General features: G+C 45.9%; 2 protein-coding genes across 3 annotated transcripts; one reads left to right on the plus strand and one right to left on the minus strand.

Moving 5' to 3' along the window:
- Window positions 1-634: 634 nt before the first annotated feature.
- Window positions 635-5,593, plus strand: ARSA (arylsulfatase A). Of its 2 annotated transcripts, none has more exons than XM_072596395.1 (9): window positions 635-947; window positions 1,502-1,762; window positions 2,034-2,274; window positions 2,512-2,730; window positions 2,876-3,045; window positions 3,149-3,273; window positions 4,093-4,220; window positions 4,305-4,407; window positions 4,675-5,593. In XM_072596395.1, the coding sequence occupies exons 2-9, from the start codon at window positions 1,545-1,547 to the stop codon at window positions 5,010-5,012; spliced, it is 1,542 nt and encodes a 513-aa protein (XP_072452496.1). In that variant the 5' UTR covers window positions 635-947; window positions 1,502-1,544; the 3' UTR covers window positions 5,013-5,593. The 2 variants fall into 2 exon arrangements, with proteins under 2 accessions (XP_072452496.1, XP_072452497.1); XM_072596396.1 differs by having other exon boundaries at window positions 695-947; window positions 1,037-1,762.
- Window positions 5,594-27,619: 22,026 nt separating this feature from the next.
- MAPK8IP2 (mitogen-activated protein kinase 8 interacting protein 2) lies at window positions 27,620-44,949 on the minus strand. The gene is made up of 12 exons (XM_072596397.1): window positions 44,777-44,949; window positions 41,128-41,233; window positions 39,318-39,563; window positions 38,990-39,080; window positions 36,850-38,610; window positions 36,395-36,470; window positions 35,869-36,041; window positions 35,479-35,588; window positions 34,677-34,784; window positions 34,202-34,272; window positions 28,997-29,095; window positions 27,620-28,785 (listed from the first exon to the last, which is right to left on the minus strand). The coding sequence occupies exons 1-12, from the start codon at window positions 44,839-44,841 to the stop codon at window positions 28,713-28,715; spliced, it is 2,979 nt and encodes a 992-aa protein (XP_072452498.1). The 5' UTR covers window positions 44,842-44,949; the 3' UTR covers window positions 27,620-28,712.
- Window positions 44,950-59,154: the final 14,205 nt, after the last annotated feature.

Genomic DNA, 59,154 nt, shown 5'->3' on the forward strand with positions numbered 1-59,154 from the left:
GAGAGAGGAGTCGCGGGAATCGGTATGCGCCGTGTTTGGCTTGGTCCAATCAGGTTGAACCAGGAGCGGCGGGGGTATGCGGCAAAGATACAGCTTTAGGCTTCACGTCAGGGAAAACGTCCTAAAAATGAGAGCTGTCTCTTGAGTGGAATGAATGGGCTGCCTCCGAAAGTAGCGTTCTCGGTGCAGTTTCCTGGAGGAGGCTGCTGGCTGACTGGAAAGGGAATCTCCGCAGGATGTCTAATGGCTCTCGGTACACCCCGCCCCTTGGGGCCTCAGCCCTGGCCTCTTTTGCAGCGGTCACTTCCTGGCATTTTCCGCTGGCAGCCCAGTGCGGGGTGGGGATGGGGATCAGGGTGAGGGGGTCCAAGACGGGACAAACCAAGTCAGGCCAGGAACAGGCAGAGGTGGGCACAAGCCCGGGTAACTGGGGGTGGGGCACGGTGGGGCAGAGTCCTGTGCGTCGGGACATCCCGGCGGGCGTGTCCGTCCACCGCTTCCGCGAAGGAGAAAAGACCACGCCTCGGCCCTGCCTGGCTCCGCCCTCTGCACCCGCCGCCCCGACCCAGGCTGAAGTTCCGGCGGTCCCGCCTACAGTGGGACCAGTCTCCCCAACCCCAACAAGCTGCTCCTCCTCTTCCCAAGATGCTGCGCTCCCGGCTCAGTCACGGGTATCTCGCGCTGGAGGCGGGGGTGGGAATGGGGGTGGGGACAGAATGAAGCGGCAGTATACTGGGGGAGGTGGAGGCAGCAGGGACACATCCCTGCCCCGCTGGGGCTGGAGTGGCCCCGGGAGCCCTCCCTCCCACTCTTTCGGTCCCCGCCCCATCCCCCACCTCCCAGCTCGCCTCCAGTCCCGGCCAGACTGGCAGCAGGACAGCGGACAGCGCCACACAGCCGCCGGGACTCGTACTGGTCACTGCAGGCGCGGGACGACTCCTTCCTTGGTCAGTGTGGGCCCAGCTGCAGGGAGGAGGGGGACAGCCCGGGTGGTTGGGGCGTCCGGAACCTAGAGGTCGCCCACTGCAACCCGCAGGGTCGCGAGAATTCCCCACCAACATTCCCAGCAAGTGATCGGCCCACTACGGCTTGGGGGAGCCCGCCATTCCCTGCCTGAGTCAGCCCATCCAGCTGTTGCTCTATCTCCTGAAAATCGTAGTCCAATTCTGCCTTAGGGGATCAGGCAAATCAGGTCTGAACTCTCTTGCCCAATCAGACTAGGTCAGGGGACCTGGGTTTTTGTCTCGCTCTGCTACAGCGGTTACCTGTATAACGCTGGCCAAATCACTTTAACCATTCTGGGCATTCGTTTTCCAGTTGTAAGATTGAGGGGTTGGATGAGACAATCTCCAAGATACCTTCCAGCTCCGAATCCTAAAATTCTAGTAATGATCAAATCCAGGGACCCTGAAACTTTGGAGTGGGAATCGGGTCAGGTCTGAGTTTTGAGGAAGATCTCTAATGGGTGCTGAGAAGGCTCATATGTAGGTTTTCCTGACAGATCTTTCAGACCAAGGCCTGCTGGTCAGAGTGCAGAAAGCATAATGGCCATTTTGTGGCCCTTGATACTGGCCTTAGCCACCAGCCTAGCCATTGCCCGCCCCCCCAACATCATTCTGATCTTTGCGGATGACTTGGGCTATGGGGACCTAGGCAGCTATGGCCACCCCAGCTCATCTACACCCAACCTCGACTGGATGGCAGCTGGTGGCCTCCGCTTCACTGACTTCTATGTGCCTGTCCCGCTATGTACCCCATCTAGGTGAGGCTGATGAACCCCAGGACTCTGCCCTTTGAACCTCACCTCCCCAACCCTCAACTGACACACAGTTCTGCCTCCACTAACTTCTGTGCCCCCATCCCAGCAAGCTCCCCTTCCGCCAGAACTCCCAATTCCATCATATATCCCTCTCACTGCCTGCCCACCCCCACCCACACATGCACATCTTTCTCTGACCCTTTTTCTCTCTGTGGAAATCCTCTCTCTCCAGAGAGCCCTCAATGATTCTCTAATCCCTATTCATCCCTTCTAGGGCAGCACTCTTAACTGGGCGGTATCCTGTACGTTCAGGGCTCTACCCAGGTGTCCTATACCCTGGCTCCCGGGGTGGGCTCCCCCTGGATGAGGTGACCATGGCTGAGATCCTGGCTGAGAGGGGCTACCTCACTGGGATGACTGGCAAGTGGCATCTGGGGGTGGGGCCCAATGGCTCCTTCTTGCCCCCGCATCAGGGATTCCACCGCTTCCTGGGAATCCCCTACTCCCATGATCAGGTGTGGGGTCAGAGGCTGGGACCAGTGGGCAGACTGATAAGTCAAGGGGATGAGAGGTCCTAGGGAGGGAGTAAATTGAGGCCAAGGGCGTTGGACAAAGAATCCAAGGTAGAACTGTGGGGATTGGGGACTAAGAAAGCAGTGGACCAGGACTAGAAGTAAATGGAGAGGAACTGGGGCCATGTAGCAGAGTCCTATCCACTGTCCTCCTCATCCCTTTGCCGTGTGCCACCACAGGGCCCTTGCCAGAACCTGACCTGCTTCCCACCAGCCACCCTCTGCTTTGGAGGCTGTGACCAGGGCGTCGTCCCCATCCCACTGATGGCTAACCTGTCGGTGAAGGAGCAGCCCCCCTGGCTGCCTGGGTTGGAGAAGCAATACATGGCCTTTGCCCAGAACCTCATGATGGATGCTGCTCGCCAAGGCCAGCCTTTTTTTCTGTACTATGCCTCCCATGTGAGTGACCTCATGTCATCCCAGCCCCTGCCCTGTGTGCCCATTCCTTACGCCTTTGCTGGGTTGGGGGAGGAATGAGGTTGCCGCAGAGAGAAAGCAGAGATGCAGCTGTTTCTTTCACGTGCTGTCCTGTTTCTGCTTACAGCATACCCATTACCCCCAGTTCAGTGGGAAAACCTTTGTGGGGCGCTCTGGCCGGGGACCATTTGGGGATGCCTTAATGGAGCTGGACTCGGCTGTGGGGGCACTGCTGAATACTGTGGAGAGCCTTGGACTAATCGAAGAAACTCTGGTCTTTTTCACAGCAGATAATGGGTACAAGGGATGGGAAGGTGGTCAAGAAGATGTTTGTCATTATTATGACACTGTCTCTTGCTCTCACACCATCTCTCCCCCATGTTTGTTCCTGTCTCTGTAGCCCTGAGACCCTGCGTATGTTCCGGGGCGGCTCCTCTGGCCTTCTCCGGTGTGGAAAGGGGACAACCTATGAGGGTGGTGTTCGAGAACCTGCTCTGGCCTTCTGGCCAGGCCACATTCTGCCAGGTCAGTCTCTGACCAGTAAACTCTCCAGGTTGACCCATGGGCCAAAACAGCTCAGGGAATCAGGATGGAATGACACCCAACACTGAGCTCCAGCCCCTTCTCTGTGAGACTTTCCTGACTCCTATACCCTGGATCTGTTCTGTTGAGGATTGAACCTTCCAGTTTTGCCCATCACCAATCCCCTTCATCTCACAGGGGACCCTGGATATCATCATCAATTCTAATCTGATCCTAAACCCCGCTACAGTCTCCAACCTTTGCTTGACCACCTCCAGTGAGAGGGAGCTCACTACCTCCTGAAGTGGACCTTTTCCACTGCCTCCTTAATCTTCTCCTCCCCCTCTCAACCTCTCATCTGTCAAGACCTGGTCTATGTCTTGCTTAGCTGGAGGGAGGGGAGGGAAAGAAAGAAGACTCTGCTTTGTGGCTTCTCCTAAAATGTACAGGCTGTTAAAAGCTTATGTCAGTCCTAAGGAAGGAGGTGTCATAAGAGTCACATCCCCATTTTGTAGATGAGAATCATGAGGTTCAGATGGGGGAGGGACTGGCCCCAGGTCACACAGCTAGTAAGGGATGAAGCCAGCATGTGAACCCAGATCTTCTGATTCCAAGGCTCATGCTTCCTCTTCTAAGGACATTGATTGTCCATGGCCTCCAGATGTCCACCTCCCCCAGTCCCATCCCAGGTCTCAATAAAGGGAAAGAGGCTAAGCAGAGAGGAGAGCAAAGGCATTTCATTTACCATCCTCACCTGGCAGGCCCTGTGAGAGGTGCCCCCTGCCAGAGGCTGTCCTGATCGGCTCCTCCACCCATTGGCAGGGGTCTCCCATGAACTAGCCAGCGTCCTGGACCTGCTGCCCACTGTGGCTGCTCTGGCAGGAGCCCAGCTGCCCAATGTCACCCTAGATGGGGTGGATCTGAGCCCCATTCTGCTGGGCACAGGCAAGGTAAGAGTGCTGGGACCCTGAGCGGTCTTCCTTGATGGTCTCCAAGCACCAGATTCTTTGACTTCTATGTCCCTGTGTCTCCAGAGCCCACGGAAGACACTCTACTTCTATCCTCCATTCCCTGATGAGGCCCAAGGTGTCTTTGCCATCCGGCATGGGAAGTACAAGGCGCATTTTTTCACCCAGGGTAATTCTAGCTATTCACAACAACTAGAGACACTTCCCCTGCTCCCAAACTCAAGACTCAGGGACACAGCCACTGATGGGGGATGGATTACCTGCCCTTCCCAGGGGCCCCACTCTCCCAAATCCCTGTCCTCTTCCAGGTTCAACTGACCAATTCCCTGGATCTCTCCTTGGAGTCCCCTTTTGGTTGTCCCCTGTACCTTATGATTCTGCCCCTACCACCACTCCAGGATGTTTTCCCCTATTCTCTACCCTCCTTATTGTCTAGGTTCCACACACAGTGACATGGTTGCTGATCCAGCCTGCCATGCCCTCACCCCACTGACTCCCCATGAGCCACCTCTGCTGTTTGACCTGGAATTGGACCCTGGTGAGAACTATGAACTCCTGAGCCATGGTCCCAAGGAGGAGATTAACAAAACCATTGAAACCCTGAAGGAGATGAGGCTACTCAAGGTCAAATTTGACACTCACATGACTTTTGCATTAAGTCAGATTGCCAAAGGCCTAGACCCAACTCTGGAACTTTGCTGCCACTCAGGCTGTTCCCCCTGGCCAGAATGCTGTAACTGTCCTGGCCCACAGTATGACACTCCTCACAAGTGAATGAATGGACCTCAGAGTGATTTTGTGGTGTTTCAGTCACCCCTGTGGCCCCATTGACTAATCCTTAAAACTAATATTCAAGGACTTTTCTGACTCATGACCAGGGTCACACATCCGACATGTGTCTTCACCACACAAATCCCAAGCTCAGGCCACTTCATTGGATACTGAGAATATACCGGCATTGACAGGTCACTGGCCAGTGGTTCAGACATCCCAGCCAGACTCTTCTCTATGCAGCAAATGAAGGTAACAACTTTCACATTATCCTGGGATTCTGAAGGGTCAGTTATTTCTTCTGAAATCTCTATGTAGAGAATTCCAACATTTACCCTTGTCTGAATGGTGATGCTTTGGATTATGGAATACAGGTCAGACAATTGGGTTCATTGTCATTCATGGACATTCATGGGAGACTAGATAAAAGCACAACCTCCAGATCTTCAACATTTCTTGTTAAAATAAACTCTTTACTAAGATATTAATACAAGTGTTAAATTAAGCACTAATTGTGAATTTTCCAATAAAATTTAAAGGGAAATACCACTTGGAACAAGATTTAAATAAATCTCAAAACACAATTTGATGCCTTTTCCTTTTCTTTTCACCTCTTTCAAAATTCCTGTTGAAAGTTACCATGCTGTAAGGAAAAGTTTAAACTTATTTTCTAAGCACTGCCTGTGCACAGCTTTTCTTTCTGCATACACTGACTGGCTCCTGCTTCCCTCAGTAGTTTTGGGGAAAGTACAATATTATACCTTAACTATTTGCCACATTGTTCTCTCTTAAAATCTTTACCATACCTCAACAAAGAGTTTCCTTTCTTCCCTGTGGATAGACTAGGACAACTCATGCTACCAGCTCTCCACTATTAAAAGATGACCTTTTTTTCTTAGTTCTAAGAGTGGTGTATTGAGAATAGACATAAATAACTCCATTTTGTTCTGTATATACTCTTTTTTGCTATGAGTTGCCCCAGCGCAAGCTGCAGGGCCAGTTTATAAGCAGAATTCTTCCATTATCTTGCTTTGTGATGGCAAAAAGAGGACTTGATGACCCCAAGAAATATGCTCCACTTTATCTTATCTGACTAGGGAATGATGGTACTCTAAGAACTAGAGGGAATGATATGCTAAGGCCAGTCTAGTAATATTTGACCTCCTTCTGTGACCAACCCTATCTCCTCATAAGTCAGCTGAGTGTCACAGGGAATAGAGTATTGGGCCTGGCATCACACCTGGCCTTAGACACTCACTACCTGTGTGACCATGAAAAAATTACTAAACATCTGTTTACCTGGGTTTCCTCGACTGTAAAATGAGGATAATAATAGCACCTACCTCTTGTGAGGATCAAATGAGATATTTATAAAACATTTGGCACTTTGCCTGGAACATAGTAGGCCTTTTAAAATGCTTGTTTTCTTTCTTCTTTCCATAAACCCACCCCCACACAACCGAGAAGAATGTTTTCGCTTCTCTCTCTCTCTCTCTCTCTCTCTCTCTCTCTCTCTCTCTCTCTCTCTCTCTCTCTCTCTCTCTCTCTCTCCCCCTCTCTCTCTCACATAGGCTCAACTAGGAAAATAGGATAATAGTCATCTGCTGAATTGTGACACACATATCCATCAGCTTCTGGTGGTGACTCACTCTGAGTGAATAAACCACAGTTCAGTTTCCTCATTGTTTGTTCTTGGCTGTACCTAGTTAATGGTCACCTGGACGGTTTTGTCACACCACATTCTCCACAGCTTTTTCCCTTATGGACATTTAAGAACATAGCCTAAGGGGTCACCCCATCCCTGGAGTCTTTGCTCGGATTGCCCTAGCTAAGGAAAATCCCTTTCCTACTTAGGAAGCCCTCTGCAAGTATGAGATGAATTAGCATTCTTTGCACATATTCTCATAAGGTCATTCACTAAGTAGGCTGATGATTCTCACTTCTACCAAGACTTTTGAGAGTAGGAAGTGGCCTTGTTTCCTCTGTGCTTTTTTAACATGTTGCAAAAAAACAAGCAAATTTGAACACTTGTATATGGTAATTTCTTGCAGGAACATAGTGGAAGGAAAAGACTCTCAGGTTATCAGGTGACTGAGCTAAGTGGGTCCTTTAGGAAACACATTCCAATTATATAATTGACAACTAGCACTACTAAAAAGAAGAATGAAGGAAGATGGGAGTCAGTAGAAGAATTTCAAAGGTCTTCCAGTGAGAAGAGAGAAGAGAGAGGTTGATAGGGTGCTAAGTGGCTCAGTAGATAGAGCACCTAACTTGGAATCAGGAAGACCTAAGTTCAAATCTGGTATCAGACATCTACTATCTGGGTGCTGCTGGGCAAGGTACTTAACCTCTGTTTTCTCAAGAGTAAAATGAGGATAATAATAGCACCTGACTCCTAGGGTTACTGTGAGGATAAAATGAGAAATCTAGCTATATAAATGCTAGCTATTAATATAAATGTTAGCTATGAAAGGAGAAAGGACTGCTTTATCCTAGCCCAGAGGTAGGGAACGTGCCCTAGCCATATTGAATGGAAGATGGTAACCATTCGATCCATTCTCCATCTTCAGCTTTTCCCTCTCCAACCCCCCCATATCTGTTTCTGCTTTAACCAGATGTAACATGAACGCTGAGCCTATTTATTTGCTGAATTAATTTAATAAAATTCTATGCTCTATTCTTAATTTCTAAAAGCAAGTAAATTGGACCCCATTCTCTTTTTCTTAAAAACAAGACATTGGATTTTCCTTTTACTTTTGTGTGACTCTTGGTTAATGCTCAGTATAAGACAATGTACATAATTAGAGAGAGAAGGATTAACTAATTTAATTAGTTAGTGATTTTGAGAGCCAATACCTAATGAGGGGTTGGAGGCTGTGCTCTGCAGGCTAATATTGAGGATCTTGAGTACCAAGGACTGGTCAAAGAGATCAGCTGGAGTGGTTGGTAACACCCTGATGAAGAGTGCTGAGGTGAGCCTCAGGTTAATAGTGGGTAGGTGTGTTCCTTTCCTAGGATGAACGTCTAGGATGTGATGGAGTGCCTCCTGATACTTCTCAAGTCTGATGACCATTACCTATTTGGGAGACAAATGACATCATGTGAAGCAATCCATAAGCAGTTGACAGGGATAGCCATGTTCTGGGCAAAAAACAACTCCACAAGAGCACAGAAGGCACTTCAAGTCAGTGCTGAAGGAAGGTTAGATGGAGAAGAAGCATGCAGTCAGTGAGCATCTGGTGAAGGAGATGGACTTCAACAACAGGACTTACCTTTCCTTTTTTATTAATCAATTAATTAATTTTTAGTTTTCAACATTCACTTCCATAAGATTTTGAGTCTTAAATTTTCTCCCTCTTCCTCCCCAAGATGGCATGCAATCTGATATTGGCTCCACATATACATTCATATTAAGTGTATTTTCACATTAATCATGTTGTAAAGAAGAATAAAACTAATGGGAGGAACCATGAGAAAGAGGAAACAAAACAAAACTACGAAAGAAAAGAGAGCAAATAGCATGCTTAGATATGCATTCAGACTCCAACCATTCTTTATGTGGATGTGAATAACATATTCCATCATGAGTCTTTTGGAGTTGTCTTAGAGTTAAGTCTATCAAAGTCAGTCATCAAACAATGTGGCTATTGTTGTGTGCAGTGCTCTCCTGGTCCTGCTCATTTCACTCAGCATCAGTTCATATAAATTTTTCTGAGTTTTTCTGAAGTCTACTTGCTCATCATTTCTTATAGCACAATAGTATTCCATTACATTCACATACCACAACTTATTTGACCATTTCCCAATTGATGGATGAACATCCCCTCAATTTCCAATTCTTTGCCACCACAAAAAAAAGAATTGCTAAAAATATTTTTGTACATAAGGGCCCTTTTCCCATTTTTATGATCTCTTTGGGATACAGACCTAGAAATGGAACTGCTGAGTCAAAGGGTATGCACAGTTTTATAGCCCTTTGAGAATACTTCCAAATGGCTCTCCAAAATGATTGGGTCAGTTCACAACTCCACCAACAATGGATTAGTGTACCAATATTCCCACATCTTATCTGACATTCATCATTTTCCCTTTTTGTCATGTTAGCCAATCTGATAAGTATCTCAGAGTTGTTTTGATTTGCATTTCTCTAATGAATAGTGATTTAGAGTTTTTTTTCATGTGACTATAGATAACTTTCATTTCTTCCTCTGAAAACTGCCTATTCATATCCTTTGACCATTTATCAATTGGGAAGTGATTTGTATTCTTATAAATTCAACTCAACTCTCTATATATTTTAGAAATATAAAGAGACTGGCTGTAAAATATTGTTTCCCAACTTTCTGCTTCCCTTCTAATCTGATTGCATTGGCTTCATGCAAAAAACTTTTCAACTTAATGTAATCAAAATCAGGATTTTCCTTTCTTTACCTAGTTTTAAAGATACAAGAATAATGGATTCTTAGTCACTGCAGAAAAGAAGTTATCAGAAACAAGGAAAAGACATTTTCCTGGAGATTTGCATGATCAAAAGGTCCTGGAAAGGAAAGGGACAAACAAACGACTCAATAACTACTAAGCCAGGTACCATGGACAGGAGCAAATGCTGCCCAGGAAAGAGAATAGCAGTGGAGGGGACAGTGAGTCACAGGAAAAAATATACAGGTTGAGGAACAATGATAATAATCATATTCCCAGGTATCTATGAAAGCACAGAATACAGGCAATAAGCAAAGTGAACTGAGAATCTGAACACAGGGGAAGCAAATGCACACTCATTATTATCAGGGACTTTATATAGCTGGAATATGGTGATAAAGTCATAGCACAGACCCTTGCAATTAAAAAGGATCTAAGATCATCTATGCCAACCTAACTATAGTGAGGAATTTCCTCCACAGTCTCCCCCTAGAAGTGACCATCCTGTTTCTATTTGATGTCTCTAGTGATGAAGAACTCACCATCAGATAGCTCTAAGAATTTTTCCTTCTATTAAACCTAAATCTCACAGAGTTGTTGTGAGTGTCAAAATGAGAGGACATATGTGAAGTGCTAAAATGCTATAAATATGTGTGTGTGATCTGCACATTTATGATACATATCATGTAAAGAATAAATATTGTTATTACTATTCACTACTACAGTGCAATACAGAACAATTCAAATCCCTCTTCTCTGTAATTTCCTTTCAGGAATCTGAAGACAATTATGTCAGTAGAGTGGACAGTAGAGATTGTTTCATTCATCGCCTCTGTCCAGCACTTGGCCCAATGCAGATGCTTCATAAATGTTGACTAATGGATTGGTTGTGTATGTCCTTACTAGGCCTCCCCAGGCTAAATGTCTCCCATTCCTTTAATTGATCTCACAAACTAGGTCTCCATCCATTGACCTCTCTGCCTCAAATGAGACAGCCAGAACTGAGTGTGATGCTCACAATAGATGTGACCAGGACACTGAAGGTATCACCATCCTTAGGCTAGATATTTGGATGTCCTCCTGTTACTTAAAAATATGTCACCTTCTAGAGTCCTCTTGTTGTCTTCCTTGCTCCTATTGGACTTATGGTACAATCACCCCCCAGTGGACTTTTTAAAGGTTGGACATTTTGTTTTGACATGTGGGTAATTTTGACATAGTCTAAGGAGTCTTTATTAAGCACCTACTGTGTTCTAGGCACTAAGCTAAATGCTTGAGATAAAAAGACATTCCCCCCTGCAAAAAGTGGAGAGAAAGAAACCAGTCCTGCTTTCACCAAGTTTACACGATACTGGGGAGAATAAGACACATGTATGAATAAATAAATATAGACTCATAAGCTGAGGGAGACCAGCACTAACTATGGGCATCAGGAAAGCCTCCTTAAGAGAAGAAGGAGCTGAGGAGGAAGAGCATCCAAGGCCTGAAGGACAGCATGGACCATGAAACAGGAAATGTGCTTATTCCCAAGTTCAGAGGGCTGGAAAAATATTGGTGGGGCTAGAATAGAAAGCACATACAGGGGAATGATGCACACCAATACTGGAAAGGCAGGCTGAAGACAGATGGTTTAGCAGGGAGGGAGGAAGGAGACATTAAATGAAGAGCTTGACTTTTATCCTCATGGCGTTAAGGAGTCACTGAAAATTCTTGAGCTGAGACAATGAAATAATCAGACCTCACCTTTTGGGGGGATTTGTTTGGCAGATGTAGGGAAGAGAGATTGGAGAGGAGAGAGACTCGAGTCTAGGTAAGAGGTGAAAACTGCTTATTTGGAGATAGATTTGATAAAACTTGGCAACTGGCTTGAAAACAGGAATGGAGAACAGGGAAGTCTAGAATGACTCCAAGTTGTCACACATAGGTGACCACAATATTATGGTGACATCAATAGAAATGGGAGAGTCAGACAGAGGGGAAGGTGTGGCTAGGGAAGGTACCTGTGGGACGATATCTAACAAGCCTGCCTTTCCAGGATTGTCCATGTGACACTGGAGATCAAGAGAAAGATTAAGGTTACATCTATAGACTTCGGCATCATATACATAGAGATCATATGGAAGCATATATCACTCTGGGAAAGTGAAGAGTAAGAGAAAAGGACACAAAGACCCAGCACAGAGACTGATGGTACAATCATGCCAAAGGAGGTAGAGATTGATAATGATCCAGTAAAAGAGACTGAGAAGTTGCCAGGCAAATAGGAGGAAAAAAGAAAAGAAAAACAAGAAACTGTCACAAAGGTCAAGGAAGAAGAAAGTGGGACATGTGGGAGGGAGAAGTCAGTTCTGTTAAAAGCTGCCAAGTGATCAAAGACGGGGAGGACTGGGAGGGGGAGGGGAGAGGCATAGAGAAACCATTGGATTTAGCAGTTCAGAGATAGTCAAGTAGGAGAGTGGCTTTTTTTGAGGCAAGTGGTTGAGCTGGAAACCAGATTGTGGAGGGTTGAAAGGTGAGAAGGTAGTGAGGGACTGGAGGCAGCAAATGTATCTCATGATTTTCTTGAAGATAAAACAGAGAGCAGGGTATACTTAAGGTGAATTTCAAGCTTTTATAAGTCTCCAGACTACAAGAGTAGAGATTACGAGTTAGATGTCGAAATTGAGGGATATCATTGATAGGGTGTCTCAAAGATCCCTCTTGGGCAAATGCCATGCAGCATCTTTGTCTACTACCTGAATGAAGACATAAATGGAGTGCTTATCCAACATGGAGATGACATAAAGCTGGAATGAATCGCTCTCAAACCCATAGAAAGATAGGCCAAATCTAAAATGATGAAATCTAATTGCAACAAGAACTTCCAGGGCATGTGAGCCACAAAATGGAGGACCAGACACTTTCTCTGATCCTCGTCACCTCTCAGACCTCTCCAAAACAGAAAGTATGGGCCAGAGTCAAAGTAATTTCAGCTGTCTCCATGGAGTAGGATACCCAGAACCCAAGAGATGATTTTTAAAAGCCCATAAACTGACACTCACCGACCCTGTGTTTCCTCATCACCTCTTCCCCACCTCCCACACTACTGGTATTAGCAGACCAAAGGACCCTATGGAGGCATACAACAAAACCCAGTCCTTCACTCTATCCCGTGTCCCTGGAGACCCTGGCTCCAGGCTATAGATGTCTTCTCAGAATGCAACAGACAGTCAGTGAAGCCAGACAGTGCTATAGTACCTGCCCTGCAAAGCTCTGAATTGCCAGTGCTGAGGTGGACAACCCTATAGAGTCAGCTGGTGAACTGCCAATTCTGGGCTATAGAACTAAGAAACAGAGGGCACCAGAACAGGACACCATATTGCCTTCATGGCTCTCCACTAAGCTTAACAAAAAGAGTGCAACATCCAACTGAGCCCAATTCTATGTACCCCCAAATCACCTATGGCAGAGACATAGTCTAGAGAACCATAAACTACCCAGCATGGGAGGAAGCTCAGATGCTTTGAGATCTAGTCTTGGGGCTAAAACCACCAACATCAGAGAGGAGGGAGTCACACAGGAAAAAAAACAACCTGAAATTACCAAAGATCTCAGGAAGAAGAAAGTTCAAAGCCCTTGAATATATACATATAAATTAACAGGGAAAATATTTACAATAGAAAGAAATATAGCTTCCAGATTTATGAATAAATACTGCAAAACAAAGGGAAATGAACCAGCATTTGATGAGACAGAGGACTCTATGGAATAGGAGGAGAACATAGAACCACAACCCTCTCTCTTTGAATGGTTAAAAAAAAAATGAGAATTGTGAGAGCAGAATATGGCCTGCACAGCAAAATAAAATGGGAAAAATAGAAAAAGTGTAATCTGTGTTGGCAAGTCTCATCTCATTTTACAAATGAGGAAACTCAAGTAAACAGTATCAAGTGAGTTGCCCAAGGTCATACAGCTAGTAAGTGTCTGAGGCCAGATTTTAATGAATCTCCCTAATTTCAGAACTCTCTCCATTACACCATCTTGCTGCCCAAAAGGAAGAACAGTAGACTGGAAATGCAAATATGCAGAAATGAATGACAATCTAGAAGAAGGGAAAGAAGAAAATTACTACATGGAAAGAAAATATGCTCATGGTGCAAACAAAGCACATTGACCTCAAAGACAGGATATGGAGAGACAACCTAAGGATGATAGGTCTCCCAGAAGAAAACAAGATGGAAAACCTTAACATCATAATGAAGGAAAAAATAGGAAAGAATTACCCAGAATTTCTGAACACAGAAGTTGAATTATCACTTCTGGCAAAAATTCATAGGCTGCAAACTCTCAGACACATCGTGGTTAAATTCAACAATTCCATTCAGAAACAAGCTCTGCAAGTGATCAGAATAAAGATCTTCAAATGCAAAGGACAAGACACTGGAATAACAAAAGGCCTTTCCATGACCACCAGAAAACCCACAGGGAAACACAATCATCTATTCTAAAGAGCATTGAATGTTGCTCAAGATGCAGCCCAGGATGACCTAGTCTGGAAATCTGAACCTAACCATGGATGAAAAAAAAGGACATTCAATAACAGAGGTGTTTAAAACATTTAAAACAATAGAAAGAATTGAAGAAATGATTTGCTTCTGGGAACACTCCAAACAACAGAAATGCAGGAGTGAATAAATGCCACAACCCAGGACAACAATAGTCGTAGAGGGACAAGGAGACCAGTAGAAATTCCTTTCCAAATAGACTCAAGGAGATGGGAATGAAGGTAGAAATCCAACAGCTACAAGTTAAGAGACTGGCCTGGGTCATTGTGCACAGAACCTGTCCATACTGCCTACAGGTCTATCCGTGTTTTTCTTGGGGCTATAATATACTCTCAAACATGGGAGAGTATTTGAGGTGGGGCAGAGGCGCACACAGGAATGTGTGATACTCTGGGGTCAAAGCAAGGGTTGCAATGAGGGGGAAATGCCCCCTGTGGTCTCAGAAAGAGGAAAGCCTAGATGAGAGTACAGGAGGAGGAAAGCAAGGATTGAAAAGGCAAGGAAGGAAAGAGACCTTACTTTGATAATTGTGGGGGGAGGTTGGGAAGTCCACTGATGAATGCTCCTATGGGTGAAGAGAGATGGTCTGTGAAGTGAGGTGTGGTCTGGGGGATTTTGTGCTTGAAAAGTCCACTTATCCTGTCTCAGGGTGGGGGGAGCTGGATCTCCTAGAGGTAAATGGCATCTGGAGGAATAGGAGAGCATGGGCTCAAGGATATTTTGAAGCAATTGGGGGAAAAGGTAATCAGGGGAGAGTATAGATCAATAATGGATTGTATAATTTGGGATGTAGTGGAGGGAAAGGCCATACTGGGGGAGGAAGGGCAGTGTCCTCTCTAACAGTTCCAATAATTGTCATTGTTCTTGGAATAAGGCTTGATGAAAAGGGGAAATCCTCAGGGCAAGTTCTATAAGGCACTGGTATAATCTGCCTAGAGGGGAGAACTTATAATAGATACCTTGGAAGTTTTGATCGCAGAAGGAATACAGAGAATAGAGAGAGACCAGATAATTCTAGGGGTCATGAATCAGAGAATGAAGGTCTAGAATAGGCAGAAAGAGATGTATAACGAAGATAGATAGAGAAATCATTCTGGAAAAGGGAACAAAAAATGAAAATTTAAAAACTAATGAATAGAAGTAGCTGAAGGGAAGAGAAGGGTGAATCTATTTGACTAAGAGGAAAATAGAGGGGGAAGAAATATATAGCCAGATAAAAGAAACTAGTATGCAAAACTCCAACAGAAAGGGAAATCAAATGAAAAAGAGGGATCAGAGGTGAGAGGAAGAGAGTGAGGAAAGAGCCACCTTTTAAAAAAAAAGGATGAAGATAAAGGAAGAACATAGCATTGTGTATACAGCAGAAGAGATCATAACTTGAAAAAAAAAATATTAGCCACAAGTGGAGGAAATATAAACCTCTCATATTGTAAACATGAATGAATTTTAAAATCCAATAAAATTAAAAAGAGTGACAGATTGGATAAGAAAACAAAACCTTACACTCTGTTGTTTACAAGAAGCAAATTTTTAAAACAGAAATACATATAATAAAACTGAGGGAATGGGGGGGGAATCTACTCTATATCAAGTGAATATAAAAAAACAGGAGTTGTAATCATGCTATCTGATGATCAAAAAAATTTAAAAGATAAACAAGGAGATTACATTATGCTGAAAGGAACCACTGACAACAAACCAATATTAGTTACAAATATTCCAAATGCCCCAGCATGTAGATTCATAAAGAAAACATCTGAGTTATAGGAAGACATAATAAGACAAGAGTGATAGGAGACTTCACTATCCTTCTCACAATTTTGGATAAATCTAACAGAAAGAAAAACAAAAGGGAAAACATGGAACTGAATAAACTGGAGAAACTAGAGCTAAAAAGCCTTATGGACTCTTCTAAATAGAACTATAAAAGAATATACATATTTATCAGCATCATATGAAATTTTCACAAAAATTTATCATGTACTAGACACAGAGATATTGAAAACAAACATTAAAAAGCAGAGTTAATAACACATCCTTTACAATCCATGATGTAATACAAATAGTAATTGGTTCAAGGACCAAAACCAAAAAATACAGACTCAAATGAAGACTGAGTGATGATTTCATAAATAACAAATGGACCAAAGAACAAATCATAGAAGCAATTAATAGCTATGTAAAAAAATGATAATGATGAAGTAACATACCAAAATTTCTGGGATCTGGCTAAAGTAATCCTCAAGGGAAAATTACCAACAGACTTTAATAAAATAGAAAGAGAGAGGATTAATGAATGGAATATGCATTTTTAAAAATTTAAAAGCTAAAAAATAAACCTAAAATAAGCATTAAAATAAGATATCAAAAATTAGAAGGGAAATAGATACATCTGAAACAAAAAAGCCCATAGAAATGATAAATAAAACTAAAATCTGGTTCTTTGACAATTTTGCTAAAAAACTAAAAATCTAAATCTAAAAATTTAATCTTTACTAATAAAACTAAAATCTGGTTCTTTGACAATTGTACTAAATTGATAAACCCTTAGCTAATCTGATTAAAAAGAAGATAGCAGAAAATCAAAGCAATAAAATAGCAAATGAGTAAGGTGAGATCACAATAAAACCAGAAGAAATAAGAATAATCCGAATATTATATGCAGTTACATGCTAACATATAACTGAGAACACAAAAGAAATACAGGAATTCCTCCAAAAATAGGAAGTACCCAAAATATTGCAATACCAGATAGAGATTTTAAATAATCAATGTCAGAAAAGGAAATAGATCTAGTTGTAAAGAAACTACCAAAGTGGGGGGGGGGGGGGAAGAATCCTGCTCCTGGTGGATTCAAAAGAGATTTCAAAGGAATTCAACTGAACTATTAAAGAGCAATTAATACATACTTCAGAAATTTTTTTCTTCTTTGTAAAAAATACTATTTGTTATATGAGATGACTCTCTGGGAGGGGGGGAAAAGATATTTGAGATCACTGTGATGATGTGCAAAGCAGAAGACATCAATAAAATGTGGTTTTTGAACTGTAATTGCAGCTAGCATTAAGTTCTGCATTGGATTTTAAAAATCAGACACCCAATGGGAACAGGGTTGTGGCTTCATAACACTTTGAGAACTAGTGGAACTAGTGGACTCACACTCGAACCTCCAAATGTTACCTTAGCCTGGAGGCCTGTTGTGTATAAATGTTCCTCAAAACCCCATTACATTACTGTGTTTCGTTTACAAGTCAGCCTGAGGAGTTAGTAGCTAGGTGGGGTCACAGCGCACAGTGTACTTGGTGTGGAGTTAGAGTAAGTTCAAGTTTACCTCAAACACTTACTGGCTGTGTGACCTTAGGTGAGTCACTTCATCACTGTTTGCCTCTGTTTTCTCATCTATAATATGGGCATAATAATAGTTCCTACCTCCCAAGGTTGTGTGAGGATCAAATGAGTTGATAATTGTACAGTTCTTGGCATACTGCCTGGTACATAGTAAGCACTATATAATAATGATAATGATAACGTTAGTTGTCATTATCCTCATACTATTGGTTGGAAGGGGAAAATATTCAGTTAACCAAGATGATAAAATAAGGGATAAGAAAGATTTATTCCTCCTTGCCCCTACCCCCATACACTTAAGGATAGACTCTTCCATAGGTTGTTACACTACCAGTGGGAGAGAAAACAGGGGTGGACATAAGTGAGGGTATCTCTTTCTTCAAAGGTGTTGCAATCCTCCTCTGCTTCCAGTGCTGGCCCTTGATAGCTTACCAAACCAATGATGTCTTCTGATCACATCATCAGAAGCTGCCCTCTTTCTTGAGCCAAGTCCTCATGTTACTCCCTGCTGGCCAAGGCTGCTGAGCTGCTCTCTTCTGGTCTTTAGCTGTCATACAGCCTCTTCCTTGCCCCTACCAGTCATATCAGAAAGCTCTTTTAACTTAAATCCTATGGGCTATTTCAGCTCTTTTGTGATGTGGAACCTAGCCAGCTACATAGAGAAAACCTTAAGCATGTAAGTATTTTTTAATGCCTTTTCCCCTTTCTGGTGCTCAGATACTCTTAGTCCAAACTCTGAGTTATGGTCTAAAAATTCATTTTGACTCCTATCATACTGCTGGTATGGGAGATGATTCCCTTCATACATCCCAAGGTCTCCCAAGTAACAGAACTATAAAGAAGCCAAGTGGATCCAAGGAGAAGAGCTTCATTTTGCCTTTAGTTTGGAGCAAACCTGAAGTGCCACACATAACCCTATGCCATCCTACCCCACTCCCCACAACTAAATCCCTGCACTTTGAACCTGAAGATCTTGGGCCAATTTTCCCTGGCCCCAGCAACCAAGTTGCTGCACTCCCTGTAAAACATTGTTGTTCATTCTTTGTTTTCAAAGAAGACCAATGACAACATGATGTGGGGATAAAATAGTGGATGACAGGTGATGTCTTGACTGGCCCATGAACTGAATTTAAATGAGGCAGAGGTGTGCAAAGATGTGACCTTAATGCTCACTTGATCTATGGTCCCAGAATCACAAGATTTGAAAACTGGAAGAGACCTCAGGGGCCATCCAATGCAATCCATATATGAAAAAATAAATCCCCACAACAACATACTTGGCAGGGGTCATCCACCATCTGCTGGAAGATCTTCACAGAGAGCTCCTCATTGGTGTAACCACCCTCTCCCCTCCAATGATTCAGATCTTAGCCCATTCATACTTTCCCATCCTGTGATATTCAACTCATAAATGCAAGTTCCAATATGGATGTAGAAACCTAGTGCCCAGGAAGAGCCTAGATACCATCATCCAATGGATGAACTAGTAGGGAGTATGCTAGAATGAAGAGAGTTGTCCCACCTCTGACCAACACTGACTGGGTGACCATGGACAAGCTACTTCATTTCTCAGTGCTTCACATGACTCACTCAGATTAGAAGTTGAAGAGAAAATGCTAAGCTGCATTGATGGGGGAATTTTCTCCCCCAGAGCCCCACAAACCAATGAAATAACAAGTCCAGTTAAAACAAAGTCCCAATCACTGTATCCCAAAGAGATCATAAAAATGGGAAGTGGTCCTACATGTACAAAAATATTTATATCAGCTCTCTTTGTGGTGGCCAAGAACTGGAAATCAAGGGGATGCTCATCAACTGGGGGAATGGCTGAACAAGTTGTGGTATATGAATGTGATGGAATACTATTGTGCTGTAAGAAATGATAACTACAAAGACTTCAGAGAGGCCTGGAAAGACCTATATGAACTGATGCTGAGTGAAAGGAGCAGAACCAGGAGAAGTTTGTACACAGCAATAACCACAGTGTGTGAGGTATTTTTCTGGTAGACTTAGCCCTTCACAGAAATGCAAGGACCTAAAAAACTTCCAATGGACTCGAGGGAAAATGTCTTCCACATTCAGAGAAAGAACTATGGAACTGGATTGCATTATGAATCAGACCATTTTCTCTTGTGTTATGTTTTGTTTTCATGGTTTCTCCCATTCATTTTAATTCTTCTATGCAACATGACTAAGGTGAAAATGTATTTAATAAGAATGTATGTGTAGAACCTATATAAGATTGCACACCATCTCAGGGAGGGAGGGGGCAGGAAGGGGAAAGGAAAGGGAGAGGGAAGGAGGGAGGGAGAAAGGAGGGAAGGGGGATGTTGGGGGAAGGAGTGGAACTTTGGGGGAGGGAGGGGGAAAAATCTAAGATTTATGGAAGTGATTGTAGAAAACTGAAAACAAATTAATTATTTTTTTAAAAAGCCCCGATCCCATTATCCTTTTCAGCTTTGTGTCATATAGAGATCTTGTTATCTCTGTCATCTATATCATAGAACAGCACACGGGTATGGGACTCCTCTAGAGTTCCTTCCAGAATGCCATCTATTAAACATAACTCTTTTGTTCTGCTCCCTCAACTAGGTCAACATACAGCTCACTGTGCTCTCATCCAGCCCACTCTCTTCCATATGGTCCACAGGGATACTGTAAAACTTTCAGTCACCAAAATCCAGACACAGTTTTGTGTCTCTATGCCATTTCCTTTCTCTACTTCTCCAATAACCCTGTCCAAAAAGGAAGTGACTTTAGTTGGGTACATAAGACTTGTTCTTTATAAAATCATACTAACTCTTCTTAGAGATCACTGTTTCTCTTTCTAAGTGTAAACCAACCATACCTTTAAAAATGCCTTCCAGAATTTTGCAAGAATCACAGAAATTCACAAGCCTCTAGTTTGCTGTGTCCAATTTATGGTTCTGAAGACCAAGGTGACCTTTGCCACTTTCCAGGTCCCAGGTCAGTGATGGGCGTTCAGCAATTGCACCTATGAATTCTTTATGTATGCTGGGATGGTTGGTGCTCACCCAAGCCTATATAAGTTAACAGCACCCTAAATGCACTCTTGCCATTTTCTCACTTATCTTCATGGAACCTTGGAACTAGAAGGGATATGTAGTCCATATGTAGTAGAGATATGTAGCCCAACTGTACCTACAGCATCACTAACTCATCTTCATTCAGCCTCTGCTCACTACATCCCCAAGAATACCATTCCACCTTAGTTCAGTTCTAATTGACAGGAAGTCTTTCCCAACATTGAGCCAAAACCTGTTGTCATTCAATCATTTTTTCAGTTTCATGACCCCATTTGGGGTTTTCTTGGCAAAGATACTGAAGTGGTTTGCCATTTCCTTCTCCAGATCATTTTATAGTTGAGGCAAACAGAGTTGAGTGACTTGCCCAATGTCACAGAGTGGTTAAGGGTTTGAGGCTGAATTTGAACTCAGGAAGATGACTTCCTAACTTCAGGTTGGGCGCTCTGTGTGCTATGGCGCCACCTAGCTGCCAGAGTCAAAACCTATCTCTGCAACTTTTATTTTTGAGTATTGCCCACTGGGGCCAAGCAGAGCAAATCTGATTCTTCTTCAACATGACATCCCTTAAAATACTTGAAAACAATACCCAGCCCTCCTCTTCCCCACCCCATCTTCTCTTCTCCAGGCTTGACATTCCCAGTTCCTTCAGCTAATCATCATATGGTCTGGTCTCCAATTCTCTCATTTATCTTGGGTTTTCATTTCACATTAAACACTTTCATTTCATTTTTCTACTCTGAGAATTGTTCTTATTAAAGAAAAGAAGCTTTCTGGCTTTGGGTATTTCCACATCCTCTCAGTTATATTCTCATCATCCCATGCACCCCAAGGAGGGTTCTTAGTCCTTGTTCTTTCCCTTTATCCAACATAGTTTTAACACACACCCCCACCCCGTTTTAAATTGTCCTTAGTTTTTCCCCCAAGCTTCAGCTCCTGCTGGGCTTTAGCCTTTCTGATACTATTCTTATAGGACTGTGCCACTTTTAGTTTTGTCCTCAGGTGTGTGCCCTGGCTTCTATTTTTTAAATAAACTTGAATGTATCCTTTGAAATCTGAGCTCCCCATGCAGTACTGCAGGTCTCTTCAGATGCCTCCTCTTCTGCTTCATCAGAATTTTCTCCCGAGAGTTTCCTTGGAGTTTTAGGCTTCTCTTTTCTCTGAACTTTTAGAAATATGCTTTCCTAAAGTTTCAGGTAGATGCCTGACGGTGACCTCACCTGCCTCCTCTGCCAGGAGCCCTAAGATTAATGGAACGTTGAAACAGCTTGTACCTACTTCAGGTGATTGCTAAACTTTCTGTGTGAGCAATGACATCTCAAAAAATGGAGATCTATTCCCCAATTAATAGTCAAAGTAAATAAACAGGTAGTTTTCAGAAGAAGAAATAAAAGCTATCTATGAAAAAAATGTTCTGAATCACTATTGATTAGAGAAACTCAAAGTAAAACATCTCTGAGCTACTATGTCATACCTATCAGATTGACTAACATGACAGAAAAGGAAAATCATAAATCCTGGAGGGAATAGGGACACATAGATACCATAATGCACTGTTGGAGTTGTAAACTGATCCAAACATTCTGGAGAATATGTTTTTATATTTCTATTATATTACATTATTTATATTATATTGTATAGATGTATAATATATGTATATGTATAATAATATATACATACTGTATATGTATATATGTGTTATATGTATAATACAGATATATAATATTTGTGTTATATATAATGTATAATATATTATATATGTATATAATATATGTGTATATATGTATATAGCCCAATGGGCTATAAAACTGTGCATACTCTTTAACTCAAAAATCTGTATCCCAAAGAGATTAAAGGAAAAGGAAAAGGACTTACATGTAAAAAAGCAGTTATAATAGGTCTTTTTTTGGTAGCAAAGAATTGGAAATTGAGGAGATGGATGATTGATGGGGAATGGTTGAACAAATTGACATATTGATGTGTTGGAATACTTTTGTGCTCTAAGAAATGATGAGAGAGTGGTTTCAAAAAGAAACATAGCAAGACCTATATGAACTGATTCAGAGTGAAGTGAGCAGAACCAGGTCATTGCACACCATCACAGCAGAATTGTAAGGAAGATCAACCGTGAAACTTAGCCGCTGATCAACACAATGTTCTAAGACAATTCCAAACAACTCATGATGAACACATGCTATGCCCCTTCAGAGAGAGAGAACAGATTAACTTTGAGTGCAAATTAAAAGTATATTTTTTCTTCATTTTTTTGCTTTTATGTCATGGATAATATGGAAATATACTTTGCATGATATCACAGGCATAATTGATATATAATATAATAATATAATGTATATAATATAATATTATATATATATATATATAACGCCTAGGATGTCTGTAACAATTTCTTAAAGTAAGACAACAATGAAGTTTGCCATATCAATTGATTTTTACTTTAACTTGATCACTTAGGGGCCATTGTAGGGTTATGGATTGACCCAATTTCAATATTGTTGTGTTTTAGGGAATAGGGAGGCTGGAGCAGAGGGGAAGAGATGGGAAACCTCTGTGACAGTGTGTGTGTGTGTGTGTGTGTGTGTGTGTGTAGCAGTCAGAACACACAACATTTATCTGTTAAGTTTTATATAAGCTGGCTTATTTGGGTCTGTCACTGTCTTTTCTCTAAAGCCTTTCTCCTCTTATCAACTTTTCTGTTTGTTGATATACCTCATTTTATCGTTCTTCACAAATATTGTGGTTTTTACAAAATGAAGGTTTGTGGCAACCCTCCATCCAGCAAGTCTAGTGGCGCCATTTTCCAAACAGCATGTGCCCACATCGTGTCTCTGTCACAATTCTTATATATACATATAAGATATAATATACATATAGTCTCAGTGGATGGGGGAAGGGCTGGAGGGATGGAGAGAATTTGAAACTCAAAATACTTTTTAAAGAATATTAAAATTAATTAATTGATTAAAAAAGAAAGATGATAGCTGCTACCAATTGCCCTGATGATGGATATCTGCCATCCTCCCACTCCAAGCCTGCCTATAGGCAATAAGCAAGAAGTTAACCTTCTGCTCTATTGCTAAGGAAGCCATCTGACTAAAAGTCCTGCAAACTCTCCCCAGCATCTAATCCTAGCAAATATTTCTCTATTCATCCTGCCACCTGTTCTCTTAACCCTTACCTTGATCCAGTAATCTTCTCTCTCTCTCTGTCTGTCTCTCTCTGTCTCTGTCTCTGTCTCTTTGTCTCTGTGTATGTGTGTGTGTCTGTCTGTCTCTCTCATCTTCTATGGACTCAATTCCTTTCTGCTCACAAACATTAGTTCCCCACATTCTGTAGAAACTTTCCCTTGCCCCTGCTCCTTTGTCCAGTTAGTTACTTTCATTTATTGTGAAACTTCTGACAAAAGCTGTCTACACTTACTGCCTTCATGTCCTCACCAACCTTTGTCTCCTCTGGCCCGTGCAACTAGGCTTCCACTCACTTCAGCCTAATGAAGCTGCTCAGTCATCCTGGACCACTCTGATCTGGCTGCTCTCTCCTTCCTTCTGACTGCCCAGACCTTGGGATGTTCACCAAGCAGCTCAAATACAGTGCGTCCCGTCTGTCACTGTCTTTTCTCCAAAGTCCTTCTCCTCTTACCAACTTTTCTATTGTTGATATACCTCATTTTACCGTTCTTCACAGATGCTATGGTTTTCACAAAGTCCAGCACTTCTAGTGGCCCCATTTCCCAGCAGCATGTGCCCACATCGTGTCTCTGTCACAATTCTGGTAACTCTTGCCGTATTTAAAACCTTTTCATTATTATCATATCTCACGTAGTGATCTACGATCAGCGATCGTTGATGTTACTACTGTAATTGTTTTAGAGTTACTTGAACCACACCCAAATGAGCTGGCTGCTATAAAATTTAATAGATAAATGTTGTGTGTTCTGAGTGCTACACACACACACACACACACTGTCACAGAGGTTTCCCATCTCTTCCCCTCTGCTCCAGCCTCCCTATTTCCTAAGGCACAACAATATTGAAATTAGGTCATTACAAAACCCTACAATGGCCCCTAAGTGATCAAGTGAAAGTAAAAGTCCATTGATGGGGCAAGCTTCATTGTTGTCTTACTTTAAGAAATAGTTGCAGCCATCCCGGGCATTAGCAGTTACCACCCTCATAAGTCAGCAGCCATTGACATCCAGGCAAGACCTCCACCAGCAACAAGATTACCACTCATTGACGGCTCAGATCATGGTTAGCTTTTTTTTTTTTTTTTTTAGCAATAAAGGATTTTTAATGTACATTTTAAAACATTAAGTTTTGGGTTTTTGTGAATCAAATGGGTTAAATGACTTGACCAGGGACAAACAGCTAGTAAGTGTCAGATATCTGAGACCTGATTTGAACTCAGATCCTCCAGACTTCATGGCTGGTGCTTTATCCCCTGCGCCACCTACCTGCCCCTTGACACATTTTAATGTGTGTGTGTGTATACATATATATGTATATATACATATATATAACAATATTATTGCACACTTACTAGACTACAGTAAAGTGCAAACATAACTTTTATATGTACTGAGCAAGCAAGAATTTCACATGACTGACTTTATTGAAGCATTCACTTTATTGCAGTAGTCTGGAACCCAACCCACAATATCTCCAAGGTGTGCCTGTACCATGGAGAGCACCACCATCCTCCCAGCCACCTAGGGTCACAACCTCAGCATCTTCCTGTACCTATCCATCTCAATCACCCCACCTAGTCAATCTCTTGCCAAAATGTGTTGATTCTACCTCCACAAAACTTCTCAGAGCCAACCCCTTCTCTCCATCCTGATTACCACCAGCCTGTTGTAGGCCCTCATCACCTCTAGACTATTACCATAGCCTTCTCATTGGTCTCTACCACAGGTGTCCCTACTTCAATCCATCCTCCCTTTATGATTTTCCTGAAGTGAAGTTTTGACCATGTCACTCCCCTCCCTTCCCTACTCCTTCCCCAGGCTCCCTCTTACCTCCAGGATCAAATACAAAGTCCCCTCATTGGCATTTAAGGCTCTGGTCCCTTCCTACCTTTCCAGTTTTCTCACACTTTACTTCCCCTCTCACACTCAAAGACTCAGCAATATTGGCTTCCTTTCTGTTCCCAAGCCTCCATCCCCCATCTTTGTTCTGTTGCATTAGCTGTCCCTCTGTGTTTGGAATATTTCCCTTCTTCTACCTCAGGACATCCCTGGCTTCCTTCAAGACTCAGCTGGAATGCAGTCTTCTCCAGATGACCTCTCCCAGTCCCTCCACCTACAGGACCCTCCCCTTGTGGGTGGGTTACATTCCTTCCATTCAGTAGTGTGTAATATGTATCTATGTAACTAGTTACTTATATGTTGCATCTTCTGATAGAATCTCCTGGAAGCCAAGAACTGTTTGTGGTTTCTTTGTATCCCTAGCCTGGCACATGGTAAAAACGTAATAAACACTTCTTGACTGACCAATCAGGACACTTACCCCATCCCTCTTGCCATTTTTCTGTCATATACATGGCAGCTAGGTGATGCAGTGGATAGAGCACCAGTGCAGGAGTCAGGAGGACCTGAGTTCAAATCTCACCTCAGACACTTGACACTCACTAGCTATGTGACCTTGGGCAAGTCACTTAACCCCAATTGCCTTATCTTGAGTCACCTCCAGTCATCCTGATAAATATCTACTCACTGGATTCAGATAGCTCTAGAGGAGAAGTGAGGCTGGTGACCTGCACAGCCCTCCCTCCCTCAAAACAAAGTCAAATGCAAGTCATGCCATTATTTCTCTGACGGCATGGTCTTCTTTGGTAACGAAGGACGAACACACACACATATACATGTGTGTATATACATGTGTGTACATGCACACACACATGTGTATTGCATGCTTAGTGTGTGTGCATATGTACTGTGTATATGTGGGCATGTACACAAACATGCATGAACGCACACATATACATACCCTGGAAAGCAGATAATAGAAGTATTGCTATTACCACTTAGTGGAAAAGGAAGTTCAGGATCAGAAGGGGAAAGTGGTCCTATGTATGTGGTCCCAGATCAAGGTCACCAGGTCTTCTGATTGTAAGTTCAGGGGACTTTGAACTACCTCCAGGCTCCCTCAGCCCATCTTTACTGGCTCCCCCTTACCTTCTTCAAGAAACTTTAGTATGGATGGATTCCCCCCACCCCCACCACATGCACACTCTCCTCCCCTGCTGTCCCCTTCTCTTTGCTCCCCTAACCTCCTCTCCACTCCCCTCCTCTCCTCTCTTCTCCTCTGCTCTCCTCTCCTCTAACTTCCTTTCCCCTCCCCTTTCCCTTCCTTCCTCTTCCTCTCCTCTCCTCCCCTTTTTCCTCCCCTGCTCTCCCATCCTCTCTTCTCCTCTCCTTTCTTCTCCTCTTCCCTCTCATCCTCTGCTCTCCTTTCCTCTCATGCCCAACTACAGCCTCTCTGCAGTTCATTCTCAGAGCTACATCCCTAGCCCCCTCTCAGCCAGAAGTTTACCTTGCCATTTGCATACTTGAGATGACCCACAGCCTCCTCAGCCTCCTCAGATCTCAAACCAAACTTGTTCTCATTCCTCCTGGACAGATTTCTCCTCCTGCCTTCCCATCTCTGCCTGAAGCATCTCCCCATTTGTTCTAAGTAGCTCTTCTAGCCCCTGCACCCAACTGCTCTTTCTGGATTTGCATCCAGTCTTGTCCCTTTTAAGTAAACTCTGACATGCTCCTGGGGTCCCAAGAGCACACAGAGGGGAAAAGGGAAAGAGGGGATAGAGACCAGATTTAGGGACAGAGGTAGGAGAGCAGGGCTGTGGCAAATCTCTGGACCCTCAGAGCCACCTGGAGGACTCAAGGAGAATGACCTGGAGGATTATGGGCCAGCTCCTGACCCAGTTCTGAGAAGAAGCCCAACTCCCACCCTGCCCACCCATCCAGTGAGGCCTCAGGTTCTGTGAGGTTTTAGTCCTCATGGGCTCTCCTTGGAGTTTCAGAGGCTCTTTCTCTTGTGAGGAGTGAAGGGTTAAATTATATTCTTCCCATTGCCATAAAGGGGGGGGGGGGTGTCAAGACTCCGCAGTTTGGGAGGTAGACCTAGAAGTAACAGGGGTCCTAGGGAGCTACAGCAGCCACCAGAGCCCCCTGAGTGCTATCACCCCATGGCCCTGCACTCCCCGTCCTGGAGCAGTGTCTCAGAAATAGGCAGGATCACACCAAGCAGATAGTTTATTGAGGGCCCCTTGGGCCAGGCCTGGATATACAGCATGAGGGAAAGGGGGCGGATACACTCGCACTAGACAGCTGTGAGCGGGCCAGTGGTGGCAAAGCAACAGTGTGGTCAGGCACAGCAGGACCAGGGAGATGCTGAGAGACCCCCTCCCCTAGACTCTGGAGGGGGCACCCTTTTGTGTGCCCTGGACTCAGGAAGGAGCAGGGGAGGCTCTCCCTGTGTCTCCCAGGCCCTCATAGGGGCAGAGAACACCTGCATGTCTCCTGGGCTCATTGAGGGGCAAAGAATCCCTCCACCTCCCTCCTGAACTCCCTGGGGGTGGAACAGGGAATATCCTTTCTGTATCTCCTGGGTTCTAGAGGAAGCAAGAATCCCCTCTATGTCTCCTGGGCTCTGTGGGAGCATAGAACCACTTCTGTAGTTCTTGGTCTTGGAAGGGGCTGAGACACCCACTCCTGTAGGGTGTGCCCTGAGCCTGGCCAAGCTGGGCAGAGCAGGATGGGGAAGACAGCTAGCTGATCCCTCTAGATTCTCTATAAAAATTAAAACTCCTTTAGAAATAAATGGGGAGGGGAGTTGAGGAGGAATTCCTTTGGGGATAGAGTCATCTCAGACAGAAGAGCGTCCTCCCAGAGACCCCAGTGGAGAGGCAGAGGCAGACATAAGGAGAGACAGAGATAAAGAGAGACACAGAGCAAAAGAGAAATGTGCCAGGAGAATAGACAGGGAGAAAAAAGACACACACACATAGAGAGAGACATACAGAAAGAGACACAGAAAGAGGGAGGGACTCAGAGAGGCACAAACAGAGAAAGGGGAGAGACAGACACAGAGAGGGCTAGCCAAAGATAGGGAGGGACATGGGAAGGGGAGGTCTCAAGTGATTCCTGGATCTGCTCAGGGCCCCCATTCCCTCAGGGAGAAGGCCAGTGTCTCCCCCTTAATGTGCCCTGGGTGGGGAGGGGAAAGGGATAAGGGCCTGAGTTCCCAGTGCAGCCTCAGAGATCTCTAAGCACAAAAGGTCACTCCTTCCTCCTGTCTCCCCAGGGGAGGAGAGGGACCCAGGCAGGGCTACTCCAGGTAAATGTCTTCTGTGGGGCACGCATACTCCAGGTGTTCTTGGTAATATTCCAGGAAGGCTCGACTGGGAGAAGAGCAGATAGGACAAGAAAAGGGTGAGACAGAGTGGAGGTGGGAGTCCAGTGATAGAAACAGGCAAGGTTGTCTCCTGGGACATACTCTTCCCCAAGCTCAAACCAACTTGCTTCCAACTCTCCACTCCCACCCCAATTCTTTCACCTCTTCACTCCAGTTCTTGGGTGTCCCAGCCCCTCCTCCATGTACCCCTTACTCACCCCACACTCTGGGCAACAGGCCGCATTGACTCTTGGGAGACAAACACATGGCAAGCAAAGCGGCTGAGAACTGGGTGTTTGGTAATGAAACCAAAATAGCTGTGGAGGAAAGGTCAATGAGGGGAAGGTGGGAGAGAGGAAGTGGATGGGGCACTTCTGTGATGCCCTTTCTCCCCTTCCCTTCCAGTCCAGTCACTGGGGCTTCCCAGGAGAACACTCCTGTGATGAATGCCCCAGTCTTCATTCCCATGACCCCTAGGGGGTTGTCATCCTCCAGACACGTCAATATCCACCTTGCTAACTGTCCTCATATTCTATTCTCTGTTGCTCAGAGTCATTCAGTCTTGGGATCTTTGTCTCTACCTCAAGGCTTGGGGAGGTGGGGGAGGAGGGGAAATGTCACATTAAGAACTTCAGCATCATTCACAATGGCTCATCCTGAACACTGAAATTCCTCTCTGACCACAATATCATGTCCTTCTATTTCTCCTTATCCCTTACTCCTAGAATACATTTCTCTACCTTCATCATTCATTGTCTTTGGGACTTCAGTTTTCCCCTATTGTTCCATCTTATTAATCCTGGTCTAGTTTCACTTCCCTCCCTCTGTAGCTGGACCCCATGACTGATGATTCCAATAATGCCCTCTTCTCTACATTTGAATCCCTTGACCCCTTGACTTTATGTCATGATAACCCTCAACACTACATAACTTCCCTGCTACCTCTCTCCACTCCACTTCCATTCCAGAAATTGGGGGTGAAAATCATGAAACTATGGTATCTGACTTCAGTTAGACCCTCACTGACTAACAGCAAACCTTTCACTCATCTCTGAATGACTGTTAAATTCCCTAGATAGCTACTCCAAACACTCCTCTTTCCCCAACTTCCTAACGCTTTCTCCCCTTATTTTCAGAGATTTTATCTCCTTTAATGGGGAAATTAGAATCTATCTAATATGAACTACTTTGACTGGTCTGTTCCTCTTAGCCTCTAAATATCCTCCCTTGGTCTTCTTTCAAACCCTCCAGCCTCAGGGAAAGATACAGCCTTTCTTCATTCTAATTCTCCCATGACCATTTTCGAACAGACAGTGAGAGATAGACTGATAGATGGAGATAGAAACAGAGAAGGGAGGGAGAGGAGAGACAGAGAGAAAGAGGAGGAGAGAGGGAGAGAGAAGCAGAGAGAGAGAAATACAGAGAGAGGAGGAGAGATGGAAAGAGGGGAGGGGGGAGAGAGTGAGAAAAGGGGAGAAGAGAGAGAGAGGGGGGAGGGACAGAGAGGAAGAAAGAGAATGAGAGAGAATAAGAGAGACAGAGAGAAGAGGAGAGGGGGAGAGAGAGAGACAGAGAGAGAATGAGAAAGAGAGAATGAGACAGAGAGAGAAGGAAAGGGGACAGAGACAGAAAGAGAGAGAGAGGAGGAGAGAGGGAAAGAGGGGGGAGAGAGTGAATGAGAAAGAGAAAATAAGAGAGACAGAGAGAAAAGGAGGGAGAATGAGAGAGAGGAGGAGAGAGAAAGAGGGAGGGAGAGAGAGAGAGAGAGAGAGAGAGAGATGCTCAGGTCTCTCCATTCTTTAAAAATAAAACTTTCCCTTGAGAGCCCACCACACCCTCTAGGAGAGCCTGAGATACCTATTTTCTTCTCTTTCTCTGGTTTCACTGTCCAACTCCTAAAAAGAGTATGACTTTGTACTTATTTATTCACCATTCATTGACTCCTCAAAGTCAACCTGGCTGTGGTCCCCTCACCATTCTACTGAAACAGTTCTCTCCAAGTCAATGAATGGCTTCTTTCTGTCTTCTTTCTGTCCTCAGCCTTGCCCTCTCTGTGGAATGCAGCCATCGACCACCTTCTCTTCCTTTGGTTTTCATGATGGGGCACCCTGATCTTAATGCTGACTTTCTCACTCTCTCGTTCCTCCTTCTCTTTACATGGGGCCATTCTGCAAGGCTTGGTATTTGGGCCTCTTCTTTTCTCCTCTTATCATCTCTCCGTTGACCACTTTATCCACTCCTATGGTCACAATTAGCACTTCTATACAGATGATTTCCCAGTCTATATAGCCACCTACAGCCTCTCCCCAGAGCTCCAGTCCTATATTTCCAGCTCCACCTGAATGTCTCATTGACACTTCAAACTCATGTCCAAAACAACATTCACTATCTTCCCCCACGTCCTCTAAGTCCACTGTAGACACAATTGTTTTCCCTCATCTCATAACCCTAGGACTATCTTTCCCTCCTTTCTTTTCTTCATCCTACAAAGAAGTCAAGTCCAGACATTCCAGCCTGTTTTCCATTCATCCCCTCCTCCTGGAATTCCCAGAATCACAGAATTTCAGAATTGGAAATGATCTCAGAGGTTTCTAGTGCACTCTGATTCAAGTCATCCTTGACAAGTGATCACTCAGTTTTTGCTGGGATATCACCCATAACAGGGAACTTCCTGCCTCCTGAGGTTACCTAGTCTTGAAACAGCTGTTAGAAAAGCCACTAGTCTTACCTTGTCCTGCCTACCCAGAATTCCAGAATCTCAGACAGAGTTAGAAGTCCTCAGAACCTACCTACCTGAACAGGAATCCTCACTATCTCATCACCAGTATGGGGCCCTCATCTAATACCCAAGACTCCCTCCTCCCCAGTCACTCTAAACTCCTCCTTCATCCCCAGCTACTCTAAACTCCTGCTCTCTAACTTCAGCCAGTCTGCCCTCAGATGATATTTTCTCATGCTCTCCTTGAATGGAGAGACTTCAGTTAGATACTAATCCAGAATTCAGAACCAAAGAACTGGTCTCAGAGTATGGGATATTAGAGGGACTTATGGGATAATAGAGGGAAGTCTTTAGTGGAGTACCCTCAGGGATATAACCTTGGCTCTATGCTATTTTAAATGTTTAACCAATGACTTGGTGGTGGTGAAGTTGTAGTGTGCTTTCCAGAATTCATATTATACAAAGCTTAGAAAGATGGCCAAATATATCAGATGACAATGAGGTTCCAAAAAGGTTCTGACAGACTAGAACAAAGGACTAAATATAATATGATGAAAACAAATAGGATAAATGTCGAGTTTTGCTCTTGGGTTCTAAAAAATCAGTTGTACAAATATCACATGGAGGAATTGTGACTGGATAACAGTTCATCTGGAAAAACTGGGGGAGGGGTTGCTGAACATTCAAAATGAATCAGCAGTGATGCACAAGTAGCCTCAAACCCTAATGCAACATTCACCTGAATTAAGAGAGAAGTATAGAATGATCATGGAGGTGATCATCCTGTTGTATTCCTCCCTACTCAAATCGAATACAGAAAACTGTGTTATGCCAAGAGTGTCCCCTTTAGGGAAGCCACTGATAAACTGAAGCATGTCCAGGGGAGGGTGACCAGGATTCTGAGGAAAGTAGAGAACTTGCCACACGAGAATCATGAAGGAAATAGTGACACTTAGTTTGAAGAGAAGACTTGGAGAGAGGGATGAGAACTGTCCTCAGGTATGGGAATTATGGTCATGTAATATTAGAATTCTTCTGCACAGACCCAGAGGGCAGAACCCAAAGGAAAGGATGGCAGCTGCAGACAGATAGATTTTAGCTCAACACAGGGGCCAACCTCCTCAAAATTAGAGCAGTCCAGATCTGGATAATAGGGGGTCCTCAACCCCACCCCTGGATTCTCCCTTCCCATATGTTGCAGTATCTCCCTCTCCACTGGCTCCTTCCCCTCTATCTTCTAACATGCTCAGTTCTTAATCCAAACCTAAAATTTAAAAAAACAAAGTAAAATAGCTAGCTGCCCCCTTGTGAGTAACTTCAGTAATAACAGCATTTATATAGCACTTCGAGGTTTGCAAAGCATTGTGGATCTCATTAGATCTTCACAACACTAGGAGGTAGATGCTACTCTTCCCGTTTTACACATATGTGTGTGTATGTAAGGAGGATATCCTAGAAGAGGGGTTCACACTTCCAAAAGCATAAGATGAAACTGATGAGGTAGGAAAGAATGGAATTCATATGAGATTATGGGGAAACTGAGGTTGAAAGAGTGTAAGTGGCTTGCCCAGAGTCCAACTGCAGGCCCAGCATTCTACTGACTCCTCCACCTAGCTGCCCCTCAAGTGTCTCTGGGAAAGCATGAGGACCCAACTCTGACAGGAATGTGCAGCTACTATATTACTTTGTAGCCCTGGCAAAGAATAGGGCTAGAATTTGGGACACAGAGTAGTGCATCCTGCAGGCTGACAGAGGGGAGAGCCATCAGCTTTGGGGAAGAGAAGGGGTACTTAATCATCTGAAATCATCTCCTGCTAGAGGAAACAGGAGAGACCAGGTAGCTCTTAGGCCAGGTGAAGAGCCCTCCACGAGCTGTGGCAGTTCAGAATCTCTGTGGTCACTGTGCCTGTTCCCCTCTCCCCCTCCTTGTTACTTTCCCAAGACTCATCGATACCCAAAGACTCCCATTCTTTACTGTCTCATCAGTTCCTCCTTCTCTCTCCCATTGGGTTTTCAGTGGTCACCACACTCAATGATGTCTTTAAATCCAGACTTCTGCCCAGACTTCTCTGATGCTTTTGGCAGTGTGAACCCCTTTCTTCTAGGGCATCCTCCTTACACACACACACACACGCGCACATACACACACACACACACACTCACACACACACACACACTCACTCATTCCAGCTCTCATCTGTAGCACATAAGGGAAACAGCTCCATCACATACTCCATACACCCATGCTCTATACACAGCATATCAGGTCTGTGGGAATCTAAGGGACATTCCTGGAATGTGCACCAAGGTCCACAGTGGGCCTGAGATCCACAAGTATATACGAGGCCCATAAAGGCACCATAGGGTACATGCACATGAGAGTATGTAGAGCTTCATGGGAACACATAAAGACACATGAGGTCATAGCCCTCAACAGAGGATAGACCAAGGATGGGGAACCTGCAGCCTTGAGGCCACATTGTAGCTCTCTAGGTCCTCAAGTGCAGTCCTTTGACTGAGTCCAAACTTCATTTGTTCTGTGGCCACAGTTTCCCCACTCCTGGGACAGACAATCCACAGCAGGACAGAGGAGCCAAGAACACAAGCAGAAGCACACAAGGAGTTAGTGGAGCACACGAGAGCATACATGGGTGATACAGGGTCATATTGGATAAATGGGAAATGGAACACAGGAGGGTCTCACCAGCTGTTTCGGGGGTGGCAGCCACAGAATGAAATGTTCTTCATCTGGAAAAAGTGACTGCAGCGCTCAAACTGAAACAGCAGAGAATTGGAGGCGGGGGGAGGAGAGGGAAGTAAAGTTAGAGGCCTGTTAAGGAAGCCTATAAGCCATCCCTGCCCAATACCACTGGCCTCAAGGTCACCTTCAAATCAGAGGACCATAAAATGTAGCTATGAAAGAAGGTAGAGGTCATCTAGCCCACCCCACTCCCATCCCCTCCCCATACACACCCATTTTACTGCTGAGGTAACTTTGATCTGTAGATTAAGTGACTCAGCCAAGGACAAACAGGGAGCAATGTATTGTTATGGAACTCAGCTCCTTTTGACTTCCCATATCTTGACTGCTCATCCATAGTTTCTCCACGGAATCATGCTGCTTTCTACTCTGGCTTCCCACCTCAAGCACCCAGGGCCACCTCACCTTGAGTCCTCACCTCAGGCCCACCCCCACTCAGACTCAGCTTGACCCCTCGAAGGGAGATCTGGAGGTCACAGGAGGCTGGAGGACGCAGATGGACAGTCAGCTTCCGGGCTGTGGCAATCTGGAGAGGAAGAGCTGGGGGTCACAAGGGCTCAGAGTGTGACAGAGTATGCCTCTTCCCTTAACTTGAATCCTGTTTGTCACTTTCCAGATGTTTATAGGCTCTGAGTTTTGCAAATTTGTAGCAACAGTCTTGGGGAACATACAGTCTGGGAGAGTGATGGGAATCACCATCTGGAAGGGCCAAGAGGGCCTCAGGGCACATCAGACTCCCATCTCTACAAATGAGTTCAAAGCTGGAGGTATTCCTCAGAAAGAAAACAGGAACTGAGCAGTGGGTAAAGGAGGGCTCCAAACCCAGGAAAGATGGTGCCTGGAAAGGATGGTGCTACTACCCAGCCTCGGCCCTGGGGAGGGGGAAGATCTCTTTCAGCAGGGCTGAGACCTGGCTCTGCAAAAATGGGGCTGAAGGCTATCACTCCTATCTGTACCCCATCACAAATGTGCACTTTCTGGGTTGAGGAGGCTGCATGTTACTTAATCAGACTCCCCTTTTAAACTCCAGCCCCATCTCAGCCAAGGCTTGGAGTGAAGCCAGAACTGGGGCTGCCCTGGGGTGGGAAGGGTCTGCAGCAGATCCTAGGGGAGGTATAGGAGCTGGAGACAAGCAACTGGGCATGATGCAGCCTCTGTCCTATCCATTCCTGGGCTATAAGTGAGTTGCTAGCAGAGTTGCGGAGCTCCTCCGCCCTCACCTTCTGCATAGCTGCACACAGGATCCCATTGCCTTGGTGACAGGGAACCTCCACAGAGCCCAGAAACTGCACGTTAAACCGTTCCACCCAGCACGGGCTCCGCTTTCCCCCTGCAGGATCAGAGTAGGAATGATGGTGAGGCAGGCATTAGGAGATTCTGCTCCTCTCCTTGCCTGCCCCTCCACAACAAGGCCCCTAAGGAAGAAAAGACAGCGAATCCCATGAGGTCTAGAGTCAGAAGTCCTCATGCTCTTAGGGCCTGAACCAATAAATATCAAGGCCCAGAGGAGTAGGGGCAGTGCCAGGGCCTGGGTTGGGACTGAGGGCTGAGGAAGAGATGGGGTCAGTACTAAAGTGAGGACTGGGGGCAGGTCCTGGTTTGAAACCTACCCAGCAGGTCCTTGGTGGGGCCAGGAACAGCATGAGCATAGAAGGCTGGGAAGATGCCCCGCTCTCCTGTCCTCATGTTAAAGCCTCGAAACCAGAAGTCATCCTCCTCAGCCTCCACCAGAACAGGGTCATCCACATCGAGCTCCAGCTCATCTGCATGTCTGGGGATGAACCTGAGGCCAAGGGCAGAGGTCATCCAAGGCTGCAGGGGTCAGTCAATCCAGGGCAAGGGACAGAGGTCATCCAGGGCTGCAGGGGTCAGTCAATCCAGGGTAAGTGTCAGAGGTCACCTAGAGCTGGAGGGGTCAGTCAATCCAGGGCAATGGGTCAGAGGTCACCTAGAGCTGGAGGGGTCAGTCAATCCAGGGCAAGGAATAGTGATCACCCAGGACTACAGGGGTCAGTCAATTCATGGCAAGGGGTAGAAGTCTGGGAGAGGCAGAGTTCACCCTGGGCAGGAGGAGTAAGCAAAGCCAGGTCAAAGGCCATTGATCACCAAAGGTGATGAGAGAGAAGAGCCTGATACCTGAACACAGCTCGATGGGTTTGCTCTCTCTCTTCCCCATTTATCACGCAGGAGAAAAGCCCAAAGGATTCTGTACCTGAGGAAGAAGAGGAGGAGAGATACCGAGGCGGGGGAGGAAGAAAGGGGGAGAGAGAGGCAGAGACAGAGAGATAGGATGGGAGAGGGGCTAAGAGAGAGGAAGGCCACCAAAGGACCGGCCCCCAGAAACTGAGTCTAGTCCTCGCTTCCTCACCCTCAGCGCCACGTTTGGGGGTCCTTTGGAGTAGCCAGATTTTCTAAGGAGTTCATACCAACAGCGCCAAGAGCTTCGGCTTTTCCTCCTCCCCTCCCCATGCGCTAATCTTAGGCGCCGGACTTACTACTGAGCAGTTGGCGCCCGGACTGCTCTCCTTTTGGAGAAGACTTCACCATCCCCGTGCCAGCCCCGGCCTGTCCCCCTTCCCCAGGACACTTACTGGAGGAGCGTGATGTGCTGTTGACGAAGACATTGAGGAATTTCTTGGAGAAGGTGAGGTCGGGGCTGTCGGGGCTGTCTGGGGAGGCCGCGCCGCTGCGGCCCCCTAGTAGCAGGTCGCGGGCCCCTGGAGCCCCAGGCCCGGGCGGGGAAGCCGCGTCCTCACTGCCGCTGTCGCTGCCGCTGTCGCTGGCAGGGCTATCGTGGCTGAGTCCCGAAGCGCAGCGCCGGAGGCTCACCAGCTCCAGCTGCGTGTGTTCGTCCACCACCAGTGTGTACTTGACCGCGTCATATACCAGAGATGCGTCTCGGGCCGCTGCGGAGCCTAGCCCGCGCGGGGCCACCACCCCCGCTGCCTCCTGGTCCTCCTCCTCCTCTCCCTCCTCTTCATCCTCCTCCTCCTCCTCGTCCTCCTCGTCGTCGTCGTCGTCCTCCTCCTCTTCCTCGGAGCAGGCAGCCGAGCAGGCGCGACTGGCGCGGGCGGCCCGGCCTGGCGCGCCCCACACCGGAGTGATGGTGTCCCGCGTGGGATTGCTGAGAAAGAGGAATGGCCCCGGCTGGGCCGGTGAGGGACGCACCGGGGCCGGGGGCCTGCCAGGGGGCTGCAGGGCACCGCCGCCGCCACTGCCGCCTCCGCACAGAGTCTCCATGTCCACCAGCTCCAGCTCAATGCTAGCAGGTGCCCCCGCGGCGCTGAGCTGAGGATCCCGCTCCTCCTCGTCCTCCTCCTCTTCTTCTTCCTCCTCCTCCTCCTCCTCTTCTTCTGTGTCCTCGAAAGCCAGACCGGGTCCAGAGCGGCCCCCACGGCCCCCACCGTCCGGAACACGGCCGAGCTCCGAGGCGGACACCGAAGCGGACGTGGGGGAGATGGTGTCGCTAGGGGAGGGCGGCGCGGGGGGCGCGGCTGCGGGGGCCGAGGCTGGGACTGGGGGCGGGTGTCCGGGCCCAGGGGACAGGCATTGAGCCGGGCAACTGATGGGCGACGAGCCCTCGGAGATGAGGCGGCTCACCAGGTTGCTGAGCAGCCACGGAGAGTCAGCGTCTTCGCTCACGTCGGGCTCCGACTCAGAACCCGACTCGTACTCGCTGTTGGCCTCGTCAGGCCCGGCAGGCGGCCCGGCCCCGGCCCCTCCCGGACCCACAGGCAGATAGGCGGGCCGCCGCAGGCTGCAGGGAGGCTCCGCGGGCAACGCGGGGGGCTCGGGAAGCCTCGGGGAAGGCGCCAGGCCGGCCCCAGGGGGCCCGGGCTTCAGCCCAGGCTCGGCCTCGGGTTCGGGCTCGGGCTCGGGCTCGGAGGCGGGAGACGACGCCTCTTCAATAGAGTTGGTGAGATGGGAGGAGCGTCCGCTGCTGCTGCCGCCGTCGCTGCTCAGGTCGAGCTCGGTCTCGGAGATGGAGGAGATCATGTGGCCCAGACTTCGGCCCCCGGACCCGGGCCCTGCGGCCGCCAGTTCCCCTTCAGCATCTTCGGAGTCCGAGCCAGAGGCCGAGCCCGAGCCCGGCGAGGACAACTCCTGACTGCTCCGAAGGCCCCGGCCCCTGCCCCGGCCCCGACTCCTGCTCCGGCTCCCGCTGGAGTGACTGCGCAAGTCGGCCTCGATGCCGGGGTCGGAGGAGGGCGAGGAGCCGCCGGGAGCAGGCGGGGGTCCCGTGGACGCCTCAGACCCTTCTGGTCGATTTCCTTCGCAGTCGCAGTCACTAGGGGGGCCGCACTGCTCTTCACAGTGCCCATCTGCCGTGCAAACGTGAGGCCCCCGATGTGCTGCAAGGAGGAAGGCGGGGCGGTAAGAGCCCCACCACGTACACACACATACACACATCAGCTCTTTCCACTAGTTTAACAAATCCTCTCCACCCACTGCCCAATCCAACCCCGCCCCCAACCTCCCAGCCCCCTTCATTCACACTTCCACAGCCCCCTTCATTCACAGCTCCCTCAGCCCACTTCATTCACAGCTCCCCAATTCCTTTCATTCACAGCTCCCTCAGTCCACTTTATCCACAGCTCCCTGGGCCCTAGTTCACCTGCCATCCCTCTAAACGGACCCCCAGACTCTGGGCTTCGCACATCTCCCTTAATTTCCCTAGACCCTCTCTCTTTTTCTAGGCCTCATTTACAGTCCTTCCCTCCGCCCTCTCACCATTATGGGGCTCCTCAGGGGGTGAGGGCAGCAGGGTCTCCTGCCAAGTGGCTGGAGGAGGAGAGAAGCCCCCGTTGTTGTTCAAAGAATCCTGGGAGAAGGGAGTCAGGGGGGAGTAGATGTGTTAGAAATAAGGAAAACACCTGGACAACCTCATCGAGGGTGAATTCATCCTCCCTAAAGTGGATCTAGAGCTTCTGTCCCATGGGCAGACCCACTCCCAAATTCCCCTTTTCTTTCCACATAAAGCATGCAAAAAGTGGATGAGGGCTATAGGCCACACTGTGGAGGACAGGGGAAATTGGTTCTGCTCTCAGTCTGGTCTCACCTGGGTCCCAAGTGAGGTAAGGTTCAGGGTGGTGGGACGAGGTTTCTGGGGCTCTTGGGCAGAGGGAGATGGAATGAGGGGTGGTGATGGGGGTGCTTCATGCCTGTGACCCCCTTCTACCTCCCCTTCACCATCTTCCTCCTCCTCCTCCTCCTCATTCTCATCAATCATCTCAAACTCTTGAAAATCATCCTGGAAGGAGCAGATAGGGTGCGGGTGTTCTGAGCGTCCCAGAGAGAGGCTGTCCTGGAGGGAGATAGAAACCCAAAGATGAGGAAAAAAGACACAGAGATGGGCAGGAACAGATCCAAAGGTGGACAGAAACAGAGACTCAGAGGTGGACAGAAACAGGGACCCAGAGATGGACAGAGACAGAGACCCAGAGATGGATAGAGACTGAGAGGTGAGAAGTGATGAAGACCCAGGGAGAATGGACACCCACGTATGGAGGAGAAGACAGATTCTCAGAGATAAAGGGAGATCAAAATCCAGAGACAATGAAGTAATAAACCCTAAATAAAGGCAAGGGCTCTATAGCAGTTGAAACAGAACAATGGGCCTCGAACAATGGATCTCAATCGAGTAATTTGCCCAGTGAAGAGATTAAAGCCCAGGCTCAGACCACTTTGCATTGGCCTGTCCTGTCAGCTCCAGATGTCACATTTTAGGGAGAATTGACAATCTGGGGATTGTGTATCCAGGACTGACCAAGATGAGGAGGGGCATCTAGTTCTTGCCAGATAAGATTCCATTGAAGGGGCTGGAGAAAGGAGGACTCTGGGAGACAGGAGAGATATTATCTTCATGTTTTTGAAGGGACTTCATTTGTAAAAGGGATTAAGTGTCATAGTAAGCCTGAGAGATGGCTTTGGAGCCAGAAGGACTTGGGTATATTTAGGTCCAGAGTCGGACAACTGAGTGTGTATGAGAGTGTGTGTGTGTGTGTGTGTGTGTGTGTGTGTGTGTGTGTGTGTGTGAGAGAGAGAGAGAGAGAGAGAGAGAGAGAGAGAGAGAGAGAGAGAGAGAGAGAGACAGCAAAAGAGAGAGAGAGACAGCAAAAGAGAGAGAGAGAGACAGCAAAAGAGAGAGAGAGAGAGCAAAAGAGAGAGAGAGACCCTGAGGAAGTCCCTTGATTTCTCAGGCCTCTAGTCAGTTCTCTAAGGCTAAGTTGCAGAGGTGCTGAGCCACCCAAGTGTCCTTATATCAGTGAGATAGCCTTTCTCTGGCCCTGCTGGCTCCCAGAGGGTTGAGTCAGGAGCAATGCGAGGGATTTTTAAGGAGTCAAATTTAGACTCCATGTAAAGAAAAACAAGCCAACATTGGGAGCTGTCCCAGAATGGAAAGAACTGCCTAGGAGTGTGGTAGGATCCTGGATCTTCTCAGGGCCCTCATTCCCGAAGCCTGGAGATCTTCTAGTTTGCTAGTTGGTTGCCTGTCTGATTTGTTACACAGGAGCTCTTTGGATAGGAAGGGCATGGATCATGGGCCTTCTGGGAACTCTTTTGTCTCCAGATTCTATTCTGGGGTTGAGCCTGGACAGGGATGACTGGAGATGCAATACCACGACATGAAGTAGCACCCTTAGAGATAAGTCCCAACAGGAGAGTATTCAGCAGAAAGAGTAAAGGTAAGGCCCTGACAGGATTTACATATGAAGGAACTAATAGGGTCCCAAAGGTTACCTAACAACAGACACTGCAGGAGAGCAGAAGAGCAAAAGCCTGCACCCAGCCACTCCCTACTACACCCTATCTGTCCTGCATGGGTTCCATGCATATCCCTACCCCTGCTGGCCCCACCTCTTCCCCACCTTCTCACAAGGGTCCGAATCATAGTTGAGACCAATGCCACAGTCGTCGGTGATCTCCGACAGATCTTCGTCATCAAATTCTTCCAGGCTGATGTCCTGGGGAGGCCTGAGGGGGCAGAGGGATGAGGAATCCGGTAAGGACCACCTTCCCACCCTAGCCCCATCCCTTGATCCTGAATAGAGTCCTCCTGAAGCAGGGGCACTGTTTCAAAGCGAGTAATACTGGAGTGGAGCAGGAACTGCTGAGTTATCCATCTCCTCTGCTTTGCTGAGCTACTGAATGAGAGAGGGGGCAGGTAAAATGAATACCCAGGGCATTGTTCTGCTTCTTAACCTTTCAGTTCCCCTGAGAAGAGGGTTTTTTCCAGAGACTAATGCAGGGGTGGAGCATTATAGGAAGCAGGAAAGTCTGGGTTCAAGTATTGTTTCTAACCTATTCTGGCTATGTGACCCTGGGCAAGTCACTTAAACCCTACAGTGCTCCCAGGTAATGCTCTAAAATGACACTGACTTGTAACAAGTCTTATTATAAAGTTATAGGAAGAGTTGTTTGAAAGTTTGGAGAGAAAGAAGGGAGAGAGGAGAAGAGGAGGGGGGGGAGGGGAAGGGAGGGGAGAGAAAGGGAGGGGCCGGGAGTGGAGGGGAAGCAATAAACAAACTCATAGAGCTTAGGCCCCCTACTTGGGCCAACTAGACCTCCAGACTTCAAAATTCCTTACACTATTCCCAGAAAAAAAATAGCTCTCAGACCCATGGTTCACATTTCCTTTTCTTTCACTATCCCAATGCCAATTCTACCCATAGCCCACTGATTTCAGGATAGTTACTGGGCCCTAGGGCAAGTGTCCAGCTGGAGCCTTGTTTCAGACAAATCCCTGAGAGTTCTCAACAATAATGGAAGGTCATTTCACCACACGCACACACTTCAGTGCCCCAGGAGCACCTGAATGTCTGACCTACAGGCTCTCCTTAGCACCCCTACCAGGCTTCTATAGAGAGCCTACCTCCCTCCCTCTATTCTCCCCATATTAATCAAATGTACTTCATGACATCTGACAAATATTTTTGAGGCCGATTTCATCCATTAGAAATTTGTGTTTGCATAACTTTAGCTGAGTCTGATAATCCCTTTTATTCAATTTGTATTGTCCCCTATTACACTCTCCTCTACCATGGTTCCCATCCATCTTTTCCACCTCTGCCCCCTCTGACTCTGTGGATAGACTAGCTCAGCTTTTGAAAAGCTTGAGGTCATCTCCTGTGGGCTACCTGGCTCCTATTCCAGAGAGGTGGCCTAGTGAATAGAGTGCTGGACCTATATTCAGAAACACCTGATTCTAATCCAGACTCAGACTCTTACAAGCTCTTTTTCCATTTCCCAGTCCCCTAGTGTTGTTGCACCCAAGAGATCTGTCCTGAGTCCCTTTCTCTTCTCTCTCTATCCTCTTGCTCACCCTGCTTTATGATCTCCACTCTTCAGCTGTCACCTCCACACAGAAGACCCCCAAATCTGTATCTTCAGCCCTGCACTCTCTTCTGAGCTCCAGACTCATTCAGTCCACTCCTGCTGGACATTGCCATCTGGATATCCCACAGGGGACTCAGACCCACATGGTCCAAAGCAGACTTTCCCCCCAGTCCTGTTCCTCCTCCCAAAGTTGGCATTACTATTAAGGGAGCCACCATCTTCCTAGGCACCCAGGCTTGGAACCTCATTGTCACCCTTTCTCTCAACCCAATATCTAATCAGCTGTGAAACTATACTGTTTCTGCATCTCTGCATCCAGCCATCCATCCCTTCTTCCCCCTCACACAAGCAGCACCCAAATTCAGACCTTCATCACCTTTCACCTGGATTACTGCAATAACCTCCTAACTGGTGCTCTGTTTACAGTCTCTCTCCTCTCTCCGGTCTCATGTTATCAGATGACATTTTCTTATGTGTATCATCCCCTGCCCTAAATCATTCAATGACCCCCCATATGCCAAGGGAATGCTTTTGTTTTCTGCTTTAAAGTCTTCAGGCTGGCACAACTTTCTAGCCTTACTTTCAATCTCTCTCCAGGCCTACTGAAGGGCTCCCCATGGCCTGTTACATGTCTCCTACTTTCCCATCTCCATGCCTTTACATCTCATCTGCCTGAAATGCCACCCCCTTTTCCATCTGCATTTGGACAATGGCCCAGTTCAAATGCCACCTCCTCCAGGTGGCCTTCTCTGATCCTCTCCCCCAAGGCCCAGTTGGTAACAAGCTTCCCCTGAGCATTCTCAGAGCACTTGGCTTACAGCTCCTTTTCTGAGGCCCTTATTCTTTATGAGCTTATATTCCAGTTGTTTATGTTTTCCAAGGCTAGCAATGAACCCCCTCCACCCCCTACAAGGGCAAAGCCCAGGGCTCATTGGTCTTTGTCTCTCTGCCAGGGTCCTATCACTGCTGCAACTGGCACAAATAAGGGCTTAATCCACGCAATGAATGGTTGGGACCTACTATGTCCTTGACTACTCTGTAGCAGTCCCTTGACTCTCCCCTTCCCCCCCCAACAAAGGCCCTCTCAGGCCCCCCAACTTCCATTAATTCCCCCTCCACCTATCAGACTGGTCTCACACCAATACCAGAACTTTGGCTCCCACAGGGCAAGACAGAGCAGGGTAGAACTGTGCCAGCTCCCATAGGTTTGGAGCCTGCCCAAAGGTCTGGGTTAGGACAGGGTCCCTCTCCTCTCTGGTCCCCATCTTCAGTCCTATTTCACAACCCCGCCCTTGCCCAGGGGAGCTTTGCTGAGCTGGAAAGGGGGGGGGGGTGTCGGCACTGGTGCTGCAGCAGCTGATGGGGAGGAGAGAAGGGGTGGAGCATAATGGAAGGAGCAAGGCCCTGTTTGTCCCCCTCCCCCAGGTATCCTACCCCTCCCCAAGGACTCCATTTCCCTTCCCTAGTATACTCCCCTGGCTCTACCCTCTAACTTCAGCTCTGACCCAGGCCTGATCCCCCATTCTCCCTATCTCCCTTCCCCAAATGCTTCCACAGTCTCCATCTCCTTTTCTTAGGCCCTGGACCCAAGCCTTGCACTCAGTCTCCATTACCCTTTGCTGTCCAGGCCCAGCAGCAGGCTGGGCCTGCAGTGGTAGAAGGATGTCGCAGGTCTGGGACCTAAGGGCAATCTCCCTAGGCCCAGGATGGTGGGCCATAGCTGGCCTCTCATTGCAGCCCGGACTTCGGAGATGAAAGGTCCAGGCCCAAGAAGGAGAGTGCAAGTCTGATAAGAAATGGGGAGCCCCGGAGACTGGAGGAGTTGGGGGAGGGGTAGGAGGCCTGGAACCAGAGAGCTGCTGAACAGTTGGTCAGGGGCTGTGGGACGGAGGGTGGGAGATCAAAGGTGGGGTGGCAGGGGATGGAGAAACCAAAGGATGAGGATGAGGGAGCCAGGAAACGAGGTTGCAAGAGAGTCAGGGGACAGAGAAGGAACGTTGAGAAACCAAAGGATAAGGGACCAGGAGATGGGGGTGAGAGAGGGGCCAGGGAAAGGGGTAAATGAGTAACCGAGGAGGGGGGAGGGTGGTGACCTGGAGGGGACCGGAAAGGACAGGGATGGGAGAGGTCTCGGGAGAGGTTGCGGGAACCAACCGAGGTCGGGTTGCCCCAGGTGCCTACCTGCCTCCCGGCGGTGACAGGGAGTGAAAGGTAGAGAGAGAAAACATCTCCGCCCGATCCGCCATCTTCTCCCGGGGAAAGGCTGCCCGACTGCGGAGATGGGGGGAGGGGTGGACGGCGCCGCCAGCCCCCGCCCCAGCCCCCTCGTTCGCCTCTCGCCCCCCCACTGTCCAGGGAGCCCCACGCACCTCGCGTCCGCCGCCGCCGCCCGCGACACCCAGAGCAGATGCCGCGGCTGCACAGGCGGCAGTGCCGCAGGGGGAGGGGGAGGGAGGGGCAGGATCGAAGGGGGGAGGAGGTGAGATGAGGGGGAGGGGAGCCCTGCCGGGAAGCTGGTTGGTGGATGCGAGACCAAGGGGATCCGGTGCAGACTAGGGATCAGCTGTAGGAGAATCAGGCAGGACAGCGGTGTGGGGGCGAGGACCGAGGAGGCAAAGGATGCTGAAGATCCATCCGGTTAGGAACGGATGATGTCGTAAGGAAGAGGAAGAGGGGCTGCTGGGTAGAGGCGCGCAGCTGCAGGGGAGCAGACAGGGCCGGGGTCCAAAGTCTCAAGGGACCAGTGGGAGGACAAGTGACTGAGGATACTGGAGGGTAGGTCGAGACTGCAAGGCTGCAGCGGCCATGGAGCTGTCCAGGACTAGGCTGATATGGAGCTGTCCATGAATAAGGTTCTGATGGGGCTGAGATCTTGCTGTAGATCCTCAGGGAACTCATTGGAGTTGCCTCTGAAACGGACATTGCAGGACAGAGACGAAGCTGTCCACACCAAGGTCCTGGAGGGGTTGGGAAGGAGCTGTCCGTGAAGGGAATGCTGTCCAGGAAGAGTGCTGATAGGGCTGGGACAGACCTGTAGATCCAGGGAGACCCTGGTGGTCTGAGACATAATCGTTCTTCCTTCGGGCACTGCTGGGGCTGAAAAGGAGCTGTCCATGAAGATGGTGCCGACAGGTTGGAATGTAGGTGTTCATCCTTTGGTTACTGCTGGGGCTGGAACGGATCTGGAATTGGGACTGGGACTAAGCTACCCATCCTCTCTATGAGTCTTTATGTTTTAAACATATTTCTTGTAAACGACAAATTGCTGGATTTTGCTTCCTGACTCATTCTGTCGTTTTCCATTTTATGGGCAAATTCATCTCCTGCACATACAATTATGTATATTAGTTGTTTGTTTCACCCCCTCTTTATCATATAGCCTCACACTTTAAAAGGGAAAATAGGGAAGGGGAGCACAAGTTATCTGAAACTGGAGCAGCATTACCCCCAATCCTATTTCTCTCTCTCTCTCTCTCTCTCTCTCTCTCTCTCTCTCTCTCTCTCTCCTCCTTTCTGCAATCACTCCACCAGTTCTTCCTGTTTCAAATTTATTTGGCTGATGACTATCCCTAACCTTCTACCTTCTTTCTTAAACCCTTCTCTTGCATCTCCTACTCCCAGCCCAGTTCCCTGTTGACTTAATTCAGCTATACTCTTCCTCCATGTACCCTTTTTAGACCCACATAAGAGTTATTCCTTAATTTCCCCATCCTCTCACCCAAATTCCATATGTTTGTATTTGTTTTCTTGAGCATATGTCAGTTATTTAAAATAAGTTCCTCTGCGCTCTTATCCATTCTGCCCCTATGATGTTCCTACAATAAAAAACAATGACCAAGACCTAATCTTGCTTCTCTTTATTCCTTTATTGTCCTTAAAGTATTTTGGAGGGTGGCTCTGCTTCCCCATTCATGATGCATGTGTCTGGTCATTATTTAGTCCTTTTGAGCCTGAATTGTTCATCCTGTAGACAATGAGAGGTGAGAGGTAAAGTTATCCATCTAGGGACTCCTCCAATATGATGTGTTAGAAAGAGCACCAGGCTTGGTATCAGAAAATATGGGTTCAGTTCTTGATTCTGCTACTGGTGTGACCTTGAGCAAGTCACTTAATGTCTTTGTGCCTCTATTTTCTCATCTGCAATATGAGGGGGTTGGCCTGCATGGTCTCCAAGATTCCTTCCAGTTCCCAGTATCTGGTCACATGATTGAGTTTTAGTGGAGTTGTCTATTCTGAAAGCAGTGATGGAGTTGGATCAGGGATGCTGATGACTCAGGAATGAGACTTCCTCTCAAAAGGGTATTGGCATGTCTATGTCAGTCGGTGTTATCTATCCAAAGTGAACCGTGGGGCTGGGCCAGTGTGAACTATCCAAAGTGAGATATCCAGATGGGACTGAATCAGTGCCACTGATCAAATCAAACAACATGTGGAAAGTGTTTTGCAAACCTTAAAATGCCATGTAAATGCTACCTATTAATGATAATAATGAGGATATCATTATTATTATTCAGAGGACACTGGTGGGACTGTCAGAATGCATTTATCCTAAAAGCATTGATGGAGCTGGAACAAACCGGTTCATCCTTTGTACATATTCATCTATTCAGAAAGCATTTATTACACTCCTCTTGTTTGCAGAGCACTATGATTGGTTCTAGGTGAAATACAAAGTTTAGATAAGACGTAGTTCCTCCCCTCATGCAACTTGTAGCCTAGAAAAAGGATAAAATATCAATGCTGATAACTATAGGACACAGTGAAACATAATAAGAAAATTTGAGTATTAGAGAACCAAATGATATGTAACTTCTGAGAGATGGTCATTACTAACGGACAGGATTAGGGAGAGTTTCATAGGGACACAGTGTCTGGCATGTAACAGAGACTTAAATCATGCTGTTTCATTGTTGAAATTAGAGTTGGGTTAGGAGAAAATGTCACTGTAGCTGAGTTTCAAGGAATAGAAAAGAATTCAAGAGGAAAAGGAGAAAAAATGACATTTCAGGCAAGAAAAACAATCTAAAATAAGATGGGAAATCCTGTGGATCAGAGAGAAGAACAGTTTGGGCTAAGTAGATAGGAGTGATATGAGATAAGATTGGAAAATGGGGTGGCATCAGATTGTGGGGGCCTTTTGTTCTGGGCAGATGGGTTTAGGGATGCCATAGAATGAAGGGAGTCAGAGACTTTCTGACCCTGGAAGCAGTGAGGTCTGGAGAATAATTTGTGACCACTCCTCTCCCTCAATTCTCTAAAGAGACTTCTTCTCCAGGACCTGAGCCAAACAGCTGGGTTCTCTTCTTTTGCTTCCCCCAACCCCCACTCCAAGGCAAAGCTGAAACAGCTGCTCTCTTCTTGAACTTGCCTTTACTCAAGGGGACAACAGCACTGGGCTCTTAACTGTTGCCATGACTCAGCTGGGTGGAGTTTTCAGATCTGTGAAACCTGAGGGGCCTTTCAAGAAATAAAGCCATGGCTCTCATCAGTAGAGGAACAGAACCTTTCCCGGCCCTTGTCCCATAGCCCTGAGTTGCAAGAAGGAATCTGGTCCCAATTTATGGAAAATGGTGAACACCCCCCCCACCTACACACGTGTGTGTGTGTGTGTGTGTGTGTGTGTGTGAGAGAGAGAGAGAGAGAGAGAGAGAGAGAGAGAGAGAGAGAGAGAGAAAGAGAGACAGAGAGAGAGAGAGAGAGAGAGAGAGAGAGAGAGAGAGAGAGAGATGGGGCACATGTTTCATCTCTACCTATCCCCTTTCCCCCAGACAACATGCCCCACTCACTCAATCTTCCCATCATTATTCCCTAAAGTCTAACCCTTTTCTCATCCAATTCCTTTTCCCATCTCAATGAACACCACTCTCCTCTCCATTTCCCCTTGAGAACAAGACTCCTTTAACAACACCTTCCTCTGCCTAGCTGAAGAAGGAAAAAAAGAAGGTAATTGGAATATTTAGAAATGAATGATATGAAAGTGCCTCTGTGAGACATAGAGCCCACAGCTCCCCTAGAGGACAGAGAGGCCATGGCCCCTCCAAAGACTTTAGGCATTCCCTGCAGCTTTTCCCTAAGAACTTGATATTCTCTAGCAATTTTTCCTGGTTTTCTCCTTACAATGAAATTTGTCCTCAACACGGTTCTCAGATGACCAATAAGACCTCAGGCTTGACAAACCATCAACTCATAGAATCTCAGAGCTATATTGGACCTCAGAAGACATTTAGTTCAACCTATATCTGAAGAGGAAGCCACGCTACAATATCCTCAAAATCCACTTGAATACAATCAATGACAGGGAACTCACAATCTCAAGAAGGGGCCTGTTCCATTTTGGGTTAGCTTTCATTGCTGATAACTTTTTCCTGATGTTGAATTGAAACCTTTCTCTCTACACTTTATGCCCTAATTCTACTTTCTGAGGCTACCAAAACAAGCAGAAAACCCTTTGGTCTCATTTACAAGACACAAAGGAAACTAATTCCAACTTATGAGGCTAGGAGTCACTCCCCAATTGATAAATGGTCAAAGATCATGAGCAGACAATTCTCAAGGAAAGAAATTGAAGCTATTAACAGTCATATAAAAATGTCCTAAATAAATAGAGAACTGTGAATTAAAGCATCTACCTCACATCTATCAGATTGGCAAAGATGGCAAAAAGGGAAAATGATAAATATTAGAGAGTGTGCAGGAGAATAAGTACCCTGGTACTGTGCTACAGATTGGTCCAGTCATTCCAGAAAGCAATTTGGAACTCTGCTCAAAAAGTTACTAAATTGTAAATGACCTGTATGACCCAATAGTACCACTAGTAGACATATCTATAAACAGAAACACAGTAAATAGAGCTCTGGATCTGGATTCAGAAGACCTGAGTTCAAATCTGGATTCACATCCTGGGCAAGACTTAACTTCTATTTGCCTCAGTTTCTTCAAATGTAAAATGGAGATGAAAAAGTACATACCTTGCAGGGTTGTTGTAAGGACCAAATGAGATAATATCTGTTTAAAAATAAAAGCATCTAGCACAGTGCCTGGAATGCAGTAGGTACTATATAAACATTTCTTTCCCTTTTTCCTTTAAACACACACAAACTACCTCCTTTAAACACATAAGGAAACAGTTGTCATAGTCAAAATCCAGCATACCAGCTGCTTTGACCTTTCACATTCCATTGGAAAGCACCATGTATCCTTCAGACATGTTTCTATTTCTGGGGTTCTAATCTATGGAACATTTAAAAATAGAAATGTATTTTAAAATTTAGTAATTGCTACAATTACATTGGCTCTGCCCCTACCCCTCAGAATAGTTTATACTCTTAATTACTTTCCTATATGTAACTAATAGATTCAGACATATAACACAGGGATCACTGCAGTTTTAAGATGAATTAGATTAAAGTAAAAGAGACAAGCTCTCTTACTTCTCCACCGAGATAGACATAGCTGCTTCTTTGTTTTTTTTTCTCCTCCCATCCACTTCTTTACGCTGGGAATATCTCCACATACTCCCATGACTTACAGAGTATAGTAGTGGAGAGTTTTCTCTCAGCATTCTTCAATATAAGAGAAGGTATGTAAGTAATGGTCTTAGACCCAAGTAGGATTCAGAGCAGCTTTGAAAGGCTTTAGGTGTGGCTGACTCCTTGTGCCATGTTTACCCCCATACTGTCCTGACATTCCTTTGTCTAGTCATGATGGTGGTATCTTGACTCTTCCAAAAGACCATAAATTATAGTTGTTCCCACTATATAGTATTATATGTCATAGAGAGAATTTGAAGGACTTTAAGGAAGTCAGAAAGATCTCCGATGCTTCTCCACCTTGCTCACCTTCCAAATGTCCTGGACCTGTAGAAAATTCAGAAGGCAGAGATGCTCAGGCCCTATTTGCACAGGTTACATTATTAATTCACCCAAAGATCATAATAGCTTTCTTGGCTGCTACTTCATGTTTTAGACTCCTGTTGAACTGCCGCTTGCTGAAACTTTCAGATCTGCTTCCTCTAAACTCCTGTCTATTCAAATCCTCTTCCATTTGGCATTTGTGACGTTGATTTTTTTAACCAAGTTTAGGAGGTTACATTTATCTCTACAGAATTTAATCTTATGAAATTTCACCCAATTTTCATACCTGTAAAAATCTTTCAGATCCTGATTCTATCATGCAAGATATCAGCTGTCCATCCCATTGAGTATCCATTTCATTTGAACATAATCTCATAAGCATGCCATCTATGCCTCCACCTACCCAGTCTATCAATAAACATTTATCAAGCATTTAGTATGTGCCAGGCAATGTGCTAAATGCTAGGGATATAAAGAGGCAAAAGACAGTCCCTGCTCCCAAGAAGCTTGCTATTTAATGAGAGTGATTACAAGCAAACAAATATTTACAAACAAGCCATATACAGGATTTAAAAAAAAAAGAAATAATGAAAAGAGGGAAGGTACTAGAATTAGGAGGATTGGGAAGGAAGATGGGATATTGGTTAGGAATTAAATGAAGTCAGGAAAGCCAGTAGGCAGAGATGAGGAGGGAGGGCATTCTAGGCATGGGGGACAGCTAGAGGAAATTTCCAGAGCAGTGACATGGAGTATCTTGTTCCTAGAGCAGTCAGGAGACCAGTGTCCTGGATCAAAGAGTGAATGTCAGGAAGTGAAGTCTAAAAACACTAGGAAGGTTAAGAGGGAGATTATGAAAGACTTTAATGTCAAACAAAAATATTTTTTAACTTGGAAAAATGTTTTTAAAAAGATGAGAAAACTGAGGCTCAGAGTGATTTCGTGTATAAGGGGTCAAAGAATATGAACAATGTTCTCAAAAGAAGCATACCAAACCAATAACAACTAAAAGAAAAACATGCCACAAATAAGGGAAAAGGAGGCAGAGATTTCATAACATACCCAGAAATTTGTCAAAGGCAACAATAGGTGGAAATAGTCTATGTTGGAGGGACTAGGGAAAGGTAGGCATATTGATACAACACTAGAGTAGCTGGAAATTACTCCAATCATTCTAGAAAGTAAATTGGAATTTTGTGAAGAAAATGACTCAAATGTGAATTTCTTTTGACCCAGAGATTCTAAGTTGAAAGACATTCCCGCAAGGGCTTCAGACATGGTCACAGGGGCCAGAATGTTCATATCAGTACTAACATGTTTTTCTTTTTTTTTTCAAACAAATAAGCATAAACAAAGAAAACATATCCACTCATTCCTACACCTTGAATCCATGGACCCCTCTGTCAAGAGGGGAGTGGCATGTTTCTTCATCTGACCTCCAAGATCATGGTTAGTCCCAGGAGAGCTATTACACCTAGTAAGAAAAATGTTACTCCCTTTAGCCTGGCATACAAGTCCTTCCATTATCTGATACCTACCCTATCTCTCCTGCCTAATGCATTCAACAAACGTTATCAGGTGCCTACAACATGCAGAAGATTGTTTGAAGTGTTGAGAAGACACAAAGTCTAGCTAAGACACCATCTCTGTTTTCAGAAAATGTGTGTTAGAGGCCAGGATGGCAGCACAGAAAACTATCCAGTCTGCCTGGCACATAGACTACATAGAGGGGAATAATAGGAAAAAACACTTGAAAAGGAGGTGATTCCAGCTTGTGGAGGGCCTTGATTGTCAAGTCAAGCTGTCTGAACGTATCCGGGTAGACAATAGTGAGCTGTTGAACATAAGTGGATAAAAGAGACATTCAGTACATTCCATTCTGTTCAACAAGCCTTTATTAAGTACTTAAAGAGTGTAAGGCAGAGGTATGCCTAAGAGAGACGCTGCTGGCAGTGGTTAGAAGAGAGCTAGGAGCTAGAATCAAGAAGTCATCATATGCCTCATCCTTCAGGAAACATTCTGAGTCCCCATCCTCATTGGATACCTATGAGCTCTGGTGGTTCCTGGGCCTGGATGCCATCCCTCCCTTCTTCATCTGTTTAATTCCTACTGATTTTTAAAGCCTGATTCCAATCCTACCTCCTCCAGGAAGCCTTCCCTGATCTGCTGCTTGGCAGGACTGTCCCTTCTTCCCCTCTAGAGGTCAGAAAGTATCCAGGCTGCTCCTCTCTAATGCATATAGCCTAGAATACTGTGTCCTAATGGTTGTTTTCTGTGAGTCTTAGTCTCCCCTTCACCCATGAACTCCTGGAGGGCAGGGTCTGACTCAGCCAAGGTCTCTTGTGTTCTGGGCCATAGGGCTCAGTAGGCAGACAGAAGGCCTTTTGAATTCAAGTAAATTGAGACCTTCTGCCTTCCCTGAACTCTGATATTTGGTTATCTCTGACTCACCTGCGGTCACCCGACAGACCACCTGGCCTCCTGCTTATCCCAACCTTTGGCCTCCCTTAGTACCTGGTGGAGCACTTAGAACCCAGCTCCTCTTTGCTTTTCCAGACTTGCACTTTGTTCCCCTTCTTACCCCTCTCTAATTCACCTACTTGTACTGATTCTACACTGACCTGCTTTTCACTCTTGGCATACAACATTCCATTTCCTGCTTCAGGGCTTTTGCAGTGACTATGCCCCATGCCAGGAATGCCCTTCCTTCTCAACCTGACTGCCTGACTCCCCTGACTTCCTTCCAGTATCAGCTCAAATCCCACCTTCTGCAGGAAGCCTCTCCTGGCCCCTTGCCTCTAGAACCTGCCTCTCTCAGTTTACCTTCTATCTCCCCAGTATGTGTCTTGTACATATCTCATTATTTACGTGTAGTCTCTCCCATTGAAATGTGGGCTTCTCGAGAGCAAGGACTGTTTTACAAATATTTACAAAGCTCTCCCTCTTTGTCTTTAGCATTCAGCCCAGGGCTTGACTCATCTATTAGAGGCTCAATAAATGCTTCTGGACTGACTGACTGGTTCTTCCTCTGTGATCTCAATTGGACACAGTGAAACCCACCTTCTGCCTCCTTCACTCAGATCATTACATTCTAAAGGCAGTGTGTCACAGTAGAAAGCACACCTTGGAGTGTTCTCAGGTTCAATATTTAGAAATGAAGGGGTTAGATTAGCTCAATCAATCAACATTTCTTAAGTATCTACTGTGTGCCAGGCATTGTGCTAAGTGCTAGGGATACAAAAGGAGGCAAAAGACAGTGAACTCTTTGGTCTTCCCGAGCTCCAGCTGTGACCCTCCCTCCCCATCCTAGGTTTTCCCCCACTCTCAATATTCCCTATGTCTCTGCTCTCCTGTGGCTTGAGGGAGTGGAGGCAAGGAGGTCTATTCTCATCTAGGCATAGTTTTCCCCAGGGACTCCCTATTTGTCAGAAATCTGTTGGCAGTTTCTCCAGTGAGGAAATAGTATGGGAATTCTGATCTCTAAAAGACTGCCCAATTCTCCTGGGGACTGATGGGAGAATCTGTAGCTTCTCCCTCTGTCAGCTCCAGCCTCCTGAGTCCATTTATCAAAGCTACCCCTGACTCAACTTGTCAGGGGAAGACCTGCTGTGTCCTGAGGCAGTGGTATCTCTGCTGGAGGGCACTGGCCCCAGCGCCAATCAATCCAGGCAAAGTGCTAGTGGACAGCCTCAGTCTGTAATTTCTTGTAGGAGGAGGAAGAAATGTCAACAAGACAGACTGAGATTCCAGAAGCAGAAAAGATATATACCAATATTACCTATGGACTTTGAATACTAAGGGAAGGGTTTCTTGGGAATATTAGAAAACAGGAGGGGGTGAAATGGTTCTAGACTTCTCACCACTAAATTACCATTTGATCCATGAGTGAAATATCTTTAAAACATAAAACAGCAAGAAGGAAAAAGAATAATACAGTTATCCAAGGCATGAAGGACAGAGGAGGATATTGTTGACTGAGATTGATTAGAGGAAGATGATTTAAATATGAAGATTTGTAAAGTTCTGCCCAGCTAAAGACAAACTAACAAAGTAGTAAGAAAAGTAATCAAGGGAGGATGGGGAAGAATGGTTTTTGCAGTATTTACAGTAAATGCATCTGTTAATGCAGTAAAGGCATCTGTTAAAAGTCTGCAAAGCATCAGGGGGCAGTCAGCCTGCACCACCCAAACCACAGAGTTCTGTGCCAGGAAAGCATTTACAGCAAGGTCCCCATTGCCAAATCCCATGAAGAAGCTGAAATGTTTAAGTTTACCCTTGCTTATTTCCACTAGGCTGGAACCAATGACCATATCTTACAAAATTATCACTTCTCATGGTGACTAATCAGGACCTAGCAGTAAAGAATGTTAGCCCAGGAAGATAAGTGTAAAGAAGGAGGTTAGGTGGCCATGAGTTGAGAGTGAGGGGTAACTGAGGCACAGCCAATAGACTCCAGGAGGATTTATGCAAAATCAAAGAGGTTAGAGGAAGGCCCTCATTGCAGCACACTTCAGGGAACCCTCTACTTAGGAATTACAGGAGGACCAGGACAGATTCACATATGGATGGGCTGATATCGGCATCAGTGAAGAGTCCCTGTGCAGTGGCATAATATATCCATCCATATTCCAAAGCATTGAAGTAATAGCCTTAAGATGATGTTATTTTTAAAAGCCAATGATTGCAACAGAAAACTCACAGAAGAGAAAGCAACAATGGTAAATAACTTTCAGGTTATAATGCCTCCCTCACCTGAGGAATTTACATATATAATCCATGTTGATAATGGGCTAGCAAAATGAACTGAATTTCCTTGAAAAGCAGAGAAAGGAAAATTCAAACCACTTTGAGACACCACCTTCCACCCACCAAACTGGTCAAAGTAGTAGACTCAATCCTTCAACTCAACCACACTAGAAGCTAGGACCCCAGAACAACAGCTACCTCAGGTACTGGGGGGGACCTGTAGGTGACCACTGCTGATCCAGTCCTCCTCTGCCTCTACTGGTTTGAAGCTTTTAACTATGTTACTCACTCACTCCTCCTGAATCAACCAAGTAACCAAATAATACCCATTCATTAAACACTTAGTATGTGTCAGAGATTTGGCACAGCCCTGCTCTCCCACCTCAGTCCCAAGTCTGGTCTCTATCCCCTCTTTCCCTTTTTCCCTCTGTGTGCTCTTGGGACCCCAGGAGCATGTCAGAGTTTACTTAAAAGGGACAAGACTGGATGCAAATCCAGAAAGAGCAGTTGGGTGCAGGGGCTAGAAGAGCTATTTAGAACAAATGGGGAGATGCTTCAGGCAGAGATGGGAAGGCAGGAGGAGAAATCTGTCCAGGAGGAATGAGAACAAATTTGGTTTGAGACCTGAGGAGGGTGGGGAGGCTGTGGGTTATCTCAAGTATGCAAATAGAAAGGTAAACCTCTGGCTGAGAGGGGGCTAGGGATGTAGCTCTGAGAATAAACTGCAGAGAGACTGTAGTTGGGCATGAGAGGAAAGGAGAGGAGAGGAGAGAATGGGAGGGAAGAGGAGGGGAAGGGAGGGAAGGGAAGAAGAGAGGAGAGGAGAGGAGAAGGGAGGGGAGAGGAGGGGAGGGGAGAGGAGAGGAGGGGACTGTAAGGGGGGAAGGGGGGAGGGAAGAGGAGAGGGGAGGGGAGGGGGGGAAGGAAGAGAGAGGAGAGAAGCCTGTGTGCATGTGGTAGGGTGGGGGGAGTTCACCCACACTAAAGTTTCTGGAAGAAGGTAAGGGGATGGGCTGAGGCAACCTGGAGGTAGTTCAAAGTCTCCTGAACTTACAATCAGAAGGCCTGGTGACCTCCATCTGGGACTACATACATAGGACCTTTTCCACTAAGGGGCAAATAGCAATATTTCAATTATTGGCTTTCCAAAATATGTATTATGCATGTATATATGTGTGTATATACATACATGTTTGTGTCTACAGATACAAGCATATACACATATACATGCATACATAACATATATTTATATATACATACATATGTGTGTATATATGTATATATATACATGTATATGACAGAAGAATGGTAAGAGAAATGGGGTAAGCATCCTGATTGGTCAATCAAGAAGTATTTATTATGTTTTTACCATGTGCCAGGCTAGGGATACAAAGAAACCACAAACAGTTCTTGGCTTCCAGGAGATTCTATCAGAAGATGCAACATATAAGTAACTAGTTACATAGATACATATTACACACTACTGAATGGAAGGAATGTAACCCACAAGGGGAGGGTCCTGTAGGTGGAGGGACTGGGAGAGGCCATCTGGAGAAGACTGCATTCCAGCTGAGTCTTGAAGGAAGCCAGGGATGTCCTGAGGTAGAAGAAGGGAAATATTCCAAACACAGAGGGACAGCTAATGCAACAGAACAAAGATGGGGGATGGAGGCTTGGGAACAGAAGGGAAGCCAATATTGCTGAGTCTTTGAGTGTGAGAGGGGAAGTAAAGTGTGAGAAAACTGGAAAGGTAGGAAGGGACCAGAGCCTTAAATGCCAATGAGGGGACTTTGTATTTGATCCTGGAGGTAAGAGGGAGCCTGGGGAAGGAGTAGGGAAGGGAGGGGAGTGACATGGTCAAAACTTCACTTCAGGAAAATCATTAAAGGGAGGATGGATTGAAGTAGGGACACCTGTGGTAGAGACCAATGAGAAGGCTATGGTAATAGTCTAGAGGTGATGAGGGCCTACAACAGGCTGGTGGTAATCAGGATGGAGAGAAGGGGTTGGCTCTGAGAAGTTTTGTGGAGGTAGAATCAACACATTTTGGCAAGAGATTGACTAGGTGGGGTGATTGAGATGGATAGGTACAGGAAGATGCTGAGGTTGTGACCCTAGGTGGCTGGGAGGATGGTGGTGCTCTCCATGGTACAGGCACACCTTGGAGATATTGTGGGTTGGGTTCCAGACCACTACAATAAAGTGAATGCTGTAATAAAGTCAATCACGTGAATTTCTTGCTTTCCCAGTGCATGTAAAAGTTATGCTTGCACTCTGTTGTAGTCTAGTAAGTGTGCAATAATGTTATATCAAAAAAAAAAAACCAATGTACATACCTTAATTAAAAAAATACTTTATTGCTAAAAAAAAATGACTAACCATCTTCTGAACCTTCAACAAGTGGTAATCTTTTTTGCTGGTGGAGTGTCTTGCCTGGATATTAATGGCTGCTGACTGATCGAAGTTGTAGTTGCTGAAGGTTAAGGTGGCTGTGAATGAAGTTTGCTGCACTGATAAATTCCTTTCACTTGACCACTTAGATGCCATTGTAGAACTATGAATTGGTATATTTCAATATTGTTGCATCTCAGGGAATAGGGAGGCTGGAGGAAAGTGGAAAAGAAGGGGAACCTGGGGGAAGAGTAGTTACAACACATGAATATACACAACATTTGTGATTATTTGTTATCTTGTTTGGGCAAGGTTTGTGGCCCCAAACCAATTATCATAGTAACATCAAAGACCACCGATCACAGATCCTATAGCAGATATAATAATACCGAAAAATTTATAATGTGAGAATTACTAGAATGTGACACAGAGACAACATGTGAGCACAGGCATTGGAAAAATGGTGTCAATAGACTTGCTGGATGCAGGGTTACCACAAACCTTCAAGTTGTAAATATATGTATGTGTATGTATGTATGTGTGTATGCATGTATATATGTATATGCATGTATGTGTATATAAAGAACAATAAAACAAGATATGCCCAGATTAGGAAAGTTCATATGAGCCAAAGACTTACAGAAGAGGAGGGTGGGTGCTGTTTTGGACATCTTGAGTTTAGATGCCTATAGGACATATGTTTTAAGATATCCAAAGGGCAATTGGAGATAGCAACATTGTAGAACAGCAAAGAGAGTGGGGGTAGATATTTAGCTGCAGGAATCATCTGCGTAGAAATGATCATTGAACTCCATGGGACAGCAGAGAACAGAGATGGGGAACCTACGGCCTCGAGGTCCTATGTCTGGTCCCATGTCTGGTCCTATGTCTGAATCCAATCCTTTCTGTGAAGTTTGGATTCAGTCAAAGGCCCACATTTGAGGAGCTAGAGGGTCACATGATTTGTTCTGTGAAATTTGGATTCAGTCACAGGGCTGCACTTGAGGACCTAGAGGACCATAGGTGGCCTCAAAGCTGCAGGTTCCCCATCCCAGTTCTCTACCACTTCTTGAGAGCTGGGAAAAGGCTAACACCAGCTCAAGTCACCATACCTCTCTCCAGTATCCTTTGGGCTATCTATGATCATGCTCCTTGGGAGACTTTAGGGATCTATAGTTCACATCCACACAGTATCATGGGAGAGGATGTTGATGTCAAAAAGATACTACATGTGATGTCAGACATTTGCTGTGTCTTGGTTGGACTTTCTGCATTGTTTGTTTTCCTCTTTTTATTCTTTTTTTTTTTGCATGAGATGGTCCTCTGAGGTAGAAAGGAATATAATGAGAAATGTAAGTGACCATAAGAACAAGAAGGGAACAGGGACTGGACCTGTGATTTTATTGATGTCCCAGATGAATAAACTGCTTCTCCTTGTGCAGGTCAGCATGATCACTGTAAATTTTTAGTCCTAAAAACTTGACTAGGGCACACAGCCAGAATGTGCCTGGAACCAAAGTTTCCTAGCACCAAGGCCTTCTCTATATGCACTACACCACAGCACCTCTCAGA

The sequence above is a fragment of the Notamacropus eugenii genome, chromosome 3, assembly GCF_028372415.1.
Source record: "Notamacropus eugenii isolate mMacEug1 chromosome 3, mMacEug1.pri_v2, whole genome shotgun sequence".
Taxonomy (NCBI): Eukaryota; Metazoa; Chordata; class Mammalia; order Diprotodontia; family Macropodidae; genus Notamacropus; species Notamacropus eugenii.

Bases quoted from the DNA above. Each gene is read 5' to 3' on its own strand.
- ARSA (XM_072596395.1), top strand. From the start codon at position 1,545: ATGGCCATTTTGTGGCCCTTGATACTGGCCTTAGCCACCAGCCTAGCC. The intron at 1,763-2,033 runs GTGAGGCTGATG...CATCCCTTCTAG, and splicing joins CCGCTATGTACCCCATCTAG to GGCAGCACTCTTAACTGGGC. The intron at 4,408-4,674 runs GTAATTCTAGCT...CTTATTGTCTAG, and splicing joins GGCGCATTTTTTCACCCAGG to GTTCCACACACAGTGACATG.
- MAPK8IP2 (XM_072596397.1), bottom strand. From the start codon at position 44,841: ATGGCGGATCGGGCGGAGATGTTTTCTCTCTCTACCTTTCACTCCCTG. The intron at 39,564-41,127 runs GTGGGGAAGAGG...ATCTCCCTCCAG, and splicing joins ATTCGGACCCTTGTGAGAAG to GACAGCCTCTCTCTGGGACG. The intron at 39,081-39,317 runs GTGAGACCAGAC...CCCTTCTCCCAG, and splicing joins TTACCTCACTTGGGACCCAG to GATTCTTTGAACAACAACGG.